This window comes from Mus musculus, chromosome 11, assembly GCF_000001635.26.
Source record: "Mus musculus strain C57BL/6J chromosome 11, GRCm38.p6 C57BL/6J".
In the NCBI taxonomy this organism is placed as follows: domain Eukaryota; kingdom Metazoa; phylum Chordata; class Mammalia; order Rodentia; family Muridae; genus Mus; species Mus musculus.
Window position 1 is genome coordinate 82,708,292 of NC_000077.6, and position 71,853 is coordinate 82,780,144.

The window sequence follows — 71,853 nt, forward strand, 5'->3', positions numbered from 1 at the left end:
GAAAATGTTGACAAGGTTCCAGACAAGAGGAAACTGTCATCGTTTCTCATTGTGACTGTCATCATTCTGTTCTGTACTGTCAGGGACTCTATGGAGCATGGAGAAAATGACAAGCCAAACCCACGGGGAAGGTACTCTTACCATCCAGGCTCTGGGGATGGCTCTGGCTTTTACTTTCTCTGTGTCCTTACATATAATATCCTTTTGCAAAGGCCTAGTTCAGGTCTCCATCTAATGACTAATGTTATGGCAAGAGGTAGAACCACGCAGGAGACAATCCTCTGGGCATGTCTGGGAAAGGGTCTTAGACTGCATTAACTGAGTAGCAAGATTTACCCTAATGTGGACAACATTAGCCCATGGGCTGGGGTCCTGGACTGAATAAAAAGGGGGAGGTGTCTCGTAGCCAGTGACTTCACGGTTCTGCCATTATTCCTTTGTGCTGTGATGAACTGCACCCTTGGGAACCAGAAGGTTCCTTCCTTCAGACATTCCTCTCATATACTATGTCACAGCTACAAGAACATTAATACAAAACGGAAAAATGTATAAATCACTAAGAAGCAGAGTGATCAGGAATCTACACTTTAACCCTATATGGGAATCACTCAACAGGGCCCAGGTTCTGCTCTTTCCCTAGACCAAAGCTTCTCAAAATACTATGATTATATTCTGATAAACCCATCATAAGTGGAAGATATCGTAAGTCAGAATGCATTTAGGGCTCTGGAAAGATTCCTCAGATTAAAAGCACTGGATGTTCTTCCAGAGGACCCAAGTTGGCACCCACAAGGCAGTTCACCACTACCACCTGTTACTCCAGTTCCAGGAGATATGGCTCCCTCTTCTGGTCTCTGAAGCTACCAGGCAGACAGTGGTGCACAGACGCGTGTGCAGATGAAACACCCACACATATAAAAATAACAGAAAATAAAAATTTTTAATTAAAAAAATTAAGTTGTTGAATTTTTTAAAGGAATTTACTATCCTTAACCTACTAACCAGTACACCACCCGGTTTTTACCCTCAGGTTGGGTGGCTGCCTGGGGGCCGGGCCTCTATAACTGCTCAGCATCATTAGAAAGTGTTGTAATGTATATCACCAGTCTTGAAAAAGATAAAGACTCTGAAATTGAAGTGCCATTTCTACTAAACACCTTGTATCACTTTCCACAACCTTAGAGTTGAAATCTCATAAATTGAGCCATAAATCAGGGGCCATCTGTACAATCTAAACATCTGGACAGGAAAAAAAAATATGATCAGAGATGAAATCTAATCCAGGGAGTACTCGGTTACCTCGTTGGTACCCCCAGTCTAGAACAGAGTAAGGAGAGAAAAGCTATTTACAGAGTCGCCACGGATGCCCTTAATGACTGTATCCTTGTTCCCCTAGATCTCTTTGACAATTATATAGGCAGCTGTAAAGGAGGAGTGAATGGATTGTTACAAGGCCTTAATACCTAGAGATATTAAGCTGAATTACGTTCATGAGCCAAGCCCCTGAGAAGGCAGTGGTACTGGGAGAGGCTGGGAGAATAGTTATGTATGACTCTGAGGCAGGATCAAAGCATAAAGCCATAGTGATAGCACCAGTAAAGTGATTGCAAAGAAGTAGTTATTGTTACAGAAAGGATTGTAAAAAGGAGAGAGAGAGAGAGGTGAGAAACAAACGGGAGATGGCAGGCAGGGGGATAACGATTCTCTGCTCGGTGATGCTTTAACAGAAACCAGGAGATTTATAAAACAATCTTAGGATAAAGGCTTTTTTTTATTTTTAAGAGAACTGCCATGAATTTTTTATGTACTTATAAGTTGGATACACTCCAAAAGACAGAAAAATGAGTTAGACAAATTGCATTAAAAATACAGAGGTCTGGCAGTTCCAGCGCACAGCGACTCTTACTAACAGAGACTACCCGCAACCTCACCCCAATTTACAGACATAAAAATGCTGCAGAAGACAGACAGCTCACAGTGAGGTGCCACTTCCCATCTATTAAGATGGTTATTACCAGGAAACTATTGATAAGGACAGAGAGGAACTCGGACTCTTCCTATATCGCTGCTGGGCCTGTGAAGCGTATGGCCACGCCTAAGAAAAAATAAAAGTGAAACTACCATATGATTCGCCACTCCACTTCTGGTTTAAAGACATTCTGAGGGAAGCCCTGGGCTCTCCCACCTCAGCTGTACTCCAGGGCTGAGGAAGCCCCATCACATTGACCCCAGAAGGAAGAAGGCAACAGGAGGTCAGCAGTAAGTCCAGTCGCAGTGAACACAGGAGTGGATAACTGCAACACTGATTAAGAACACATTGCGGGGGCTGGAGAGATGGCTCAGCAGTTAAGCGCACTTGTTCTTGCAGAGGACCCTAGTTCAATTCCCAGCACCCACATGGTGATTCTCAACCATCCATAACTCCAGCTTCCTCTTCTGACCTCCATGGGCACCAAGCATTCAAGTGGTGCACATGGATACATGCAAATGAAATAGTCACACCTAAAATTTAAAAAATGAATACATCTAGAAAAAAAAAAGTAAGCTGGGTGGTGGTGGCACACGCCTTTAACCCCAGCACTTGGAAGGCAGAGGCAGGCAGATTTCTGAGTTTGAGGCCAGCCTGGTCTACAAAGTGAGTTCCAGGATAGCCAGGGCTACACAGAGAAGCCCTGTCTTGAAAAACAAAACAAAACAAAACGAACAAACAAAAGTAAAGCACGTGTTTAAAACTGGGGTTGGGATTTTATCTCCTTGGGGAGTTTTGTCAGACAGAGAATACATGCCCAGCATGTACACATGCCCTGGGTCTGAGTTCCAGCACCCTACGAACACACACACACACACATACACACACACACACATGGCCTATAACAAGCATGCATCTATCATAAATGTTTTGTAAATGCCCAAAAAGCGTTTGGGAAGAACAGAGAATTATAAATCCAACTATCAAATATACAAGTTTTAAATTTTTGTTATTGTGTATATATTTATTATACACAGTACTATGTCATATGACACTTTCATATGTGTATGCATATATATATATATATATATATATATATATATCTAGTGCATTGAGCATATTCCCTGCCCCCTCTCCACCACAGACATACACAGACACACATACACACACACACACACACACACACACACACACACACGTTTTTTTTTTTCAACTGATTTGGAAATTGAATTATTCTTCGCTTTTCAGTGGCTGAGGTCCCCACTGCTTGGGATTTCCTTGAGCTTTCCATGTATTTGTAGCTAGGAACGTCCCTCCTTGGACTATTTCCTTTGTAATGGCTTTGGCGTGTTGTGTTTTCATCCAGCTCCAGTTGTTTTTTTGTTTCCTTCTTGATTTCTCCATTGACATGTTATTCGGGGGTGGGGGGTATGCTCAATACCTGTGAGCTTGTATGTGTTCTGTAACTTCTCTCCCAGTGGATTTTTAGTTTTATTTTCTTGTGGTCAAAATAGAATACAATTATTTCAATTTTCCAATATTTGTTAAGACTCACTTTGTACCATATCGTGTGACCTATTTTAGAGAAACTTCAGTGAGCTGCTGGGTTGTACTTTGAATGTTTAGGGTACGTGCCTGGTTTTGAGGTCCATTTCATTTGTCATTTACTCAGTGTCTCACTGTTCACTGTCAAGATGGCCTGCCTATTGGTGACAATGGGTGACATTGACCATATGGTTATGCCGGGGTTGATCCATGCCTTTATTTCTAGCCATGTTTCTTTTATAGAAGTGGATGCTGGGAGCTGAGTCAACGTCTTCTGCAGAAGCAGTAAGCTCTGTTGGTGTCCCTGGAGGTCAGAAGAAAGCATCAGACCCTCTGAAACTGGAGGGAGGGAGGCGCAGGTGATGATGAGCCACCATGTGGGTGCTGGGAATTGAACCGGGGTCGTCTGTAAGAACAAGTGCTTTCACCTGCTGAACCATCTCCCCAGCCCAGTTTTCTGCTTTTTTTTTTCCCACTATTCATTTGCTTAGCTACCTTCCTAGGGTGGATTTTTCTCTTCTATTGCCTCATCTTTATGACTCTTTCGAGTGTTTTCTGTAGAGCTGCCCTAGTCGATCATGAATTCTTGTGGCCTGGTTTTGTTTAAAGTTTTTCTTTCTTTTTTAATTATGATCGTTTTACTAGGCAATACAGTCTGGATGGCAGTTGTCTTGCAGATTTGTTTGGTTTTGCTTTTTATTGATTCTTTGTGACTCTCACATCATGCACCCCAATCCCACTCATCTCCCCAACCCTTCAAATCTGCCCTTGCAATCGCTCCCCAAAAAGAAAATAAAAAGTAAAAGAATTTTTAAAAAAATCGTGTTGTGGAAGCTGTAGTGTATCATAGTGTGTTGCACAGTATACCCTGTTGTCCACACATCTTTACTTGCAAATGGTCATTGCAAGGCCTCTAGCTTCTGCGCCGCCATCAATAGTGAAGATATGGTGCTGTTACCTCGAGCCATGAAGATCCTGCAGCTCTGACTCTGGAGGACCAGCCCTTTCACAAGCTTCAGCAGCTTGTAAATGGGGCAGATGTTGGGGTGGGCCAACTCAAAACCCTGGCTCTGGGCCTGAGTGGTAACTGAGTTGGCAGCTCTCCTGCTGCCCAAGCAAGGTCCCCCACCCCCACCCCTCCCACACCTCCTGAGTGCTGCAGCTGGTGAGAGACAGAGCCTGCTCCCCTGCTCCCATGTCCTTGGGGCTAGTTTTCTGCTTGCTACAGGCAGTGAGGGGCTAGGGAAATGAGTCTTTCAGATCTTCAAAGATGTCATTCCAAGCCCTCCCAATCTTTAGGGATTTTGTTGAGAATTCCAGGGTTATTCTGATGGACCAGTCTTTATGTATAACTGGTTTCTCTTTTGCTGTTTTCAATATGGTTTCTTTGATCTGTAAATTCGGTGTTTTTAACTATTTGTCATGGGGGTTCTTTTCTAGCCTTGTATGTTAGGTGTTCTACAGGCCCCCTATACCTGGGATGAGCACCTCTACCACTAAATTTGGTCAATTTTCTGCTATGACCTTACTGAAATTTTTCTATTCTTTTAGTGCAAAGTTATTCTTCTATGCCCATGATTCACAGATTTCCCCTCTCATGGTACCCCATAGGATCTCATGTGTTGCTTTGTGCTTTGTATGGATGGGAGTGGGGTAAGAGGAGAGGTGCGGCCTCTGGCTAAAAGAATAAGTATAAGAAGAAAGGCAAATCAATTCAATTAAGTCAACTAAGCAATCGGCCTCCTGAAAGGCTGAGGCACAGAGACCTCTCTCAAAAAAGTAGTCTCATTTATGTTCTTTGGGAAGATCTATCAAAAAGAAAATGAAAAAAAAAAGAATAGAGAATAAAAGAAAATAGGAATCAGAGCAGAGGGGGACAGAGCTGGTCTGCTTAACTGGCACTGGAGATTTAATATAGAAGAGATAAAAATGAGTGAGAGAGATCTGGACAGGGGCTTAGGGTCTGAATGTATCATTTTCAAACCTGCAGAGGAAGAAGAAGGGCACCAGACAAAATTGGATATAATGAAAGGAGTGGGGTAGTTCAGCTGGCTACAGGAACTTAGAAAGAAGGCGTGAGAGAACCAACTCCAGTTACCAACTCTGACCACACATGCTCACTGTGGCATGTGTGCCCCAACACAATTATGATTTTAAATGAGTTAAGATGATAACAGTGAAGTTTATAGATTTAAGAACACCAGAACTATGTGTTAGAAATAAATTCGTGTCAGTAATAAGGAAAAAATTAACCAAAACCTTAAGAAAGATATTATCTAGAGCTAGGGATGTAGCTCAGTGGCAGATGCAAGCACATGCAAGGCCCTAGATATGTTCAATCCACAACATATCAAAAATAAAAATAAAATGCCCTTTCTCACTCCCCACATCAAAAGAGGTAGCACAAATAAACCTTAAGGAAAAAAAATTTTGGGGGCTGGAGAGATGGCTCAGTGGTTAAGAGCACCGACTGCTCTTCTGAAGGTCCTGAGTTCAAATCTCAGCAACCATATGGTGGCTCACAACCATCTGTAATGAAATATGATGTCCTCTTCTGGTGCATCTGAAGACAGCTACAGTGTACTTAGATATAATAATAAAAAATAAATCTTTAAAAAAAAAATTTTATAGTGGATTTCTATAAAAATATAAATTACCAAAACAGTCTCAAAATGATAGAAAATCTGAGACCTCAAGCAATAAAGAAAATTGAGTCAAAAGTCTATTCTCCATTTAAACACTGCTAGGCCAGACCAAGCTTTCAGGAAACAGAAAACCCTTCATCATCATGGCTAAAACTGTGCCACGGGAAAGACAAAGATGCTCCCCAGATAACTCATGCTGTAAGCTCAACACTGGCGGTCACCTAACTTAGAAAGGAAAACAAGCCACGTATCAGCCAGAGCTATACATCTGAGAACTGAATGCATTTGCTGTGGCAAGAGGAAGTTGCTTGCTCACTCACTGCTTATTTGCTGCCATTTGAGTTTTCAATTCAATAAAAACGCACCCCCCCCAAAACCTTTCTAAATAGATATTAGCATTGAGCCAGAAATGGATAAAATGTAATATTTCATCAAATCTAAAACATCACTGCCTATGAGACGTGCCATCTTTTTATACACTAAGAGAAAAATATATTGTCACTTCAACCATGACAATGCTTTCTTGACACTCATACACTTTATTTATCCTTACCAGAGGAGCTTTTAGGACTTGTTTATACCGACTTTACCATAGATCACTGTCAGTGGATTCATACTAAATAAAGCTTAGGCAAGATGAATAAGGCACTCTGCAAACTTTATCCTTAGAGTCCAACTCTTCTAAGTCACTGTTCAGCACAGTTGATATCATTCCTGGGATCCAGAGGTGGTGAGGCAAGCTTTCCTAGGGCTGGGGCTTCTGTGTGCTCCCCGCTACGCTCCAGCAGGCATTCTGTACGTTGGGGTGCTCAAGGCTCAACTTGCCAGAAATGACAATAATGAGGCTTCAGTCAACCAAGAGTTCTTTTCCTTCCTCCTGTGGTCCAGGAAAGGTCTCTCAGGGATGACAAGGGACCAAGTGTAAGTATGAGAAATTAGAAGACGCCATTGTCAGTAAAGCATGCTCTACTTACAGAATGTCAAAGTATGAAATGTATGAAAAAAAAAAAAAAAAAGCCGGGCATGGTGGAGCATGCCTTTAACCCCAACACTTGGAAGGCAGAGGCAGGTGGATTTCTGAGTTCGAGGCCAGCCTGGTCTACAGAGTGAGTTCCAGGACAGCCAAGGCTACACAGAGAAATCCTATCTCAAAAATAAATAATAAATAAATAAATAAATAAATAAATGAAAGGAAAGAAAAGAAAAGAAAAGAAAAGAAAAGAAAAGAAAGGAAAAGAAAAGCATGCATGTCACATCATAACAAATAGGGTTTATCTCAGGAATGAAAAATAGTTTACAAATGTATTAAAATAGGCCAAATGTGGTGGCACATGCCTTTAATCTCAGCACTTGGGAGGCAGAAGCAGGCAGATCTCTGCGTTCCAGGCCAGCCTAGTCTACATAACCAGTTTCAGACCAGCCAGGGCTATATAGTAAGATCTGCCCTCCACCCCCAAATATCTTAAAACAAAACATTGACTAATTTAAAACATGGAACATGGAGAAGATATAAATGAAGTTATATAGATTACTGCTGTCTATATATTACAACTGTCCATTCTACCTGAAATAATTCATAAAATCATTGCAATCCTAATGATAAGTTCCTCAATGACCACATATTAAAACTCATATGTAAGAGAGAAAAGGCCAAGTCCAGAAATAGCCAAAACAATTTTGAAGAGAATAAAGAAAATGTCAACATAGGTATAGGAGTCACATCACTAAGTTTTAAGACATTGTTTGAAATTTTTTTGTTTGCTTGTTTTTGTTTTTGTTTTTTGAGACAGGGTTTCTCTGTATAGCCCTGGCTGTCCTGGAACTCACTCTGTAGACCAGGCTGGCCTCGAACTCAGAAATCCACCTGCCTCTGCCTCCCAAGTGCTAGGATTAAAGGCGTGCACCACCACACCCGGCCACTTTTTTGAAATTTTAAGAATTAAAAAAGAAAATGTGGTAATGGCACAATAGCAATCTGACAGAATTATGGAACAAGAGATTAAAACCAAAACAAAATCAAATAATGAAAACTTAGCTTCCCCAGTCATCTAGTGGCTGGGATTTGATGCTCTCTCAGATCATGAAAACTGAGTCCAGGTCAACGAAAAGTCTCATGGATAAGAACACTGATGGCCTGAGTTTGATCCTCAGAACCCAGAGTGAGAGAAGAGAACTGACTTACACACAACACACATGCTGCAGCATACATACACACACACACACACACACACACACACACCATACACACACACAAGAGCCATCCATGTCCTGTACAAAAACAAATGTGAAAAAATTATAAAATATAGGTAATATCTTTATTATTTAGATAGAGGAATTTCTTAAGGCAAAAGTTTTATATATATAATTTATGTATGTATTTTTATATATGATAATATCACATTATATATACACACACATATATGTGTGTATATATATATTCCCATAACATACCATTCATGATGATTTTTAAAAATGAAATGACCAAGAGTTTATGAAAAACATGTTCAGTTGAACTAGTGATCAAAGCAATTTTCAAATGTGAGACACAACCATTCACCCTTCACACTGGCAGAATTAAGATTAGGATGGCTATGAGATTGTAGAGACAGGGAAATTAAATATATTGCAGAGAGAATAAGAAACTTGTGAAATTACTTAGTAAATATAACAGCGACTAAACTCTGACACTTCATTTCCCAAAAGACATGTACAAAGATCTTCACCATGTAGTGAATAAAATTATATAGAATTAGAAGAAAAAAAACCCAAAAAGTCCATAAATAAGATGAATGTGTTGTAGTGCAGAAATGTACTAGGGCACTTCAAAATTGCTAAAATAAATAGATAAATCTCAAGACCATTTAGTGGGAAATAAAAACAGAAAAACTCTATCTGCAGAGTAGCCTATTTATAGCTTTAAAAACTTAAGAAGAATGTTTATCTCATCACAGGTATGTGAATCCATATTAAACATTTATCAGACGCTGTATGGGATTCAAAGACTACATCTATGGAGGCAGGGAAGGAGAGCACATGATAGGGAGAGAGACAGGTGCTTCTTCAGGTCCTCTTAAAGCATGGTATGCACATGTACATGCCCAAGGGCACACATGTTAGCACACACATGTGTAAACCATAGGACAACCTCAAATGCTGCCTTTAGGAATACTGCTCACCTCCCTTTGCTCTCTCATTGGCCTGGAAAGAGCCAACCCTAGGGACCACACCCTCCTCCTGTCTCTCACCGGTACTAGGGCTGAAGAGATGGCTCACCATAAAGGGGACTTGCTGCTCAGTCAAACCCAGAGTCTGGATCCCAGCACTCACATTATGCAGCTTACAAATACCCCTAGCTCCAACTCCAGGAGAGCTGACAGCCTCTTCTGGCTTCCACCAACATGTACACACACTTGAATATGCATATACACATGCACGTGTGTGCTTGCACACACAGGTACAAACATGTGCACACACGGATGAGTAAATAAGTAAATAAAATCTTTCCAAAATGAAATATTTCAGCTAGGCATGGTAGCAACTGGAAGACTAAAAGCAGGAAAGACTGAGTTCAAGGCTAGCCTAGGTTACATAATTAGTCTAGGCCTCAAATACTTTTCCCATAATTACAACATTTTACATAGAAAAAGTCTTGTATCGACAAGCATGGTGGCTCATGCCTGTAATCCCAACTCTTGGGAGGATGAACAGGAGGACTGTTGAGAGTTCAGGTTCAACCTGGGCTAGTGTGAGACTCTTCTCTGAAATCTTCAACAACAACAAAAGTCTTGATAGATGTGCTATTTCATATGAAAGGCTCATATTGTGGGATGAAGCAGAACAAGATGGTTGTTGATAAGAGAAACTTAAAAATGGAAATAAACTCAATAGAAGTGAGTTGCAACGAACTGTCATGAAAGAATGTTTAGAAACATCGTTTACTTACTTTAAAAGATGTCAGCAAATGTATTAAGTAGAAATAACCAGGCTATAAAATTGTAGATTTTTCAATCAAGGCATGAAATAGTCAAAGGAACCTTCTCCTAAAGCTATAAACAAACTCCAAGAATGCGCCTGAGATATCTTATATCTTAGCAGCTTGGGTCTGTGCAAAGAACATGACCAAAGAGCCTACCCGTGGTAACTATGATAGACTAACTAGACAGCTTTGGACAAAAGCATATCTGGACTGTATCTCTATAAAACAGTTACATTTGAACCAAAAGCAACGGTCTCATAGAGCTAATGCCAATGAGTCCTGCCTTTCCCAGAGCCTGCCTTGCTATCTAGTCAGGCCTATCAGAGCTAGGGCAGAGCACAGGTCACTGAAAAGGGCAGGGTTACAACACCAGCATTCAGAAGCTGAGGCAGAAGGATTCTAAATCCCAGCCCCAGGCACATAGCCAGACCCTGCCCACATTCTTAAAGGCTAAGCAAACTATAATAAACTATATAGTAAGTAGGTTGGGCCAGCACTGTGCATGAGAACAACCCAAACCTATATTGCAAGTGATGTCACATGTGTAAGGGAGCGGCTGCACGAAGTTCCTGAGGGACTCTTGGGGAAAGAGAACATTTGTCTTACCACATTTATGATCTCTGAGAAGCTGGAATTGACTGGGATACTCTCAAGCTTGTGCCCAGAAGGTACAGGCATCACGACACAATTTTCTTTATGAAAACTGAAGCAGCATATATTACAGGGTGGGGAGTTAAGACTCAGAAACTATTACCATTGCTATTTCTTTACTGGGGAAATCGGTGTGTTCTTTATGCTTTGATTAAGTGTTTTTCAAACAGTTGAGACCAAAAGACATGCACTACCTTTATTTTCTAACAGTTAAGGCCATGTGACGCTGCTGGGTATGACACGTATAAAATCTTGTCTTCCAGATGAATTGATTTGGAATTCAATCAGTCTCTAAGAGAAGACATCCCAGCTCGCATAATTTCATCAACCAGGAGGATGTTGGTGGCAATCACCGTGCTAAGGATGAAAGGATCAGAGTGAGCCCAGCCTCCCACAGCATGCCCATGTCTCCCCAGCAATCTTTAGTATGTGGCGGGGGCACTTCCCCTTCGGGGATGTTGGAGTGAGAAGTCATGAAACAGAGATATTATCAAGGAAGCACCCTCACCCTGTAATGGCGCCTGCTCTGCTGACTCGGCAGAAGTCTAATTTGTACCCAGCAAATCTGCGCCGATTTTCGCAGGTCGCTGCTGCTCCCTGCTACACAGAGGCTGCTGTTACTCCTGCTTCCCTTCCCTTCCCAACCCAAACAGTGAGGGTAAGGTTAGTTTTACTTGTGCCTTTCCCTGCTGCAAACACAATGTGAAGGGGCTATAAGAGGACAGCAGCTAGTCTCAGTAGCCGGGCGGGGACCATGGTGTCATGCACTTCACAATGTTTCCCAAACAAAAATAACGGGAGCTATTCAAAGTTATCAAGTACATCCCTAAAGGTCTTTCTCTTCATTGCCAATTTACCAAGAGTGAAGAAGATGTTTTTTCACACAGTAATTATCCCAGATTCCTGCTTCTGCTGCTGCCATCGGCTCCCCTGCAAAGCAAAGACAATCGACTTACTTGAGCAATCTTGACACACCCTGCCATTGTTGACTGAATTCTAACAATATTAATCTCTTCCAGAGCTCCTTTTGTCAAAGTCACCACCGACCTCTGTGATCGCCCGGTGGACGATGGCCAGCCTCATCCACCAGCACCCAACAGCTCATCACAGCCTCTGGCCAACTCCTTCTTGCCTTTGGACCCCACGCTCCCCTTTCTCTATTGGCTCCTTTCTCCTAAAAGAGCTTACTGCTGGAGCACCTTCGCAGTCCAAGGCTCTTCTATTCTCTCCCTGTATATGTCTTAGTAAGGGTCGCTACTGCTGTGATGAAACGCCATGACCAAAGCAACATGGGAAAGAAAGGGTTCATTCGGCTCACACTGCCACATTGCTCATCATCAAATGAAGTCAGGACAGAAACTCAAACAGGGCAGGAACCTGGAGGCAGGAGCTGATGCAGAGGCCATGGAGGGGTGCGGCTTACTGGATTACTCCCCATGGCTTACTCAGTCTGTTTTCTTTTTTTTTTTTTTTTTTTTTTTTTTTTTTTTTTGGTTTTTCGAGACAGGGTTTCTCTGTGTAGCCTTGGCTGTCCTGAAACTCACTTTGTAGACCAGGCTAGCCTCAAACTCAGAAATCTGCCTGCCTCTGCCTCCGGAGTGCTAGGATTAAAGGCGTGCGCCACCACGCCTGGCCCTCAGTCTGTTTTCTTATAGCACCCAGAATGACCAGCCCAGGGATGTCACCACCCACAATAGGTTAAGCCCTCCCTCATTAATTACTAATTAAGAAAATGTCCTACAGGCTTGCCTACAGCCTGACCTTATGGAGGCATCTTCCCAATTGAGGTTCCTCCTTTCAGATGATTTTAGCTTGTGTCAATTTCACATAAAACTATCCAGCACAAATAAACCTAGGCAGTCTTAGCCATTTTTCCTGGTTTAAACTTTCTGCAGCCTGATTACTTTCTTACCAACAACATATATCTGTTTCTTGAGCTGAATATATCGAACTACTTTCCCCCAAAAGGCCATAAGTACTTCAAACCAGACAGTTTGCTAAAACTGGACAGTCCCTCAACCCACAGCCAGCTCTGTCTAGTCTTCTCCAACAGCTAGTGCAATTCTAACCTGCTAGTTGTTCAGCTTATGGCTCTCTGCAGAGTGGAGAGTAGCCACAACCATCCTTTTAAATATGGACTATGTTGCAAAATTGCTCCTTATTTTATTACAAGGATTAAAAAAACAAAGCTGAAGTCCTCAGCCCAGCCCACGTGCCACCTTGTAATCTGAGGTGTCACCTCTGTCACCTCCTTCCTTCTCCCAGCTGACCACTTCCTGCTGTCCCCTCATGGCCAACCCTCAGTTCCACCAGCTCTTTAGTAGACCTCTTCCTAGTTTGCACTGTACCGATGTTTTAATTTCCCCCCTTCCCTACCCTCCCTACTTAGCATTCATGATCATCCTTCAGATGCTAAATTATTTATTTGTTAAGGTTATTGTTTACTGCCTGTTTTCACTATAAGAGAAGCTCACAATTTTAGTCTATTTTGCCCAGTATGAGTCCAAATAATTAGCCCTCAATAAGTCTCTCTTTTAAGCATTGGGGTGGGAGTGGGAAGACAAGAGATATAGATAAGTCAGTCATTGACTGTTGTATAAACACAGGGTCTGAGTTTGGCCCCCAGGACCCACATTAAAAAATCTTTGTTTCAGGGCTGGTGAGGTGCTTCCCTAGTTGAGAGCACTTGTTACTGTTGCAGAGGACCTGGGTCCAGGCCCAGTCCCAGGGAATCGGATGCTCTCCTCTGACCGCGACAGACACTGCATGCACATTACGCACAGACGACATATACATAGGCAAAACACCTATGCATATTAAACATTTTTTGGAGTAAACTGGATACACTGAAGACTGGTGTGATGGTTTGTATATTCTTGACCAAGGAGTGGCACCATCTGGAGGTGTGGCCTTGATGGAATAGGTGTGACCTGTTTGGAATAGGTGTGTCACTGTGGGTATGGGCTTAAGACTCTCACCCCAGTTGCCTGGAAGTCAGTCTTTCACTAGCAGCCTTTGGGTGAAGACGTAGAACTCTCAGTTCCTCCTGCACCTTGCCTGCCTGGATGCTGCTATGCTCCCACCTTGATGGTAATGGACTGAACCTGTGAATCTGTAAGCCAGCCTAAATTAAATGTTGTTTTTTATAAGACTTGCCTTGGTCATGGTGTTTGTTCACAGCAGTAAAACCCTAACTAAGACAACTGGTGTAATAAAACGTTCCAGTCCACTACTCCCTAAGATGTGGGTCCTTGAGGAGCAATCTTTTGAGTAAATAGCTATTTTTTTTTTCCAATTTCTTACCTGTGTTCAGGTCTATGCCCAGGAGTTCTTTTGATTCGGCATGTTTAGTTTGAATTTTTATCAGTGTTTCCTGCAGGTCATAACCAGAATTCTGAGCAAGAACCTTTATGAAAATAAAAAACATGTGTGGAATACCTTTATATGTGGATTTGAAAATCAAGTACAAAAAGGGGCACTATTCTTCAGGCTCGTGAAACACAACCACAATACAACGGCCATCTCCTTTAGAAGAATCCCATTCCCAACCTAAACCAAATCACTGCTTTATCTACCTAACACAGGTTATTCTTGAATAGTCCCATTGTGAACACCACAGTAAATTCTAAGGGCACCAGACTTTTCCCACCCTTAGATATTTTTTAGGCAAGGTCTCCTATAGCCCAGGTTGGCCTCGAACTCCTTCCCTTGTATGACCAAAACTGCCTCGAGCTCCTGACACCCCCCTCCCCCAGCTTCTGCCTCCCTAGTGCTGGTGCAGCAGGCACGTGCTACTACAGCCAGCTCATTTCTTTCCTTATAAAAGATGTAAGTCTATTCTATTTCCTCTGGCCTCTTGAGCCATGTGCCTTCTTGTTCTTTCCAGCACTTGCTAAAAAAGACCAGAGCATCCACAGCACTGTGCATTCCCTAGCTTCAGAAGGACAGCCGTGACCTGAAGCAATTTAGATGGAAATGCCTGTACTCCACACTAGACTAATTTCTAAACTAACAGCTGGTAAAGAAAAGGACCACTGTATAACCAGAGCCACTAATTCCTGTCAACAACCCAGTACTCAATGACTTTGCTGCTTGGAGGAGAGAAAAAAATAGACATCTGATTCACAAACAACCCACAAATTATGAATAATTGTGATATAAATTATTTAAGTCTTTGCTAGCTAACAATGCTAATAATGACTGAATTCATGGTGATAGCATACGTGAAACATCTTTCTATATGTCTGCATGACTGGTGACTAACAGAGGCAAAGAGAAAGCAAGGGCAGGCCCTGTCCTCTTGCTGCTTCGCTCCTTCAATTACAGCAAGTTCCAGCTAACAGTGTTTGGGGACACGAAACATCTTCAAGTCCTTCATTTCCCACAAGTAAAGTAATAGCATCTTGGAGGCCACCAACAAAACAAGAATCTCTGCTTAAAATAAAAAATTCAAACAAAACTTGAGTTCCAAGCCGCTCATTAGGATTGGTTAGTGCTGAACTTTCCAAAGGAGCTTTGAGACGCAGGGAAAGCTTTACTGCTGCTCCCTGGATCTCCCCAAAGTCTTGTAAGCTTCAATCCCCACCGTTTCTCTGCTGGGCTGGTAAAATATTTATGCACAACAGGAAATGCAAATGAGTGCATTTCTAACTCTGAGAACTGTTGGGCAAGGTGGCAATTTGTAATCAAGGATCTTTAGGTGCACCAGTTGTTATCTGGCCAGGACACAGCTGTACCTTCGGGATGATGAGCAAGGCATCAGCAAAGGCTTGGATCCCCAGGCGAACTCTTCCCTGCACACGGTGCTTGTAGTTAACAAGAGCTTCTGCTATCGCAACTTCCACTGCCCCAGCCCCTGGAACCACACAGCCTATCAAAGGCAAATAACAAAAAGATGTCAAGTGGGCTGGAGAGATGGCCCAGCGGTTAAGAGCCCTGACCGCTCTTCCAAAGGTCCTGAGTTCAAATCCCAGCAACCACATGGTGGCTCACAACCATCTGTAATGGGATGTAATGCCCTCTTCTGGTGTGTCTCAAGACAGCGACAGTGTACTTATAATAAATAAATAAATTTTTAAAAAGATGTCAAGCAAAGAGAAGGAGCAAGAAAGGCAACTGGCTACAAAGGCACGCATGTTTGATTACTTTGACCACTTCTGAAATGTTTTGAACATATTCCAAAATCAAAGAAATTCTACAACTCAGCAATTACTAGGCTTCCCTATAAAGCACTCTGAAAGTAAAAAAGCACGGTATACACTGTGTTTCATAGTTTATCCTCTGGAAACAGAAGGGGGATGTCTGGGGTCATAGAGATGGTTCCCAGCACCCACATCAGGCAGCTCACAACCCCTTGTGACTCAAGTCCAGGGGATCTGATGCCCTCTTCTGGCGTGTCTGAAGACAGCTACAGTGTACTTACCTATAATAAATAAATAAATAAATAAATCTTTTAAAATATTTCAACCTTTGAAAGATAATAACTGATAATCCAGACGATTATATCTGCAAAAACTATCTCTCATAATTTAAGGGCAAAGGAAAACTTTCCATGAGTCAATCAGGAATTCATGGTCACTAAGCCAGCTCTAAAATACTCAAAGGAATCTTAGGGCTGAAAAGAAAGATAGACCGTGGGATTACAGCAAAGAGTGAGTGTTCATGGAGATTGAACAGTTGGGTTACTGATGAAATCAGAAAGCAAGTAAATTTTAGAGTTAAATGAAAATGAAGACATAGCATACCAAAACTATGAGATACAATAAAAACAGCACCAATTTAAGGAAGGAGGAAGATACTACAACAAATGCCAATAGAATCCAGGAAGTCCTAAGGACAAACCTTGAAAAGGTATAAGTATATTCCACTAAATTGGAACACCTAAGAAAAACAGATGACTTTCTAGAAATATGTGATCTACCAAAAATAAACCGAGACAGGCAATTTGAATATTACTATAACAAGCAATGAAACTGAAAAGAAATAAAACAAACACCCAGTCAAGAAAGCCCGGGCTGTGCGAGGAGCTGTTACAGAGCAAAAGCTGCTGATTAAGCCTGATCAAGATGTCTCAAACTCTACACCAAGACTCCGTGGCAGAGCCCACTGGTGGTGGGGAGCGGGGAGGGGGAACGGGGGTGGGTAAAGTCAGTGGGGAACCTGGCCAGGAGAGGTGAAGCCCTGGACAAGAAGCTGGAGAAAGGGGGCTTTGACAAGACTTATGTGGTCCTTGGCCACTTCTGCTAAACAAAGATGAAAACGTTTCCCAAGAATGGCTGAAAGACACAAGGAGTGCCAATGCCAAGCAGGCTGGGTACTTCTTTGGGTGCCTTCGAGAAAGCTGTGATGCTGTCTCGTAATGTTCTCTGGGTACCCCTCAGTCACTGTCCTTATAAAGACCTTTAGATTAATAAAGTCAGTGGCCTTCATATAAAAAAGAACTAAGAGCAATCCTTCCCAGACTATTTCATACAGTGGAAAATGAGGGAATGTCCCTAAACTCACAGCACCATGAAGCCAAACTACCCTAAACCAAAACCAAATACACACACAAAGGAAAATTATAGGCCAGTCTATCTTACGAACATAGAAGCAAAAACTTGTAATAAAACACTTGCAAACTGAATTGAATACATCAAAAAGAACACTCTTCATTCCATAGATGCAGGGACAGTTTAATATATGTAAAACAATGAATGGAACACAGCATATAAATAGACAAGGCCAAAATCACACAATCATTTCAATAGATGCAGAAAAGGCATGTGACAAAATCTCATATCTTTTCAAATACTGAATCTGGCAAATTTCAAAATCTGACAAAACTCTGAAGAGAGTAGGACCAGAAGGAGCATATCTCAGCAAAATAAAGGCCACACACAATAAACCTATGGGCAACATAGGCAAAACAGAGCAAGACTCAGAACATTTCCTCTAAAATCAGGAATAAGACACAGAGCTTGGAGGTTTAGCTGGAATGTGTAATAAGAAAAGAGAAGGAAATAAAAGGGGCACAAATAGGAAAAGAAGTCAAAGTAGCCTCATTTGCAAGCCAGAGGTGGTGCCTTTAATCCCGGCACTCAGGAGGCAGAGGCAAGCAGATCTCTGTGAGTTTGAAGCCAGCCTGGTCTACAGAGTGAGTTCCAGGACATCTAGAGCTATACAAAGAAACTCTGTCTCAGACAAACAATCAAACAAATACAAAAGAATAGTCCAAAATATCCTTAATTGCAGGTGACACGATACTATACACCATAAAATTCTTACATCTAATAAACACTTTCAGCCAGATGAGATGATACAAAAAAAAATCAAGCGTGCTATCTAAACACTGATGGAAAACACACTGAGGACCAAATAAACAGTATCTATCATTCAAATTAGTTTCAAAAAATAAAATGAAATAGCTTGGAATAAGCATAACCAAGGAAATAAAAGAGCTCCGTAATGTAAGTTTTAAAATACCATTGAGGAGAACACCAGAAGATAGAAAAACTTCCCATGCTTATGGACTGAAAGAATTAATAGGGTGAAAATGGCTGACCTACAAAAAAGTTATCTACTGGGCTGGTGAGATGGCTCAGCGGGTAAGAGCACTGACTGCTCTTCAGAAGGTCCTGAGTTCAAATCCCAGAAACCACATGGTGGTGGCTCACAACCACCCATAATGAGATCTGACGCCCTCTTCTGGTGTGTCTGAAGTCAGCTACAGTGTACTTATGTATAATAATAAATAAATCTTTTTTAAAAAAACATTATCTACAGATTCAATGTGATTCTCATCAAAATCCCAGCACTGTTCTTCATAGAAATAAAAGCAAAATCTTAAAAGTCATGTGAAAACATAAATACCCCAGACAGGCACTGGAAAGATAGTTCAGGAGTTAAGAGCACTGCTGAGCTTCCAGATGACCTGGTTTTGATCCCCAGCACCCATAAGGCAGCCCATAGCCATCTGTAACTGCAGTCTCAAGGTATCTGGTGCCCTCTTCTGGTCTCTGCAGGCATTACACACATGTGATGCATAGCGGCATAAAGGCAAAAACACTCATACATATAAAATATTTTTTAAAAGACTCCAGACAGCCAAAGCAATCCTTTGCAATAAGAATAATGCTAAGGGTATCACAGAAATCACACGATAAATTCAGTAGATGCAGAAAAGGCTTTTGATAAAATCCAATATCACTTTCATGATAGAACTAGGCATACAAAGAACATATCCCAGCCTAACATAATAGAGGCTATATAGCAAACCTTTAACCAACATCCTAAATGCTGGAAACTCAAGGCATCTCCATTAGAATCAGGACATGTTCTCCACTTTTATTCTTAGTTAGAGCAGTAAAATAAGAGAGGAAAATGAAGGGGATATAAATAAGAAAGAAGTCCAAGTGTCCTTATTTACAGATGATTCTATACATGAGGCCCTACAGACTCCCCCAGAGAACCGTTTCATAAATAGGTAAACACATCAGCCAAGAGCCAGGATACAAAATGAACAGACAAAAATCATCAGCACCTTCCTCTTCCCCAATAACAAACACGCTGAGAAGGAAATTAGGAAACGATCCCATGCACAATTGGCTCAAAAATAAAGTACTGTGAAATAAACCTGATCAAAGAGCTGAAAGGCCTCCGCAATGAAAACTTTCAACACTCAAGAAACCAACGATGACACCAGATGCAAAGACTACTTATGCTGGTGGACTGAAGGAAATAATGTAAGAATTGTTACATTATCAAAGGCAGTCTACACATTCAGTGCACTCATCCCAATTCCAGCACCACTATGCACAGAAAGAGAAAAAATCTTAAGGCTACAAGTTGTAAATCCACATAGCAGGGGCTGTGGACCCTGGCAGTATGTTGGCCTCACAGAAGTCTGCTGGGCTGTGCCGACCACATGACTCATCTCTTTGTTTCATGGGTGAGGATTGCAAGGAGTTCTGTGAACACAGAGGTCTGGGGTGAGGGGTGCCCTGCAGACTCTGGGCAACTCCGCAGCAGTATAACCAGCTGAGGTCTGAGAGTTCACCAGAGGAGCTTTTAGCCACAGGAAGCTCAGCCCAGCCAAGGTAGAAAGGCTAGCAGATCTGATCCATAGGGCAACCCAGGCACTCAGAGGCAGCAGGCCCCAAGACAGCTGGATGAAAAGCAAAACCAACTGTACAGTGGATGGGCAAAGATCCTCAAATCAAGGCTCTGGCTCACACAGAGGCCTATAACAACTTTGGGAAGGGTGATGGCTTGGAAGAGGACATCCTGGAGTAGGCAGATGGCCAAGTGGGAGCTCTGAGGGTGGTACCTGGTGCAAATGCCAAGTGGGCAGAAGCTCTGTTTGGGGGCCTATGTTGTAATCAGTGAACGACACTGCATGCCCACAAAACAAAACTCAGTGAACTTTTCAGTTCAAAGCCTGTGCCCATTGTGTCCCAAGAGCCAGGGACCATCACCTGTGATATGCTATGGATCTAGCCACAGTTCCCAGCATCGCTGAGGACTATAGGCAGGTTGAGAGAAGGTACAGGGTTGCTGGAATAGGAGAGTGAGCGGTGTGCCCATCCACAACAGGTCGGAGCAGGCTGATACCATTCTGCTAATGTTAGATGCCTCCTTCCAGCCTGAACTCCCTAGATACCTTGGGAGTTCCCCTAGAAGCCAGTAGCTCAGATGACTGCAATTGGCACCTCCTGCAGACACTGAATGAATCCAACCTATAGCCCTTAATACTGCTCTGTGTCTCGCCCTCTCAACTGCCACTGTTATACCTGACTGGGAAGAGATGGACAGCCTTTTGAAGGCCCTAAAGAGGGAGCTGTCTGCAATGGATGGGCACCAATTGACAGGCCCACCAGGTGCTCCTGACTTGGGCAGAGTTTTGGCATCACATCCAGCACTGTCTGGATGCTCTTGACCACTCTAAGCTGGCCACAGACTTGGCAGTAGTGGTTGGAGAGTGTGAGTGACACAGGCAGCTGAGCCACCTCACTGGTAGAGGAGACCCTGAGAAGACCCTCAATATCACCCAGAACCCTCGGGGTATCTGAGCACAACTCAGGTCCCATGAGATCTTCACATAGAAAAACCCAATCCAAAATGGCAGAGCTAAGCCACTCCTACAAAGACCCTGAGCATCTGTGGGGACTTGTCAGGGACTCGGGATGTTTTGGACACCCTGAGGATATGAGTGGAGGGATGTGGGTCTTTTGTGTGTGTGTGTGTGTGTGTGTGAAGTATATGAAAAAAATATTTTTCTGTGATCATGAGTGCATTCCATGACCTCATACATGTTAGGTGGGTAAAATCACCGAGCTGTGCCCCTGACCACTCCCAAGCTGGCACTCTACTGCTGAGCTAATCCCAGCCCAGCCTCAGGGCTTGCTTCTTCTTCTTCTCCTCCTCCTCCTCCTCTTCCTCTTCCTCCTCCTCCTCTTCCTCCTCTTCCTCTCCCTCCTCCTCCTCTTCCTCCTCCTCCTCTCCCTCCTCCTCCTCCTTCTCTCCCTCCTCCTCCTCTCCCTCCTCCTCCTCTCCCTCCTCCTCCTCCTTCCCTTCCTCCTCCTCCTCCTCCTCCTCCTCCTTTCTTCCTCCTCTTTCTCTTCCTCCTCTTCCTCCCCTTCTCTCCCTCCTCTTCCTCCTTCTCCTCTTCCTCCTCTTCTTTTTCTTTCTTCTCCCTTCTCCCTCCTCCTCCTCCTTTTTTTTTTTCCAATATAAGGTCTTTCTTTGTAGCCCTGGACAACCAAGAACCCACTCTGTAAACCAAGTTTGCCTCAAACTCAGATATCTTGCCTACCTCTGCCTCCCAAGTGCTGGGGTTAATGGCATATACCACTACCACCTGGCAGCTTTTATTTTTCAAATGCCAAAAAAAAAAAAAAGCGAGAAGTTCAAGTCAACTAGGAATGTCTGCATACGAGAATCTGCTTTACTTCAATGATCTCTATAGAAGTAGTCATGGTTTCACATGAACATTTCCAGAATTTACCATCCCGCCCCAAAAAAATCTTAAAATTCTTATGGAAGCACAAAGCTAGCTGAAGCAATCCTGAGCAGAAAGAATAATGCTGTAGATATCAACACACCTGACTTAAAGTTATATTAAAGCACCAATAATAATAATAAAGTGCTGACACAAAACAGACACATAGATCAAGAAAGAGTAGACCAAGATATAAACCCATATAGCTACAGCCACTGGGTTTTTGGCAAAAAAAAAAAAAAAAAAAAAAAAGCCAAAAAATATCTTTTGGGGAAAAAGACAGCCTCTTCAGCAAATGACACAGGGAAAACTGAATATTGACATGTAGAAAAATAAAAGTAGATCCCCCTATTGTCTGTATAAAAATCAATTCCAAATGGATCAAATACTTTAATGTAAGACCTGGAACTCTGAACGTATTTGAGGGGAAACACTTTAAGATAAAGGTATAGGCAAGCTGGGTGATCCCAAAACTCAGGAGGCAGAGGCAGGCGGAGTTCTGAGTTGGAGGCCAGCCTGGTCTACAGAGTGAGTTCCAGGACAGCCAGGGCTACACAGAGAAACCCTGTCTCAGAAAGAAAGAAAGAAAGAAAGAAAGAAAGAAAGAGAGAGAGAGAGAGAGAGAGAGAGAGAGAAGGAGGAGGAGGAGGAGGAAGAGGAGGAGGAGGAGGAGAAGAAGAAGAAGAAGAAGAAGAAGAAGAAGAAGAAGAAGAAGAAGAAGAAGAAGAAGAAGAAGAAGAAGAAGAGAGAGAAAAAAGCAATATCAAATGCTAGAGAGGATGTGGGCAAAGGGAATTGTATGCGCTGCTATAACCTGGAAATGGAGGTCTTCACCAAACTAAAAGTTGGTCTACCAGGTGAGCAAATACATTTATATCCTCACTAGCATTTGATATTTGTTTTCTTAATGATTACCATTCGCCCTGGCGTGAGATGGAGTCCAATGTGGTTTGGTGGGTTGTGTTGTTGTTGTATTGTTGTTGTTGTCATTGTTTTGTTTGGACATGAGCCTAGGAGCACAGCAGTAAGAATCATGGCTCCTGTGTGGTTTCTCCATCAAGTCCCCGCCTTGAGTTCCTGCACCTGCCCTCCTCAGTGGGTGGTAACCTTTTTTTGTTTTGTTTTGTTTTTGTTTTTGTTTTTGTTTTTGTTTTTGTTTTTGTTTTTGTTTTTGAGACAGGGTTTCTCTGTGTAGCCCTGGCTGTCCTGGAGCTCACTTTGTAGACCAGGCTGGCCTCAAACTCAGAAATCCGCCTGCCTCTGCCTCCTGAGTGCTGGGATTATAGGCGTGCACCACCACGCCCGGCTGGGTGGTAACCTTTAAGATGAAATAAACCCTTTCCTCCCCGAGTTGCTTTTGGTCATGATGTTTAGCATAGAAACAAAAAAGTGCACTAGAATAGTGTGCTTGCTGCCATGCCTAAACAACCTGAGTTCGGTTCTCAGAGCCCCCATGGTGGGAGGAGAGAGCAAGACCTGAAGTCGCCCTCTGATCACCATGCACACATGTCATGACATGCATATGCCCATGCATGTTAACACTCACATATGAGTAAATGCATGTGAAAGGTTAGTGGGGAAAGTTTAACACGTGTTTATGCATGGGGTCAATAGAAGGAGAGGTGCTAAGGAAGAACAGACATGGGCTTCTCAGAAGAGAGCCCTGCTTACGTGTCTCAGCAGTACTATTTTGGTGGCTCTGAAATTACAGCTCTTAATGGTTGCTTTCAAACCCTTTCCTTCTTTTTCTTTATTACATTTATTTATTTATGCATGCATATCTGGTGCATGCATGGCACAGTGTCCACGGGAGGTCAGAAGATATTGCTAGGGAGCCAGAGCTCTACATCTACATGAGGATCCTGAGACTGAACTCATCACTTAGGAAGCCATTCTGCCAGTCCCATCACGCTCTTTACGATAAGCGAGATTGTAGGGTAGCTCCAGGGGTGCCTTTGAATAGGATTATAATCTCATAAAGATAAAATCATGAGCCACAAGGGCTGCACAAAGGGGTTAAGACATGTCTTGTGAAGATGCTTAGGAGAGTCCTAGAAAATTTCAGGTCTACAGATAGAATGGAAAAAGGTCACCTATACTTAGGCTTCAGGCATGGTTCACTGCTATTTAAACTTTCTTATTTGAATCTCCACTAAATAAAAGAAAGACTGTCTCTATGTAGGTAACCTTCACAGTGAATGTTGTTAACAGCACTGGTACTCTAGCTGGTGAGAAGCTTTAAGCAGACCCCAGGGAAAGGGGCTCCCTTTCCTTCCCAGATCCCCATAATTCTCCCTGACTTTCATCCTGCCTTGCGTAGGACATAAAAGTCTAAGTAACACTGGCTAGGGGGAACAGAGCGGATTAATAGGAAGGGGGAGGCAGGAAGGTGTGTACGGAGAGAGGCACGTTCAATATACATAACATAGTGTACGAAATGCACTTATGCAACATAGTACCATGTACAGTGAATATACATAATAAATTCTTTAATTAAAAAAAAAAACTCTGCATGCCGGGCGTGGTGGTGCACGCCTTTAATCCCAGCACTCGGGAGGCAGAGGCAGGTGGATTTCTGAGTTCCAGGACAGCCTGGTCTACAGAGTGAGTTCCAGGACAGCCAGGGCTACACAGAGAAACCCTGTCTTGAAAAACAAAACAAAACAAAACATAACTCTCCAATGTTTGCTGGAGCCAAGGAAAGAGGTGACAGTTCTGAACCACTGTTCCCGTTTCACCACAGCAGCTCAACAGTGACATCCACAATGTATCCACACTTCTGTTTAACTGAAGCAACGCATAGAGCCATGCCACCCTGAATGCCCCTCAGCAGGTGGATATCTTTGGTGGGGACAATGGCTTGTTAATTTTGTATTATGTTTTCATTATGCTTTAGGGAGTTTACACTGTTACGTACATATGGAAACTACTCTATATGGTTTCTTCAAAAGGAACTATAAAACCATGCAAAAATGCAGTTTTGTCTTTGGTTTTTGTTTTTTTTAATCAATTTGAAAGTATGACTCTTAGGACCTTTCCCAGGGTTGGCTGAGTGAAAATCTATTAAAGTGGAGGGGGGATTAGGGCAAGTAATGTGGCTGGAGGTTTGGTATGAAATTCTTGGACCCAGTCAAGTATTTGTTTTCTATATTGGAACAGAATCTAAACTGTTACCCAAGAAAAAAGTTAGGTGTCTTTTTAGTCTAAGCCAAGAGCTTTGTATTAACATACGTCAATTTCACAGCTAGATAAGAGCTTTGCATCTGTTTGAATAGTTTTGGGTAGTTTTATACTAGATATTAAACTTAGGGCCTTGTTCATGATAGACACCGACTCTACCACTCAACTATATATTCCTAGTCTAGCTTGTATAATGTTATAATGCTTTGGATTTGTTGAAAATCAATAAATTTGCTATGTTATTACCTATCATTATAGTAAAACAATATAAAATCAATTGCTTCTCAGCTCAGCACTTTTTATTCCCATCTCCCTTCTCTGAAACACTTCATGGCAAAACACTGCGGAATTAGTCATTTAGAAGCTGAGTGTACATCTCATCACACTTTTGAAAAGCTCCTTCCTAAGAGGCAATACACTCGAGATAATATTTGCATGTGAGAGGTGTAAAGACTAAATGTGCAAACAGTCAGGTATACCATGTACCTCCTACCCCGCCCATCTGAGCACAGACTTTAGCGTACCTCTGGAAACTCTGAGCCCACTCCTTGTGAAAAAACAACATGAAGCTGCAGAATGCTGGGGAAGAGAAACGATATAAACACCTACATTAGAAAAGAACCAAGTCCTTAAGCCAGCAAGCCACCTGGGCCGCCTTCTAAAGAAGCTAGAGAGGGGAGCAAATAGCACCCAGTATGAGTGAGGGGATGGAAATAAGAGAGATCAGAATGGAAATGGGGAATTTAAAATGACAAACAGGAGAGCTGGAAAGATGGCTCAGTGGTTAAGAGCACTGACTGCTCTTCCAGAGGACCTGAGTTCAATTCCCAGTAACCACATGGTGGTTTACAACCATCTGTAATGGGGTCTGATGCCCTCTTCTGGTGCGTCTGAAGACAGCTACACTGTGCTCATCTACATAAAATTAAAAAAAAAAAAAAAAAAACAATGCCAAGCAGAGCCCACACCTGTGATCCTTCCTAAGGAAGCTCAGGTAGGGAATCCTCATGACTTCAAGGCCAGCCTGGACCACAGATGAGTTCTAGACCCTGTCAAAAAGGAAAAGGGGGGAGGGGGGGAAGAAGAGGGACAACTGGATTCTTACAGATACAGAAGAAAAAGCAAGGAATGTATTAAACAACTTAGAGCAGTGCTGATAAACTTTATGCAGAAGGCCAGGGAAGGCCAGCAGGAGGAGCACTGACCATGCAAGACTGGATTTGATCCCCAGAACCCACAGTGGAAAGAGAGAGCCACCTCCTGAAGCTGTCCTTTGACCTCCATGCACAGCCTCCCTTACATGCACTGATACAAGTGTTAATTATCCAGGGGCAGAAAGCTTCCTTGATTCAACCCCTAGTACTGAAAAAACAAACAACTTAAGCCTGCTAACAATTTAGGTTCTGTGGATTCTACCATTCCCTTTGCAACTATCTCATCCCACTATGAGACAGCTGCACTAAACATGTACAGTCAATGCAAGCTAAGGGGGTATGACTGAGTTACACTAAAACCTAAATGTTTACTTTACTAAACACACACAGCAAATCTCATTTCACTCTCGGTCAATAGTTTGGTGTTCCCAACTTAGGAATTTTTTTTTTATTAGTACAAAACCAGACACAAAAGCTAAGGGAATGGAACAGAGGATCCTGTAATAAACCCACATTGCTGTGGTCACAGGCTTTTTAATAGAGATATGGAAAAAATATAGTTGGAGAAAGGATAGCCTGTTTAATAAATAGCACTGAGAAACCTAGATATACATATGTAGAGGGATAACATTAGACCTTATCTCTCACCATGTAGCAAAATTAATTCAAAATAGACCAAAGATTTTCACAGTAATATTCAGACCTGGAACTTGAAAGCTACTAGGGGGGAAAAAAACCTTCTTCAAGATACAGGCATTTATCAAACATGCTGGTACACACCTTTGATCCTAGCATTTGGGAGGCAGAAGCAAGTGGATCTCTGTGAGGCAGAAAGAGATTCAAAAAGTAAAAATAAAACATTATAAGCAAACAAACAAACCAAATAAAAAACAGGCACAAGCAAATCTTTAAATATGTTTCCCAAAGCCCAAATAGCAAAGCCTGTTGCCACTGTGTGAAATTCAAAAGCTTTGGTACAGCAGAGAAACCAGTAGAGAAGCTAAGAATGGGAGAGGGGCTTCCCAGTTATTCCTCTACTGGGAGTTAATACCCAGAATGCATAAAGGGATCTAAACCAAAAAACAAGTCCATCGCTAAAGAGATAAACAGACTGCCTCCAAACAAATACAAACGGCCAATAAATACATGAAAATGTTCATCGTCCTTATCCACACTGCGGTGCAAATTCAAACTACAGCAACACTTCCCCTCAACCCCCAACCCCAGTCAGACAGCCTCATCAAATGATAACCAAGGCAGCTGAGGAGGTGGGGAAATGAACCCTTAAACTCTGGCTGTGGTGTGAGCTACTGTATGGTCCAGCCAGGAACCACCTGTCCTCCAGAAGCTATCACCATGGTGGTTCCGGCTTCCTTTTGTCTGCCAAAGAAGGACACTTACGGTGAGCTCCTGCATCACGGCTTCAGTCCATAAGACGCCATCTCCCTGTGCTTCTCATTTCCATCTCCTAATGCTGACGGTGAATGTCCTCTCGCAGGCCTATTACCCTACATCAAGGGAACACGCCTATAGCATTACTTCCCTTAGCTCCGCTTAGATACGAGCAGGTTACAAATGATCAGTCAATTTAAAATATTGGCATTCCTTCCTAATCTTTCTTACAATTACACTACACCTGAGACAAAGAAGCAAGTTCCAAGCTGTAAGAGCTCTCATGGTTTTAAAAATAAATTCCTAAACATAAAAATTAACAGTATATTAAGTGGTTGTCATCTCTTAAGAGAGGGGCTAATTAGTGGGGCAGCCTACCTTATCTCTCCTCTTAACAGATTCAAAGGAAAATCGATCTCAAGTGAAATGAAAGAACAACCATTTGGACGTTAAAATACTATGCATACCATGAAGACTTATTACTCCTTAAGAAGCGCGGGGTTCACACGCACCACGGGAGGAGCTTGCTTACCGTCTTCAATAGCATTTTTGACCGCACGGAGTCCATCTCTTAAGGCGTCCTTGATCTGTATGAGAGTATGCTTATTTGGCCCTTTGACCAACAAGGTGACAGAGAGCGGATTTACACAGTCCTCAATAAAAGTGAACTTTTCTTCACCCTAACCGATGACAAGAAAAGATGTAAGGAAAGGTCTGGGAGAGCGTAGGACTAGAATGCATGAGTTCCTGACTTAGATCCCCAGCAACACACACACAGAGAGAGAGAGAGAGAGAGAGAGAGAAACATTTGACACATTATATTACTACATTCATATAAAGTAATAATGTCATCATGAAATTCAAATTTATTTTCTATTAGACTCTAATCTTCTTGTGAAGGTTTTTTTATCAAGTATAACTAAAGATATATTTTAAAGTGGTTAAATTATCCCGCCATTTGGGGAGGTTGAGTTACAAAGGCAGTTCAACACCGGCCTGGACCACACAGCAAAACTCTTTACATTTAGGTAATAAATTGTAAACTCTGTCCTGTCAGACCTCAAAATGTGAAATATGAATTAAAAGGTATAAAACTAAGCTGGGCGTGGTGGCACATGCCTTTAATCCCAGCACTTGGGAGGCAGAGGCAGATGGATTTCTCAGTTTGAGGCCAGCCTGGTCTACAAAGTAAGTTCCAGGACAGCCAGAGCTATACAGAGAAACCCTGTCTCAGAAAAAAAAAAAAAAAAAAAAAACCAAACAAACAAACAAACAAAAGTATAAAACTGTTCTTCATGGAAACACTCACCAATGCGTACTCGAAGACAAGGCCAGCGTGCCCCAGGCACTCTTCACTCAGGCCTTCAAAGGAGTTGACAGCCAATCCTCCACAAGCAAGGGTGAGCCTGGAATCACATTATGCCATGCTCACTTTGGTTATGGAAAACACAAAGGCTAATGTGGGGGGGGGGGGTGGCAGTGGCAGGGGATGAGGGGGACATGATCTGGCCTCAAACTCACGGTGATCCTCCTACTTCAGCCTCTGAAGTATGGGGGTGTGGGGGACCAAGTCTGAGCCACCGTTCCCAGCTAAAGCTAACTTCTTAAGGATGAGAAGCATCTAACACAGACTATGCGATGCAGCATTGTCTGTGTGGGAGCAGGCGCATGAGATGGTATGTGTTTGTTAGGTACACTATGATAAATAGTTACCATTTTTGTAGTTTAAAACTAGGGTTTTTTTTTTTTAGTATTTTTCAATAATACACATACTCTGGGCAAGGTGGTGCAGGCCTTTAAATATGAGCACTAAGGAAGCAGAGGCAGGGGGATTCCTGTGAGTTCAAAGCCAGCCTGGTCTATATAATGAATTCTAGGCAAGCCAGGACTGTATCTGAGATCCTGTTTCAAAAACAAACAAACAGCCAGACAAAGTTATTAACTACAATTACCATGCTGTATAAGAAATCCTTAAATGTATCTGTCCTCTTTAAGGAACATTTTGTATCCTTTGACCAATATTTCCCAAATTCTTCTTCATCTTCCCTAACATTCCAACCCACTATAATTATCATGCTCATATCTATTTCTGGAGGTTCAGTAGTTTTTAAACTCTACATGTGAGATCATACAGTGTGGTAGTGTTTCTAAAGTCTGCTTTGTGTGTGGAAGGGAGTGTGTGTGTGCCCATCCACGTATGTGAGGCACCCATGCATGGGGTGGGCAGAGGTTCACATCAGGGTGTCTCTTCTCAGTCACTTCTCCTTCCTATGTTTTTGAAGCAGGTCTCTCACTGAACACAAAACTCGAAGTTTCAGCTAGACTAGATGAGCAGCAAGTCCCTGCTGCTGGGGAACAGGCATCCAGCGCCGCTGGACCTGGCTTTCATGTGGGTTCTTGGAATCAGAGCTCAGGGTTTCATACTTGCATAGCAAGTACTTCACATGCTGAGCTACTTCCCCATCCCAAAATCTTGTTTGTTTTTTAAATTTATTTACTTATTATATGTAAGTACACTGTAGCTGTCTTCAGACACCACAGAAGAAGGTATCAGATCTTATTACGGATGGTTGTGAGCCACCATGTGGTTGCTAGGATTTGAACTCAGGACCTTTGGTAGAGCAATCAGTGCTCTTAACCACTGAGCCATCTCTCCAGCCCCCTGCCCCCAAAATCTTGATTTAAGCAAGATAAAAACTTTTTAAAAATGAAAATCTTCCTTTATACAACAAACATGAATTTAATATTTTTAAAAGAGTTTATTTTTATGTGTATGAATATTTTGCCTACATGTCCGGATGTGTACCGTGTGTGTGTGTGTGTGTGTGTGTGTGTGTGTGTGTGTGTGTGTGGTGATCTCTGAGACAAGAAGAGTGTGTCAGATCCCCTGGAGCTGGAGTAGTGGGCAGTTGTGAGCTGTTGTGTGGGTGCTGGGATCCAAACCCTAGCACTTGACAAGAGAAGCCAGTGCTCTTTAATGCTGAGTTTCTGACCTAGTCTTGGTGTTTTGTTTTGTTTTGTTTTGTTTTGTTTTGTTTTGTTTTGTTTTTGTTTTTTTTCGAGACAGGGTTTCTCTGTATAGCCCTGGCTGTCCTGGAACTCACTCTGTAGACCAGGCTGGCCTCGAACTCAGAAATCTGCCTGCCTCTGCCTCCCGAGTGCTGGGATTAAAGGTGTGTGCCACCACGCCCGGCCTAGTCTTGGTTTTTAATAGTTTACTAAGATTAACAACAAAATTTAGAATTTATTTGCTAATATTTTGCTCAGAAATGTTTACTTATGAGCTACCAGGTATATACATGAGATGACTTAAATTTAACCTGTTAAAACTCATAGGAGGGGAATTGAAGAGATGGCTCAGCAACTAAGAATACTCATTGCTCTCCCAGAGAATATGAAGTCAGGAGACCCAGTCAGGTGACTCACAACTACCAGAGGATGCAGCACCCTCTTCTGGCCTCTGGGAGCACACACATAGACATGGCAGGCATGCACACATAAATACACAGGAAAATAAATTGTTTGGGTGGGGGGGGCTGGTTTTGGTTTGTTTCAGTTTTGATTTTTTTTCAAGACAGGGTTTCTCTGTATAGCCCTGACTGTCCTAGAACTCACAATGTAGACCATACTGGCCTCGAGCTCTCAAAACTCAAAAGATTCCCCTGCCTCTGCAGCCCCCAGTGCTGGGATTAAACACATGGACCACCATGTCCAGCAACTGTTTTTTTTTTAAAGAGCAAAACAAAACAAACTTTTTGGGTTCAATTCCTGGAATTACAAACAAAAAGATATCAGCAGCAGGAGCAGCAGAAAGCACTCCAAATAGACAGTTCACACTCACCTTTCAAGATTCCTTCTTTTTGCCCTGCGAAGAGCTACGATGTTATGTTTTGCAAGCATTTCTAAGGAAACCGGATCGATGCCCTGTAGTTAACACAAAAGTTATGTGGGTTTTGTTTCACACCAGGCAAGTGCTCTACCACTGAGCACTATCCCTGACCTCAAAACATGCAGACCACTATTCCTCAAGCATTTCTGTCTCAACACCACCATTCTTAACAGTCAAGAAGAATCCGTGCTGGGCATGGTGGCACACACCTGTAATCCCAGCACTCAGGAGGCTGAAGCAAGGGAGGTCTAAAGTCCCAGAGCGATACAGACTACAAAGTGAGTTCCATGTCAGCCTAAGCTATATAGCAAGTTGTGTCTATATCAAATCCTAAAGACAGGAGCTAGAGAGATGGGTCAGTGGTTAAGAGCCCTTGCTGATCTTTCCAGAGGACCCAGGTTCAGTTCCCAGCACCCATGTGAGGTGGCTCAGTACTGCCTGCATCTCCAGCTTCAGACACACGCTCCTAAACACAAATAAAAAAGGAACACTTTTTTAAGGGGTTCTTATACTTTAAGTGGACTATTTATTCATGCATGACTTTGTAAAACTGTATGGTTTTCTTTCATTTAAAAAGTCCTGGTTTGGGGCTGGTGAGATGGCTCAGTGGGTAAGAGCACCTGACTGCTCTTCCGAAGGTCTGGAGTTCAAATCCCAGCAACCACATGGTGGCTCACAACCATCTGTAACAAGATCTGACGCCTTCTTCTGGAGTGTCTGAAGATAGCTACAGTGTACTTACATATAATAAATAAATAAATCTTTAAAAAAAAAAAGTCCTGGTTCATTGAGCTGGGCTCAAGTGTTACTGTTGGCACACTCTGCAAGGTATCTTTCTTAGAATGATAGGATTGCTAAGTTTGTTTTTCAAGAAAAGAAATCCAATGAACACCCCACTCTAAATAACTATAGTTTATCTGTTGACCCTTCTTTCAGCTAAAAATGGCTTTCCATGAAAAGGTAGCTAGTTTAGCTCAAAATCCAGTTACACAAAGTCTTTCTTTCTCCAAGATAACTATCATGTTTTGCTACACAGAAGTGATTCATGTATAGTTCATATTTTAATCACACTAAATTATAAAATACTTGAGTATTAATGTTTAATACAAATCATTACAGTTAATATTTCAAAACATTCTTTAAAAAATTATGTGTACAGTATGTCTGTAAATGGGTATGCGCACCTGAGTGCAGGTATGTGGAGGCCTGAAGGCATGCAGTCCCCTGGAGCTGCAGTCCCAGGTAGCTGTGAGCCGCACAACCATGTGAGCGCTGAGCGCTGAACCCAGCTGAGCCACCTCCCCAGACCCATCATCAAGACATTGTTCTTCCTTGAGATGCCTTTTCCCTCGGTGGTGTGGTGATAAAGAACAGAGTGTGAGCACAGTTTGGCGCTGCTCTCCTGATCTTGGGGAAGAATCCAGCAGCTTCGCCTCCCCTTACAAATGTCCACACAGTGCAAAAGACATTATTATAATGAAAAGAGCTTCCTCCCCAAATGCCCTGAGGGTCAGCATTGTTGTAGGGTCACTGAGGGTCAGCAGGTCACACTGAGAAACGCTGAGGAACAGTGACAAGCACTTGAGCTGTCCGCTTCTCTCTCACCTTTTGATTAATGACAACAAATCCTTTATTGGACTCAGCACAGACTTTCTGCTTTAGGTCTATTATTTTCTGCACTCTATCTTCAATAAATTTTCTTTCAGCTTTTACCAATTTCTCTTTCTCTTCTACAGTCTTATAAAAGAAACCAGAGCTCACTTCTCTAAAGAATTAATAAGAACAAGTTAGTAAAGCAGGTATGGAGGCTAAAGCAAGAGGTTCACAAATTTGAAGCCACCCAGGGCAATACACGTCCCTTTCTCAAGAAAATAAACACAAACAAACAAACAAACAAACAGGACCGTTTAGTAAAAGTGGGAGTAGGAGAAAAAAAGATTATTAAACACATTCAGAGAAAAGTGGACATGATGGCTCGTATTTGTAATCCCAATACGAGACTGAGGCAGGAGGATTGCTGCATGTTTGAGACCATCCTGGACTAGAGAGATGTGGGTGAAAGAAGGAGGAGGGGATGAAATAGTAATTTTTTTTAAAATTAGGGTTAAAGAGATGGCTCAGGCTAAGGGGACCTGAGTTCAGTTCCCAGCACCCATGTCAAATGACTCACAATGTCAGCTCCAGGGGATCAGTGCCCTCTTCTGGACCTCCTTGGGCACCTTCACTCATGCACATACACACTCACAAATAGAAATGCATAATTAAAATAAAAATAAACTTACAAAAAGAGAAATGTTAAAAAAAATTTCAAATATTACGAAGACAAAATTGGCACGCACGTTTTTTCATACTCTAGTGAGACATTGCAAGTGAGGATGTATGCATCTCGCACCTGCTTCCTCATCCTTGGATGACGGGCACCATGGTCCAAAACCAATCCTCGGATCAACCTATTAAAACATGGAATGTTTCATGGAATACAGATTCTCAAGTTAGAACGCCATTCAAAGCTGGGATCAGCCAGGTCACACATTGTTTCCTTATGTAACTTCAAACCTAACGTATAATTAGCAAAATTAGGAAAAGAATCTGTTTTAACAGTATGACAGTAAGTCAAAATGAAAAGCCAATCCAGAATTATTCTCTAAGTTACACGGCTCAAAAATAGCAGTAGCTGATCAAATAATAAAAGGTAGGCACACAATAAATTTTTCAAAATAATTACATAGAAAAACTAATAATTGCTAACCTGAATGTCCAGCACAGTAAGATACTGCTCAGCAAATAACAGCCCAGCTATTCAATGGTTATTAAAAAAAACTATGTAGTAACATGGAAAATATTTACAGGGATAGCCAATAAGTACAGAATAACCCATTGTACACTGTATGTAAAACATGATTACAACTATCCTTTTTTTTTTTTTTTAATGTTGGCAATTAAAGGGAAACCTCCTACTTGGAATGTAGCTTGGTTGATTCAGTTCATGCGTGGCATGATTGAGATTCTGTATTCTTTGATTCCTAGGACAATAAAAATAAATATACAAAGGCTGGAGAACACTTGCCACTCCTGCAGAGGACCTGAGTTTGATTCCCAGAACCAAGTAGTAACTTACAACCAAGGATCTGATGCCCTCATCTGGCCTCTGAGGGCACCAGACACGCATGTGATGATACACATGATACACATGCATGCCTGCAGGCAAAACATCCATATACATAAAACAAACTTTTTAGAAACCTGACTAAATAAGTTGGTAGGTAGGTACACAGGGAGGGACGGAGGGAGGGAGGGAGGGAGGGAGGGAGGAAGGAAGGTAGGTAGGTAGGTAGGTAGAGACTCTGAGAGTATGTTTAGATTTGGATGGTAGAAATACAGACCATGGGGCTTTTTTCAGTTTTCCAAATATATTTTTCTACAGTAAATGTTTTCATAACTTTATAAAAGTCACTTATACACATTTAAGTGGTAGCATTTCTACTTAATACTCTCTTGAAAGATTTTGTTTAAAGACTTATCTGCTGCATGTGCATGTGGGGGCAAGTATGTGCCACAGTGCACATGTGGAGGTCAGAGGACAGCTTTGGAGAGTCAGTTCTCACTTTCCACCTTTATGGTGTACGGTCTCTCCTGTTGCTTCTTCCACTGAGCGCACAGCGCACTCCAGGCTAGCCCATGCGTTCAGCCTTTTCATGAGTCCGGGGATCAAACACAGGTCACCAGGCTTGTACACAGATAACACTTTTACCTGCTAAGGCCTCTCCTTGTCCTGCAAGAATCTCTTATGAGTATGTATGGTGCTAGGGATTGAACCAAGGTCTGTACATTTTAGGTCAGTCTTCTACTATTGACCTTAAGAACTGTTTATGCCCAGTTGTAAAATTATCTTTTGTTTGACCGATGCAATTGTCCTGGAAGCTTCCAGCCTCCATACAATCTTATCTAGACCTAGAATGTTTTCCGCCTCTGAGACCTACTGCTGAATAAGCTCACCCTTTCTAGCTCTTTCTGAACTCTGGCTGTTTGGGCTCAAAACTACTTTTCATGCTGACTGATTCAAATTGGCTTCTTTCAGCTTCTGACTGAATTGTTCTGCTTGGCCTAATACTAACTTTGGCAATATAATCTTCTGGCTCCTTCTCATTCTTAGGCTCATTCTGTCTTTACCTCTGTCTAGCTTGTTCTCTCTGCAACTTGTCTCCATACAACTATCCAGATAAAACTTCCCTCTCTCTTCTCTCTCTGTGTTGCTCTCTCTTAAGTAGCCCCTTTCCTCTGTCTTCATAAGAGTTGGGCATATCTTATTCTGTCAAATCTTTCTCTGATTTGTCACTTTGTCTGCCTCTCAATTAGACATCACTTTCAAACATGGGTGCTTCCTTCCACAACCTGTTCCTTTATTGTTTGAGATTAAATCTCTGTGCTAAGGTAGTATCTGTATCCAGCCAGAGTAGCCCTGTTCCTGGATTGAAATTCCTCTACACCCAATATTTCCTAAGTACTAAAAAAAAAAAAAATGTTTTTAGCCAGTCATAGTAGCTCACTCCTATAATCTCAGTTCTTGGGAGGCATAAGCAAGAGGATTGCACAATTTGAAGTAAGCCTAGGGTATACAGTGAGTTCCAGGCCAGCCTGAGCTTCAGAGTAAAATACTGTCGGAAGGAAGGAAGGAAGGAAGGAAGGAAGGAAGGGAGGGAGGGAGGGAGGGAGGGAGGGAGGGAGGAAGGAAGGAAGGAAGGAAGGAAGGAAGGAAGGAAGGAAGGAAGGAAGGAAGGAAGGGCATTTTAAAAATGTCCAACCTAAGATATAAAGGAGCTTTCAAGTCTTTAGTCTGAAGATGAAGGTACCTTACTTACTTAGGAAAAAAGGTGTGTGCTCAATGTTCAGTGTTCTCTACTTCTCAAGCTTCTGTCATGTTTACTCTCCTCAGCCTCAGAAAATGAGTATGCTGCTTTGAGAAAATAGAAACTAAGCCGGGCTGTGGTGACACAAACCTTTAATCCCAGTACTCGGGAGGCAGAGGCAGGCAGATATCTGACTTTGAGGCCAGCCTCGTCTACAGAAGTGAGTTCCAGGACAGGCAGGGCTACACAGAGACGCCCAAAACCCTGTCTCAAAAAAAAAAAAAATGCAAGGAAGAACCTGCCGCATAACTACCACCTCCATCACCACCACCTCCACAAGTCCTCAGTAGTCCCTCACTCTTTAAAACAGAGCATCCCTCTCCCCACTCCATTCCCGAATCCCCCTGCAGCACAGAACGCTGGTCCTATATCACTGCTTTTCCTTACAGCCACTCTGAACTGTTTCCATTTGCAATTCCACCTTGAATTAGTAAGGGTTCTCTAGAGGAAAAGAACCAATGGGATGAATATATTATTTAAAGAATTTATGAAGGCAGCTTTAAAATAGGAACAAGAGCAGAATCACACCTGAGAGCTGAGAATCGGGGAGTTACTTAATACTGGGTGCCTCGGTAGTGGTCCCACAGGGGCTGTCTCTCACTGAGGGGAGGAGCGCCCTGGAGCTGCTCAGTCCACAATGCTGGGCACCTCAGCAGTCCGGATCTGGTAGGAGAAGCTCAGGAGAAGTCTGGAAAGTCACTGGCCCCACCCAGTCCAGGCTGAAAGCGTAGAAACAGCTTCTGGTATTGACAACGAATCAGAAGCTGAAGCAACAGGACAACAATTGATTCAAGGCCAGAGGGAGGCCAAGCAAAGGCTGTTTGCTCTTCCTCCTGACACATCCTTTCATCTGTGCTGCTCCCAGAAGGTGCCCACAAAGTGAGTCTTCCCAGGTCCATCAAGGTGATCAGGACAGTTTCTTAGGAGGGGCACCACAATACACCCCTCCCTTACCGTTCTCTCCTGTGCTTGCCTTCAGTGGGACTTTCGTCTCTGCCTCTCTACTGAAGCAGTATGCTGTTCACTTTTCAGTTCACAACAATACTTTAAACATTTTTCTCTTTCTGCTTGGGTGCTGAGACACCATGCCTCTTTGACCTCCCTTGATCACCCATCCTCACTCTCCATTGGTGAATTTTTAACCTCTTTTCAATTTCTAAACAAGTTTCCAATGTTCAGGATTCTTTTTTCTTAACTGATTAAGTCAATTTATTAAAATTGTCAACTTAGGCAACCACAATAGTAACTTCAGCCTCCACTCCCCGATCAATGCTGATGGAAGTAATCACTTAACGATCTCAGAAGGACTGTGTAAATCAATGAGTGGCTCGTGGACTGGGTGAGTCAATGAGTTGCTCACAGATTCTCATCTGGAAACGATCCCATGTCTTAGAACCTTCACTGCAATGTATTTTTCCAGTAGTGATTGCTAGTGTTGGGGTAGGTGTGTGAACTGGCCCTTTTCCTTTCACATTCTTTTCTTTTTGCACCTCTGATCAAGGAAGCACACACCAGAAACTTTGCATCATGGCTGGATCATGGCTGGATCATGGCTGGTGAGGGTGATTTGAATTTGGTAGATCAACAATTCTAATTCTCCTGGCATCTTTCTGGTATCTTTTGGGGGCGGGTGGGGGGGCGAGATTCGAGATAGGGTTTCTCTGTTTAGCCCTGGTTGTCCTGGCTTTCTGGTATCTTTTTATAGATGTGCACCATGTACATGCAATAACAGCAGAGGCCAGAAGATGGCGACAGATAACCTAGAACTGGAGATACCGATAGTGAGTGCTGGGAATTGAACCCAGATCTTGTGGAAGTCCAGCCAGCACACTTAACCCCTGAGCCATCTCTCCAGCCCCCTTTCTGGTATCTTTAAAAGTCATGGTTGCAGCCTCATAATAACGATTCCCAGATATGTATTTCTCATCCTGCCCTCTATTCTGAACTCATTCCAGGATCTCAGCTCATCATTCACATGTAGAATGGATCCTCTCTCCTCATTCAAATCTCTTGATATACTCTCGCAGGTACGCCCAGAAGCTTGTGTTCTGGGGCATCCTAAATACCACCAAACTGACCATCAAAATGAACCATCACGTGGTTACATTCCAGTTCACCATCATGAGCTGAAACTATCGTGTCAAATGCATTTACTCTCCCTAACCTTCCCACCATCATTTTTTAGCAATGCCGCATATAGTAGGGCAGTGGCTGTGTAGTTTCGTGATTGCAGGGTCAGCTGTGAGCAACTGCTCAGCATCACAAGACAGTATCATACAATATATATTGCTGGGGGGAAATTAAAATGTAAACTTCAAAGCACAGGCTCTCCTGAATGCATATCACCTTCACACCACTGTAAAGCTAGTGGACGGTAAGTCGGGAACCATCTACAACTGTAAGCCTAGTTTTTAACCACAATAAAAGCACCAAAAAGTGAAAATGAAAGCAAACCAACATTTGACAGAACGCCTCCAGCAAACTAGGCATGGAAAAAAATCTATAGGCTGAACAGTAAGCAGAGGAAAGAATATCAGTGGCCCTTGTCTGAAGGAGGTCCCTTGGTTTCACCGCTGGTCTCAGTAACACACTGTCACACGGAGACACGTTAACTAAGGAAGCGCATGAACTTGCAGAGTCATCGGCAGAGGGAAAGGAAGTGAAAAAGCAGCAGCTGAATGTGTTAGCTCCAGGCCTGCTGACAAGGGCCAGGAAGAAAGAAGGTTGAGCACTACTTAACATCCCCTGGGAGCCTGGGCAGTGTCTCCAGCTGTAAGTGGGAGAGAGCTGCAGTCCCGAGTGGGGCTGAGACGGTAAAAGCCATAAACATCAAACCAAGTTGAAATTATGAAGATAGAGCTTCACAAACTCAGTAGGAAATAGCAGTAGTATCAAGTGGGATTTTAAAGAACAGTAACAAGATCATGTTTTAAGAAGGAGTAAATGGGGGGATATTATCCAGAGCAAAGATATTAAGGTAGACTCCTACAAGTTACTATAAATTATGTAATTTCTACTAATCAAAAAATAGTAGAAGTGTGAAATTTGCAAATTAGTAGAGAAGAAAAATATAATGATGAAAACAATAAAATGAAACGTTGGTTAGAAAAAACATAGGACAATGGGAAATGAATAGAAAGTAAAAAAGATAGGACCTGTGAATCAAATATACTCTTAACAACGTAAAATGTAATAGACTAGCTATTTCAATTAAAATATAAAGACTATCTGATTAAGAATTTTTACTTGCCTCCAAAACATAAAACAAAATAAAAATGTCACTTACAAAAAGCAATCTTCTAAAATATAAGGACAAGAAGGTTGAAACAACACACACATGACAGGCACGTACCAATAGAGAGGAAGCTGGTGGGAGCTGGGGAGATGGCTCAGGGGTTAAGAGCACTTACTGCTCTCACAGAAGCTCCTGGTTCGGTTCCCAGCATCACATGGTGGATCGCAACCATTTGCTAACTCCAGTTCCAGAGGATCTGATGCCCTCCTGACCGCTACAGGTCCCAGCTATGCACAGATTGCACGTACATGCATCCAGACAAAACACTTATACACATAAAATGCCATTTTAAGAAATCTGCCTGCCTCTGCCTCCCAAGTACTGAGATTAAAAGCGTGCGCCACCACTGCCCGGCTCATTTTTAAAAATCTTAAATGAAAACATATTCATAGCTGGGCTGTATGGGCACACACTTCTTTTTTTTTTAATTACATATTTTCCTCAATTACATTTCCAATGCTCTCCCAAAAGTCCCCCATACCCTCCCCCCCTCACTTCCCTACCCACCCATTCCCATTTTTTTGGCCCTGGCGTTCCCCTGTACTGGGGCATATAAAGTTTGCAAGTCCAATGGGCCTCTCTTTCCAGTGATGGCCGACTAGGCCATCTTTTGATACATATGCAGCTAGAGTCAAGAGCTCCGGGGTACTGGTTAGTTGATAATGTTGTTCCACCTATAGGGTTGCAGATCCCTTTAGCTCCTTGGGTACTTTCTCTAGCTCCTCCATTGGGAGCCCTGTGATCCATCCAATAGCTGACTGTGAGCATCCACTTTTGTGTTTGCAGGCCCCGGCCTAGTCTCACAAGAGACAGCTATATCTGGGACCTTTCAGCAAAATCTTGCTAGTGTATGCAATGGTGGGGCAACACTTCTAATCCTAAACAGACACCAGCGGATCCCTGAGTTCAAGGCCAGCCTGGTCTACAGAGTGAGTTCCACAACAGCCAGGGCTACACAGAGAAACCCTGTTTCAAATGCCCCCTACACCCCCCCAAAAGAAAAAAACTTAAAAAGAGAAAACTGGAATAGCAATTGTATCTAAATGGAATAAATTATACTTTTAAGACATTTCTAAACAGATCTGTACAGGTCTGTAACCCCTGATATCGGAGGGGCTGAGACTTATGTTGGCTACAGAGTGATTCAAGGCCAGCCCTGGTAAATCAGTAAGACCCTATCGCATAATCAAAAGTAAGAGGGAAAGTACGGGTTACAGCTCAGTAGTTAAGCACATACCCAGCACGCGCACGGCATTTGGTTCGATCCTCAGCACTAGAAAAAAAAGTCATTATCAGAGAAAAGATGGTCACTTTATATTGGTACAAAAAGTTCAGAGTTTGAGAAAATATATTATACTAAAAGTTAGTCACGAACCGGGCATGGTGGCGCATGCCTTTAATCCCAGCTCTCGGGAGGCAGAGGCAGGCGAATTTCTGAGTTCGAGGCCATCTGGTCTACAGAGTAAGTTCCAGGATAGCCAGGGCTACACAGAGAAACCCTGTCTCAAAAAACAAAAACAAAAAAAAAAAAAAAAGTTGGTCACACCTAAAGCTGGGCAAGGTGACATAAACCTGTAATCTCAGCATTTAGGAGGCTCAGGCAGGAGGATCCTAAGTTAAAGGCTAGTCTAGGCTACAAAACCATATCAAAGAAGAAACATGAGAACAATCCTGTATGCATCTAGTAAGACAGTTTTGGTTTTTTATTTGTTGGAACTTGGGGCCTTGAAGATATTACTCAAAGGGTCTGTGCTCTGATACATCTCTAGGCCAAGATCAAAATCTATACAATATCCAGGCATCACCGGTGGCATAGCCCTTTAATCCTAGAATTAAGGAAGTAGGTTGATCTCTGTGAATTCAAGGCCTACAAAGGCAGTACCAGACCACCCAAGACTAGATAAAGAGACCTTGCCTCAAAATAAACAAACATATGTAATATATATGTGTATGTTTGTGTACTTGTATGTTTAATATACATTTAACATATATTAAAGCTGTCAAAACCAAAGGAGAATATAAACAAACCCATGATGATATTGCTATAATATTAAAAAATGTTAACACGTCTCAGTAATTACAGAATAAGCTGTCAGAATATTAATAAGGACACTGAAGGCCTGAAAAACAACATTAACAAAATTGCCCCCTTGACAGAAAACTGTACCTCACAACTACAGCACGCCTGCTTGTTGAGTACATAAAACATTACAAATAAATTCTCTCGAGCCAAGCTTGCATCCTAGGACTCACAAGATTGATGAAAAAGGATTACTGTAGGCTCAGGGCCAGGCAGGGCAGTAAACATACAACCCTGGCCTCCAAAACTAAAGTAAAATAATTAACTGACTCTATAAGCAAATCTCAACACATTTCAAAACAGTGAAATCTTATAGACTATGTCCCCTGCTATTATATAATTGAACTAGAAATCAATAACTACATTCTCCTCTATATTTTGAAATGAAGACGTTTAAAATAGAAATTAGAAAATATTTTAAATGGATTGTGTTTTCCAGCAAACCTCAGCCTGTCTGTCTGCCAGTGGGACGGACTCCATAACTACAGGAAAGCAGGCAAACAAACAAACAAACAAAAACAGCAGCAAATATCTTCATTGTTAAGTCAACTCTTGCTGACAATAAGGACTTCTGCAGATATCCAGAAAGAGATATAGAAGGGGGAGTGGAGGAGAGACTGCAAACGGCCTTAACGGCTGGCCAGAGGAGCAAAGAGAACAGGGCAGCTGAGTGGTCTCAAAACAGGTGAGAAGGAGAAGGTCCTGTTTCTTCTGTGTCTTCACAGAAGAAAAGCTGGCTGCATTGCTGGGTGTGACTCACGCCTGTAATTCCAGAATGTGGGAAGCTGAGGCAGGGGGGCTGCCACAAACTCCAGACCAGGCTGGGCGACAGAGACGTTGCCTCCAAAAAGTAAAACAAAATAAAAATGAATGAGCAAATAAAGAATGCAGAAAAAGGCCGAGTGGTGGTGGTGCATGCCTTTAATCCCAGCACTCGGGAGGCAGAGGCAGGCGGATTTCTGAGTTCGAGGTCAGCCTGGTCTACAAAGTGAGTGCCAGGACAGCCAGGGCTACACAGAGAAACCCTGTCTCAAAAACAAAAACAAAAACAAAACAAAAACAAAACAAAACAAAACAAAAAGAATGCAGAAAAAGAAGACAGCTGAATGTGGCCATCCCAGGATTGAGAGAGAGAGGGTCACCTGTACTTTAACACTAATTTTGCCCTTAAGATAGTTTTGTTATACCCAAACCACTCTTCAGTGAAATCTTTAGAAGGCAAAAAACAACAAACAAACAAACAAACACCAGAAAATATTTTAAGTCATAACTCACATGCTTGCCGGGTAACTGGTGCACGAATGCCTTTGATCCCAGCACTTAGGAGGCAGAGGCGGCTGGATCTTTGTGAGTTCAAGACCAGCCTGATATACAGAGCAAATTCCAGGATAGCCAGGACTACACAGTAAGACCCTGTCTCAAACAAACGAACGAACAAGCAAACAAACACATCCAAACAAAAAACAGCACATACTTGTAAATAGTCGCCGTGCTCAGGAGGCCGAGATAGGAGAGTCAGAGGTCCCAGGACAGCCTGAGCTATGCAGGGAAAGCCGGTCTCAAAGTGAAAGATAAGTAAAAGTGAAAGGGCGTGGTCAAGGAATGCTTGGAGGAAAACTGGAAGCCTCAAATACTGTTTTACAAAAGCAGAGGACGAAAGAGGAACGGCCTGAACATATTGTAATGAGACAGAAGCAAAAAGCTCCCCAGCCCCAACCCAAAAGTCCAAAACATTAAAGAGAAAGGCATTAGAAAGCAAAACGCAAACAAACAAACAAAGAGCCCGGGTAAAATGAGAGGGGAGGTGGGAAGAGAGAATGGGGGTGAGGAAAATCCTTCAAACAGGATCTTTAGGACCTGTTTGTTCCAAAATTTGAAGATTCAGATGAGATGGACAAATCCTTAGAAGTACTGATTTTCCAAAATGTATATAGAAAACCTAACGGAACCTAAGAAAATGGTGTAAGATGCAAATGGAATATGTAGTGTTTTGATCCTAATTAAAATTAATTCACTGAAAAACTCAAACAGGAAAATTGAAGTATAAACTAAATGCATAATATATTAATGACTTAGTATTATTTTTAAAGGTATACTAGTTAATATTGATAACATTTACATCTATCTCTACGTAAAGTATTTTTTTTAATTGTTTTAATTTGGGTTTCTATTGCTGTGAAGAGACACCATGACCATGGCAACTCATAAAGGCAAACATTTAACTGGGTCTGGCTTACAGTTTCAGAGGTTTAATCCATTACTGTCATGGCAAAAAAAAGCATTACAGCGCGCAGGCACATATGGTGCTGGAGAAGTTCTACATGTTGATCTCCAGGCAGCAGCAGGAGACTAAGGAATACTGGCCAGACTCGAGGGTTTTTGTTTTTCTTTTTCTTTTTGTTTTCCCCAGACAGGGTTTCTCTGTGTAGCACTGGCTGTCCTGGAACTCACTCTGTAGATCAGGCTGGCCTCTGACTCAGAAATCTGCCTGCCTCTGCCTCACAAGTGCTGGGATTAAAGGCATGCACCACCACTGCCCGGCCAGACTTGGGCTTCTTAAGACCTCAAAGTCTGCCCCCACACAATGACACTTCCTTTAGCAAGGCCACACCCACTCCAACAAGGACACTCCCTATGGGCCAAGCATTTAAACACAAGAGTCTCTGGCGGCTATTCCTATTCCAACTACCACAAAAGTGAAATATTATTTCAAGATTTGCTTCAGAATAATGTAGGTTAGTCCTAGCAGTTGGGAGACAGCAGAATCTCACATCTGAATCTAGGTGAGGTCTCATTTCAAAACATGAGAAAAACTATCTGTAGGGAGGAGGCTAAAGAGGAGGAGACGGAAAGGGTAACTCTTAAGGCTGAAGTTAGATTGAAAACTGAGAAGGATAAAACCAGAGGTGCATGAGAGATCTCTGCCCTGTATTACATAGACTTGGCGTTGAATGCTCTAAAGAACTAAATGCACTGTCATGACTCATTAGGCCCCGGCCTTGGCCTTTTGCTTTTTCTCCTCAGCTGTGCTGCAGGTGCAATGGAATGCTCCAAGATGCCCCTCCCCCTCCCCCCCCTCTCCCTCCCCCTCCCCCTCCCCTTCCTCCCTTCCCCCTTGACATAGCTAGAGGCTTCTTAGCTTCGTAGTTCAGCTTCACACTAGAACAGTTTTCTCTGAAGGCTATGAACCGCACAGGGGATTGTGCTTCACTCTGTAGTTTGATTTAAATGTAAGTTTTCTGAGGAGAGTGTGCTCTGCTTACTCCTCATTGCAGCACCTAAAAGTGACAGGCTCACCTTAGCTAACTAACGTGTTGAAATGAATACACTGCTATTGAGTAAAACTAATGAAATCAACGAAAGCCAAATATTTCAGAACTTACTGCCAAAGTGTGGCTGCTGAGATGGCTCAGCAGGTAACACACCTGACAACCTGAGTTTGATCCCTGGAATTCACAAAGCGCTGAGGGAGATCTTCAAGTCAGCATTTAACTCCCATAAGCACAAGCATGCTGTGGTGTACACACACACACACACACACACACACACACACACTTGCTCACATACATTCACACACATACTCACACATACACAAACTCACATACACATGCACACACACATACAGAGTCACGTGCACACACGTGGGGGGCGATTTTTAATTGTAAATGTTATGCTATTTACTGTGTGTCCGTTTCTGACTTGTGCCTCATCTCCACAATTTCCACCATGAAGAGATCAATAGGGACACCTGGTCTTCTGATAGCCAAGACAGAATCCACCACAGCCTGAAAGAGAAGCACATGAGAGGCATATTACCTGCACTAAAAGAAACTCCTGGTCCAAGTGACCTATCAGCAGACTAAACAGGGAAAGGGAGTCAGGCTTCAGAGTCAAGGGCATGGTCACCAAATACCACATGTGGCACCCTTGTATTTCCCAAAGTAAATTAACAATGCAGCATTCTGCTTCAGATGGCAATGCCTTGTGACTTTGGTTATTATGAATTCCTTATTTCCAGTTTCAGAAATGGCAGAGCTGAGGAACACCAATATAACCACATGATAACCACCTGAGACAAGTCTTCTGGAACATCTGTCTTTCTTCCACATATAGTTTACTTTCAGAAGTAAATGAGATGATAATCATATACATACGATATATATACATACACACACACACACACATATACCAGGTCAATCTTGCCTCATTAAAGCTGCAGCCCTAATGACAAGGCACACTGACAAAACAACTTGCTCATATGTCACTTTATAGCATCAAATATGAACCTCAACGTTTAACCACACACATTGTCCAAGAGGTTTCACAAGAGATAAGCCACAGGAAGCTAAGTTCCTTCCAAATTCCAAGGCAGGTAGTCACTAATGTGACACCTCAAGGAAGGTTAAAAACACTGTTGTGGGCTGGAGAGATGGCTCAGAGGTTAAGAGCACCGGCTGCTTTTCCAGAGGTCCTAAGTTCAATTCCCAGCACCCACATGGTGGCTCATAACCATCTATAATGAAATCTGGTGCCCTCTTTGGGTGTGCAGGCATATGTGTATACAGAACATTGTATACTAAATGAATAAATCTTTTAAAAAAAACAACACTGTTGCGATCAATTGAATTGTAAATGCTTGCCTTGTTGGTTTTCAGTTGTTGTTGATGGTGGTGGTGGTTTTTAAATTTATTTATTTTATGTGTATGGGTGTTTTGTCTTCATGTATGTCTGTGTACTACATTCATGCCTGGTGTCCACAGAGATAAGAAGGTGGCATTGGATCCCTTGGAACTGGAGTTAGAGATGATTGTGAGCCATCAAGTGGGTCCTGGGAATTGAGCTCAGGTCATTAGAGACAGCAGCCAGTGCTCTTTACCACCATTTGCCAGCCTGCCTTCTTGTTTTACATTTCTGAAAAGTCCTGTGCAATATTTGGTTGTCTTACAGAAAAAAGAAAAGTATCGCCATGTGCCTGGCTCTTCTGGGAAGCTGTCCGTTTAATCACATACCTCTGTTAGTATGTCGGCCAGTTCAGCATGAACTTTCGTCTGCAGGGATGTTCTAGCCACATCCAAGAGGATTTCTCTTTTCATCTCCTTTTGTACTTTAATTTCATCCAAAACTTCAAGTGCTTTCGTCTTTGCAACATCAAATCCTTCAGTTATGATTCTAGGGTGCAGGCCCTGATGTAGCAACATAAATACACAAATTACACAGCAAGCCATGCAGAGTAAAAGTTTGTTATGCTCTCCGAGTAGTAAGTATGCTAAAAATACTGTGACCCACAGCAACGGCACTAACATAAATGTGTCCTTCATAAGTATCTCTTTCTCAGGCTTCATATCTGAAATCCTTTAATATGTATATGAATGTTGCACCTGTGTGCACATATATGTACCCTGTGCATCCTGGTACCCACAGAGGTCAGAAGAGGGTGTTGGATCCTCAAGTTCTACTCACAGAGGGGTTTGAGTTACTATGTAGGTGCTGGGAACTAAACCAGTGTCCTCTGCAAGAGCAACAAGTGCTCTTAGCCACTGAGCCATTGCTCCAGTGGCTGGGCTGGAGCTCAATAATAATAAGCTTATAGAAAAGTTGCAAGTACAAAAAAAAAAAAACCTATAAATCCATTCATTCATTTATAGATAGGGTGTTGCTACATGCATAATTCAGTCTGTCTTCAAATTCCTGACTCAGCTCCCCCAGTGCTAAGATAAAAGATTCGTGTACAATGCAAGGCATAACAAAGTTTTTTCAAGAGCTACAACTACATCTAGGCACACAATACTCCTTTCAATGCTGAGGGACCAGGCAGCACAGACTGAGAAACGTGTATCACAGTGATGTGCCGGACAGTCATCCCAGGCTCCAGTGGAATACATTCCGATCACCACAGAACTCCTGTTGTAGCCTTGTCAAAAATTAATAATCTGAGTCTAATTGTGAGGAAATAGACAATGCCAAGTGAGGGGCTTTCTACAAAACAACTGGCCTGTGCAACTTAAAAGTAGCAATGTCAGTCAAGCATGATGGCACAAACTTTTACTCCCAGGACACAAGAGGCAGAGGCAGGCAGATCTCTGTGAGTTTAAGGCCAGCCTGGTCTACATAGTGAGTTCTGGGACATCCAGGGCTATCTAGAGAAACCCTGTCTCAAAAAAAAAAAAAAAAAAAGAGCTGGCTCAGCAGTTTCTTGCAGACAACCTGGGTTCAGGTCCCCGAAGTCACATGGTGGCTCACAATCATCCATGCTTCCAGTTCCAGGGGATCTAAAATCCTCTTCTGAATTTCAAGGGCACCAGGCACATACCTGGTTGACATACATATATGAAGACAAAACATGCACATTCATAAAATAAAAATAAACAAACTAAAATAGCTTTTAAGTAGACCAGTGAGATGGCTCAGAAGGTAAAGTTGCTTGCCATAAAGATGCACAAGCTGAGTTTGCTCCAAGTACCCCATAGTGAAGGAAAGAACCGACTCTCCCAGGTTGACCTCTGACCTCCTCATGTGCCCCCACATTCCACGTTTAATTTTTTTGGGGGGTGGGTTTTTTTTGTTTGTTTTTTTGTTTTTTGTTTTTTTTTTGTTTTTCGAGACAGGGTTTCTCTCTCTGTGTAGCCCTGGCTGTCCTGGAACTCACTCTGTAGACCAGGCTGGCCTCCATCTCAGAAATTGGCCTGCCTCTGCCTCCCGAGTGCTGGGATTAAAGGTGTCCGCCACCACCACCCAGACACGTTTAATTTTTAAAAGTAGCAATGCCACAGACTATGAAAGACACTTCAGGAACTGCCTCAGCTTAAAAGAGACTGAAAGTACATGCCATCTCAACACAACGCATTGTCCTCGAGTTTCCTTTTTCTGTAAAAGACACTCAGGGTCAGTGGGGAATCTGAAAGAAATCTGCAGACTGGATTCTAATACACTCATGAGCTGTTGATGTTAAGATTAACTTTATACATACAGTGACTCTATATGAGAATTCAGTGATTCTGAAAATTATACACTAAGAGCTGGGCACACATGACTGTAACACCAGCACTCAGGAAGCTGGGGCAAGAAGGCAGTAAGTTAGAAGTCAGCCCCTGGACCTAGGTCTCCCCACACATATGTAGCAGATATACAACTTGGTCTTCATGGGGGTCCCAAACAACTGGAACGGGGTCCATCCCAAAAGCTGTTGCCTGTACATGGGATATGGTCTTCTTTCTGGGCTGCCTTGTCTGGCCTCAGTAGGAGAGGAAGTGCTTAGCCATGAAGAGACTTGGAGTAAAAGGGTGGGGACCCAGGGCGTCCTTACCTGCTCAGAAGAGAAGGGGAGGGGAAGGATAGTGGGGGAGGTGCCCATGAGCTGGATGTAAAGTGAATTAGTAAATAAATAAATAAATAAATAAATAAATAAATTAGAATTTAAAAAAAAAAAAAGAAGTCCGCCCCACTTACATAGCAAGCTTGAGACCAGACTGAGCTACAGAGTAAAACCGTGTCTAAAAACAGAAATAAATGTGTGTGTGTGTGTGTGTGTGTGTGTGTGTGTGTGTGTGAGAGAGAGAGAGAGAGAGAGAGAGAGAGAGAGAGAGAAAGGCAGACAGACAGACAGACAGACAGAGACAGAGAGAGAGACGGAAATAATTAGGACACATTTATAACTTCCTATCACCCATTCAGAAAACATTAGACACCTTATATTAATTACATGTCTCACAGACAACATAGCAAAGGAGGGACAATGCACTTATAACCCTGGTGATTCTTTGTAATATTCTTGCAACTTTTCTGTGGATCTAAATTTCTGACTAAAAATAAATTTTTGAGACATTGCTTCATTATGAGCCCAAGCTGACCTCAAACGTGCAATCTCTCTGCCTCGGACTCCTGAGTGCCAGAATTACAGACATGGACCACCATGCCTGGCTCACAAAATTAAAGGTTTTCAAATGCTGTTGAGACAGAGGGTGTGGTGCAGGGGTAGATCAGTTCCTTAGGACGAGCAACAGTCAGCAAAAGAAGTCATGGCACTATTTCGTCTCTTTTTTGGTGCATTTATCTGTGTTCTCTATCTTTTATGTGTGCTATGAGAATGTTGGTGAATGTACATGCCAGAGCATGGGTGTGAAGGTCAGAGGGCAACTTTAGAACCTTAGGTATTGGTCCTCACCCTCCACATTGCTTGAGGCAGGATCTCTTTTATTGCTGTATGCTCCAAGGGCATTCTCCCATCTCTGCCTCATCTCCCTGTAGGAGCACTGGGGTTACAGATGTATGCTGACATGCCTAGCTTGGCAAGGGTCTGACGATTCAAACTCAGGTCCTCACACTTGAACAGCAAGCACTTTACCCACCAAGCCATCTCCCACACAGGATTGTTCATTTTGTAAAATAACACACAACCTTGTGAACGCTGACATGAACCATGATTCATTCACGTCGTTTCTTTACATCACTCCTAGAATACCTAAAGGGTGAGCGTCTGTGCTGGGCATAGGTCTGAGGGCGCTATGTGAATTATTTAATTTGATCCTCTCAACGACAGTATAAAGTGGGCACTATTACTGCTCTACACGGATAACGTAATTTGTCTTACATCAGCAAGCTGCTTTAGAAATGGAGCCAAGACTTATATCCATAAGAGCCAAAACACTCTAATCCAACCTGTGCTATTACCATTTGCAAATATTTCCTCTATGTCAGTCAGTCTTCATAATCACTCATTTGGACTACTAGGAGAGCCTCTGATTGTGGACTCATTAAAATTGTCCCCAGATATTTAAAATGCCAGTCTGGTCCTATCAGTCATTATTGATGTGCTGCTCTTCGGCCTGTTCACTACAGCAATAAAGTGTGTGCTTCCTGACCTGCTAGTGCTCCTCACCCTCGGAGAACGCCTTCCACTGTCTTCCACGACCTCTTCACTATCACACACATGCCCTTAAACTCCAGTTACAACAAGTGCTTGTGGGTCTATACCAGTGCTAAGTGGGGCTTCAGCCTGGAACACCATGCACCTCACATTCCATCTGAAGACTTTGTATCCACGCCCCTGACTACTGCAGGCTAATTTAGCATCTCCATGCTTTCCTGTCGTTTCTATTGTACCCTGTGCTTCACTTTATCATGGTTCAGATATACACTATACACACACACACACACATCTCACCATTGCTAGTCTCCTTCCTTCCTCCCCCAACCCTAGTCCTTGCGAGGTGTCCATCGTTCACCTGTGTTTCAGAGGAACACTAACCCTAACTCAACCAGTGGGATCTAAATTAGCCTAATCAATTCCCCTGACAATGGTATTCAGTTTAAAATGTGTGTAAGACTAAGGTTGGCCCAGGGGAGGATTAAAATGCTATAGCTGGAGGAATGTCTTTATCTTACCCACACCTGCTGAGTCACACTGGCTTCCTCTGATGGTCTTACCTTCAAGATCCATTTTAGGATGAAGCCTTATTATGGGCAAAAGAGTTAAGAGATCAAAAGGACCTATGTACTTGATGGCTGGTTGAACTTTTAAATTCCCCAGTCACAGACTATACACTATTTTCTTATGTAAGATGATGACTGATTTCTGTATAGGTAAGAGAATTTTAGTTGTTTCCATGATTTAAGTCCAAATCTAAATGAGGTAAGTTACAGACACTGAATAGATAATTCTCAAACACGAAGAAGCCAGAATCTCCACTTCAACAAGGTTATGTTTCTTAGATAGTCTCTGAGGAAGACAGAAAACTCAAATAATTATAGAAAAGACGGATAATGTCGAGAGAAGAATACAATTAAACAACAGTACAAAGAAATGTGAATGATGGCTTCACAGGCTGATGAAGAGAGGATTCGGCTAAGTGCTTTAGGAAACAGGGACTAGAAAAACCCACAAAGTGGGGCTGGAGAGATGGCTCAGTGTTTAAGAACACTGACTGCTCTTTCAGAGGTCCTGAATTCAATTCCCAGCAACCACATGGTTGCTCACAACCATCTGTAATGGGATCAGATGCCATCTTCTAGTATGTCTGAAGACAGGACAGCAACAGCTACTCACATACATAAAATAAATAAATCTTAAGAAAAGAAAAGAAAAAAGACACAAAGTGAAAACCCTCCAATCATCTTTCCCATTATTTTTAAAGGAACAACATTTTGTTTCAACTTTTATTAGTTACATTTTCTTTTCTAAGCAGGATTCATGGGTACACGGGAGCTTTCTCTTTAACCTTTCTATATATCATTAAATATTTTATATTTTTAAAAGTATATAATTGCAATAAAAGCCATTACTTTGGCAAAAAATAAAAAGCACTTTCCATTTACAACTGCCTAAGGTTATCTTAATTAAAATTAGTTCTCATCCTCTAAAATTAAATTTAAAAAACTTGCTTTGTGTGAATGTTTAATACCTCAGAAATGTAAAGATCAGCTTGCTTTAGCAACTCTCCAATGATCAGGACATTTGAGGTAGTGCCATCCCCTGTGACATGGTCTTGGGCTGCTGCCACTTTTGCAATGATGGAAGCCGTTGGGTGTTGAATTTGCTGGAAAAGGTAAACAGCAAATTTAAAGACAGAAACTATGATGCGGAAAGCCACTGAATCCAAGGCAGCCCAAGGGACAATAGTAAAATTAACAAGCAAACGTCATGCTGCGCACTTACAAGGTCTGCATTATCAACATTTAGTAAATGTCAAATCCAAAGTTTTAAAGTTGAGAATTAATGAGGTTTGAACATTGTATGAAAGTCTTTGCTTCAAAATGCAATGACATTTCCAAGAAGAGATTAAGCCCTTCAATCTCTAAGAGGAATATATTTATGAACACCGTAGAGGACTTTTTCTTTTTGCATGATTACAGAGACTATAATGAAGTGCTCTGGAAAAGATGTTATTAATTTGTAAGTCTCCCTAAGCTATCAGAATCTATAAACATTTGAAAACTGCAAAAATCATTCTGTTGAGGTTTAATCCAACAGCCATATCTCAAGACTGCAGTATTTAGCTGGCAGCCTTAAAAATACAAATTGTGGTCAGGTGGTCTTGGGGAAGGCCTTTAATTAAAAAAAAAAAAAGTTGGGTTAGAGAGACAGCTTAGCCATTAAGAGTATGTTCTGTTCTTCCAGGAAGTGGAGTTTGGTTCCCAGCACCCAGAAGTGGCTCAAAGTCCAGCTCCAGGGAACCTGAAACCCTTTTCTGGCCTCTGCAGGTACCAGCATACATGTAGCATACATTCATAAAGATAGACCCTCATACATATGAAATTTAAAAATCAATAAAATCCTTAAAAATATAAATTGTGGGCTGGAGAGATGGCTCAGCGGCTAAGAGCACTGACTGCTCTTCCAGAGGTCCTGAGTTTATTTCCCAGCAATCACATGGTGGCTCACAACCATGAGATCTGAAGCCCTCTTCTGGTGTGTCTGAAGACAGCAACAGTATACCCACATACATGAAATAAATATATATATATATACATGGATAGATAGATAGATAGATAGATAAATAGATAGATGGGGGAGGGGGGTAAGGTTGAAGGTGTAGCTTAGTGGTAAAGAGCACTTGCCCAGTATATGAGGGTGCATCACTCAATCTCTAGCATTGCAAAAAAAAAATATATATATATATATTTTTCAAGACAAGGTTTCTCTGTGTAGCCCTGGCTGTTCTGGAAGTTGATCTGTAGAACAGGATAGTCCTAAACTCAGAGATCTGCCTGTCTCTGCCTCTGGAGTGCTGGGTTTAAAGGCATATACCATCAAGCCCAGCTAAAAATTTTTTTTCTTTAATTTATGTGCATCGGTGTTTTGCCTGAATGTATGCTTATGTGAGGAACTGGAGTACAGAGTTGTGGCCTCCCATATGGGTTCTGGAAATTGATCCCAAGTTCTCTGGGAAAACAGCTCTTAATCACTAAGTCATCTCTCCGGCCTGCAATAAACAAACAAACAAACGAACTTTCAGAGTGTACCTTCCCCACCCCAATGTTGAACCTAGAGTCCTGCACATGCTGGGGAAGTGCTCTATCCCTGAGCTGCATTCCCAGCCCATGTGCCATGTTCTTAATTAAAGCTTATACAATTTATCATAGCCAGCAGCAGCTCGGCACTGCATCTAATACCTGAATCCAACACTCAGGAAGCTGAGGCAGGCAAGAAGGGGAGAGGAAATTGTGAATTTGCGGCCAGCCAGGGCTACATAGGCAGCTCCTGTCTGAGAAAAGAAAATGACAAAGAGCATTGGCTCACCATCTCATGAAGCAGTACATTGCCGTCTTTGGTGAGTTTGATGTCACCTGCCCCAGAAACAAGCCTGTAAAAAGGACAATGGTGCTTAACTACACAAGCCAAGAATCAACAAACCCTCCCGAGTTCTTGCCATTTATGGTCCTAAAAACAGTTGACTGGGCTTGGAAACGCTACACTGAGCCACGTGGTGACATGTGGTAGTGACTGCCACTTGCGTCTCATGGGATTAGTTCTCCCGGATGACCTTACAGTAATTTCATTCCAAACAGAGCATTTATGGTTTAAACACGAGCTGATGAGTTATACATGTTGGCTAATGAAAAGTATAAAACAGGGCTGGAGAGATGGCTCAGAGGTTAAGAGCACTGGCTGCTCTTCCATAGGACCTGAGTTCAATTGCTAGCAACCACATGGTGGCTCACAACCATCTATAATGAGATCTGGTGCCCTCTTCTGGCATGCAGGCATACATGCAAGTAGAACATTGTATACATGATAAAAATAAATATTTTTTTAAAAGTATGAAACAGAGTACAAATCTACAAATTTCTGTAGGTTTTTATCTTGGTGAATGTCATGATTCAGCCACTGAATTTAGTTGTCTAGTGCCTTGCATTTATTAAATCACCAAGCTTAGTCAATTCTACAATTAAAATGCCTTTGGACATCTCTCTCCAATTTAATTGTTATCCTTCCTAGACTGCTTAGACAGCATCTTGTCTCCTAATTTGAATCAACCCTCCATGCTACATCTTTCTAAAAGGCAATGGGATTCAGTTTCCTGATCACCAATCCTTCAAAGATGTTACATTCTCTACCATCTTCAAGATAAAAATCCAGGTAATTTATCAGTAACATACTTGGCCTTTTCCAAACTCTCCTGTTCCATCCACCATTATTCCCACAGTAGGTCTTTCTGTTCCCTTAATGCATTATAATGTTTATTTCTGGTGGATTTACACCACTAGGAGGTCTTGATTCCTGTCACTCATTCTTCTACAACTCTGATCAAACATCCCCTGATATCTGAGAGGATTTTCCTTCAATCATCGGTAATTGGGCCCTTTCCTCTGTAAAATCATTTGCATCTCTATATAATTGACATACCTGTCACTGCCATGTCACTTTAAGGATACCATCTCAAAGGCTAGAGAGATGGCTCAGCAGTTAAAAAGCACTTATTGTTTTTGAAGAGGATCTGAGCTTGGTCTCCAGCACCCATATCAAATGGCTTACAACTGCCTATAACTCGAGTTCTAGGGATCTGTCACCCTCTGACCTCTGGGGGCATCTGCTCACACCTGATGCACATAAACTCAGACAGATGTGCACACGTAAATATAAATCAGGTTTTTAAAGGAAAGGACAGAAACTATCCCATCTGTTTTTCCAGCATCTAGTGTTAAGTGGACTCGTTTACTATAAACGCTACTTTGCTCATTCCTCTCAGGGTGTCTCTTTCCCAAGAGACCTTTTGATCTCCCCTACTCTTCTTTCTTCGTAAAACAATGGTGCTAAATAAACATATGTCCAAATGGATGACTAAACATGAAGAACTGTAGGTGCGGAGAGTCCCAACTGCTGGAAGATAATGGAACTTGAATTTGAACCTATGCCTGCCTAGCTCCAAAGCCAGTACCACTCCACCACGTCAAAACAATACTGCCTGCGGCGGAGCTGCAGCCCAACGTCTGCTGAGCGCGCGCACAAGGCTAACAGTTTCTATTGACGGAGTCTTTTCTTCGGGGAGGCGCTCTCTTCCTCGGCTAGAGAATCCTAAGAGCAGGAGTGAGAGAGAGGAAACCGGGTGTCTAAATGTCGCAGCATTGCTCACAGGTTTTCACTGATCAGCATCAGAATCAGAGTGAGCCGCGACACCCCGCACACTCTAGCGGCATCTCACATTTTTAGCGCGCCCTTAGGACCCAAGGTGGGACGCAGCACATCCTGCAGCCCACGGGCGGCGCAGATGTTCACAGCCAAGGCCGCTTGGCTCCGGGTCACTTCAGCGCCAGGGTTAGCGATTTTGATCGCAGCCATGGTTCAACAGTCCAGCCCCAAACTTGCCGACTCCGAACCCTGGCGCCACGCCCACACTCCTGAGTGTGGGCCAATCGGCGCCATAACAGGAAGTGACGCTATCACGCCTCGGAAGCTAGACTCGCCTGAGTCCTGGGCGCAAACATGGCGTCCTCCACCTCTACTCGGACTCCGGCTGGGAAGCGAGTGGTGAATCAGGAAGAACTGAGGCGCTTGATGAGGGAGAAGCAGCGCCTGAGCACCAACCGGAAGAGGATCGAATCTCCATTCGCCAAGTACAACCGTCTGGGGCAGCTGAGCTGCGCACTGTGTAACACCCCGGTCAAGAGCGAGCTCCTGTGGCAGACCCATGTTCTGGGAAAGCAGCACCGGGAGAGAGTAGCGGAGCTGAAAGGCGCCAAAGGAGCAACCCAGGGCCCGTCGACCGGCACTGTACCTCAGGCCACCAAGAGGAGAGCGACGGATGTGGAGAGCCAAGACGCCAAGAAAGCCAAGGCCTCCGCGGGACCTCAGGTACAGCCCTCCACCTCAGCCTCGTCCGCCAACTTGGATGCCGCTAGGGCGGCCCCCAGTAAACCTGGACTCGGTTTACTGCCTGATTATGACGATGAGGAAGAGGAGGAAGAAGAGGGAGGTGGAGAAGAAAGAAGGGACAGCAGCAAGCATCTTCCGGATGCACAGGGCAAAGAACACTCGCTTGCCTCTCCGAGGGAGACAACAAGCAATGTGCTGCCAAACGATCCGTTTAATACAAATCCTCCCAAGGCCCCCTTAGTTCCTCATTCAGGGTCCATTGAGAAAGCAGAAATACATGAAAAAGTGGTGGAAAGAAGAGAGAACACCGCCGAAGCATTACCAGAAGGGTTCTTCGACGACCCTGAGGTAGATGCAAAGGTCCGGAAGGTGGATGCCCCAAAGGATCAGATGGACAAAGAGTGGGACGAGTTTCAAAAGGCTATGAGGCAAGTCAACACTATCTCTGAAGCGATCGTTGCTGAAGAGGATGAGGAGGGACGGTTGGACCGGCAGATTGGAGAGATTGATGAGCAGATAGAATGTTACCGCCGAGTGGAAAAGCTGCGGAATCGCCAGGATGAAATAAAAAACAAACTTAAAGAGGTTTTGACCATAAAAGAACTTCAGAAAAAGGAAGAGGAGAATGTGGACAGTGACGACGAAGGAGAATTACAGGATTTGCTGTCTCAGGACTGGAGGGTAAAGGGGGCTTTGCTGTAAGGTTTTGAAGACCCAAGCTTTCCATCAGTCCCCGCTGTCCCTTAAAAAGTGCTGTGTCCAAGTTCTTGGGTTCCTCTGACCTTGGATACCCCTAATTGTTGGGATAAAGTAAGCCAGTGAGGAGTAATACTTTGGGGATGGTACTGTGTGCGGTGCTATTTATTATAAAATGTTTGAGGTAAAACCGTTTTTGACATTTTTGAAATTATAACCACAAATTGCCAACTTTTTCATCTTTACAGGTTCAATGTGGTTTTTCAGTTGTAAAATCTAAGTTGTAAATATTGCACATAGCTAAGTATATATTTATATAAGTCACTCTGTTTTGATCCTTATATTAGTCAGATAAAAAAGACACATGTTTATATGACCTCGATGTATATATATTTTCAAGCCTTAAACTCCAAGGGTTGGCGCTTTGGGAAGGTTGTTTTTAGAAGGCCACTCATAAACACATATTCTTCATAAAGCAGTGGATGGGTATTCTTTTTTCAAAAGCATACAGATGTCCAGACTCCAGCACAGTGTTTCTTTTGACAAGATCAATGATTGCTAAGTTGTACATCAGTATCACCTGTGAAACTTTTGATTGTTCATGGAATGTCAAATCGCCTATGAAGCTTTAGTGCCTGAGCCCCATCTTAAAGAGGTTTTGACCATAAAAGATTCCATAAATTAAATGGGATCCAGATGACAATATTCTTGACTATTCCCAGGTTATTCTAGTATTTGCCCAGGTTGGAGATTCAGCTGCCTTAAGTGTAAAACCTATCTATATATTTTTCAGGCTTTGTTTTCCTTGAACATGCTCTGTAGTTTACTGTACTCCCTGCCCCCGAGTGCTGCTAAACAGATCAGAGCTATGGGAATGCTAGGCAAGTATTCTCCCACCACCAAGCCAGTTTTCAAATGAAGGAAATATTACCCCATTGAGTTGGAAATTTTATTTTTGTGGTAAATCAGGCTTGTGTTTACAGGTTCTTTCAATGGCAGGAAGATAGGTAAGTTGCTAGTAAGGCAATGCCAGTTACCTTATTCTAGTTATTGATATTTTAAAGTTTTCCTTGCTTTGGAGGATGAGTGTTTTATATACAGCATCTTCCAATTTACTATAATAGCTAAGACATACTGTTCTAAGCCTAGGCCAGTCAGGATTCTAAGCACTTTACATATATTAACCCATTCTAGCTCAGGTTTTATAAGGAAAACCACCAAGAAGAAAAGGCCTGAAAGCCTTGAAAACTGGATGTGGTGCCTCACCCCTGACATTGCAGCTTTTGGAAGGCTGAGGGAGATGCAGCCTGGACTATGTAGTGAGACCTTGTCTAAAATAAAAAAAAAAAAAAATCCTTTAATTCTAAAGAACTGTTTTTACAGGCAATGTGGAAATAAATGGAGGATTTGGGTTTTTTTAAACTGAAGAAGTCTGTGACAATTCGGTGTTATTCTAGTTGTAGTGTGTGGTATGGAAGAAGTCTAGGACAAGGAACTGGGAAATTATGTACACAACACTTCAAAAGTTAAGCGACTGATTAGTTATGGACTAAGAGGGTGGGAATAACAATTTCTCAGGAAGAGCTAACATTTAGTAACTAGAAGTAGAAGAAAAAAATGTAGAAGGGACAGGAATAGGAATGTCAAAGGACTTTTTTTTTTTTTAATGATTTATTTAAATATGCATTGGTGTTTTACTTACATGTATGTCTGTGGAAGGGTGTCAGATCCTCTGGAACTTACACGCCATTGTGAGCTGCCATATGGATGCTGGAATTGAACCCGGATCCTCTGGAAGAGCAATCAGTGCTCTTTAACCACTGAAGCATATCTCCAGCCCAGGATTTTCTTTTAGGTATGAATACCAAGAAGACATTGTCTGACTTGGTATGTGCCACACATGATTAATAATCTTGCTCCTTATGACACAAAGTCTGAATTCTTTTTTTTTTTTTGGTTTTTTGAGAGGGTTTCTCTGTGTAGCCCTGGCTGTCCTGGAACTCACTCTGTAGACCAGGCTGGCCTGGAACTCAGAAATTCACCTGCCTCTGCCTCCCAAGTGCTGGGATCAAAGGTGTGCGCCACCATGCCCGGCTACAAAGTCTGAATTCTTAACTGTCAACTATTAGCTATTTCAGTTTGAAAATTACAAAAAGTGCGCCACCACGCCCGGCTACAAAGTCTGAATTCTTAACTGTCAACTATTAGCTATTTCAGTTTGAAAATTACAAAAAGTGCGCCACCACGCCCGGCTACAAAGTCTGAATTCTTAACTGTCAACTATTAGCTATTTCAGTTTGAAAATTACAAAAAGTGCGCCTGCCTCAGATGTCTGACCCCCACACTGAGGATTTTCAGTCATCTCAGCATGCAAGGAAGAACGAGGCTGTGTTGAGAGGTGGGTGATGACCTCAGGAGCACTTTCGGTACAAACACAAAGCTGGGTATTGTGGGTCATATCTGTAATCCTTTTTTTTTTTTTAAAGATTTATTTATTTATTTATTTATTTATTTATTATATGTAAGTACACTGTAGCTGTCTTCAGACACACCAGAAGAGGGAGTCAGATCTCATTATGGATGGTTGTGAGCCACCATGTGGTTGCTGGGATTTGAACTCCTGACCTTTGGAAGAGCAGTCGGGTGCTCTTACCCACTGAGCCATCTCACCAGCCCCATATCTGTAATCCTAACACTAGGAAAAGGAGAGGCAGGAGGATTGTTATTTTAGGGCCGTACATTTGACAATAAGACTCTATTTCAAAAAACTAAAGCACAAAAATAAAATACAAATCGTATTTTAAATCTAGTAGCCATTTTTAAAAGAAACAGGTGAAGTTTTAATGTTTTTAGGTACTCTGCTAAATCTAAAATATTATTTCAGGGAAAAAGACTACTCAATACTTTTGCGTACATTTTTGAAATCTAAGTTTATCTAGCAGCATATATATATATATATATAGAGAGAGAGAGAGAGTGAGAGAGTGTTCAATAGACATCAGCACAGATCTAATATACATGCAGAGGAAGTAGTGAGCAGAAGGTTCATTAACTACTGGCAGCAGAGGAGGTTAGGAATGGTTAGGTGTGGCTTATCATTGAACATGTCATGATGTAGATAAGATTTGCTTTGTGTGTGTGTGTGTGTGTGTGTGTGTGTGAGCACACACACATCCATAGAGACCAGAGAAACAGCAGTGGGCCACCCAGCATGCATGCTAGAAAATAAACTCAGGTCCTTTAGAAGAAGCAACAAGTGCTCTTAACTACTCAGCAATCCATGCCCTTCAGTTAACATTTCATTGAATGATTCTTCCAAAGCCATAAGAAATGTTAGGTGTGTTCATGCACATGAACTACCATGGCCTTTTTAAGAGTACCAAGAATCTCAAAATCTGATTCAATGGTCCTTAGTAGTAGAGAAGGACCCATGATTATATCCGGTGCTCAGTGAGTCCTTGAGATCGAGGGAACAGCTATGGGAGTTGAGCAGCTCCACAAACTTTAAAGATTATTACATGATCTGAGCAGAGTCAGATTTGATGTTCAACTGTGCTGTTCTCTATTTAAAACGGTCCAGTCTACCCTAACTTGGAAGAAAAAGAATGCTAACCCAATTGGCCTTCAAATGTACATTTGTCCAGTGCCTTACAGTTATGAAATGCTTCCACATGTGTTTCACTTATGATGGAATTAGCTGCCTTTCTGGTACTTGCAAGGAAAAAAAATATAAAATTTAGACCTAGAACCTTTAATAGTAGCAAACACCAGATTAATGTGGACTGATAAAGCAGAGCAGTTGACAACACGAAGCCCAGGTTAAGCTCCTGCTCCACTTTGTTTTGCAGTACAGGAACTCTGAACCCAGGTCCTTAGACATGCTAAGCAAGGGGGGTCCATCTCTGAGCAGGATCCTGAGCTTGTTTCACCTTTCAGTAAGTTAATGATCTTAACTGAGACACCTCTCTGAACTTTGGTTTGCTCAAATATCAAATGAACATACATAATCCTCACGAGGATGCAATGAGAATCTATGAATCATTCTAAATATAGAATAGAAAAACCGTAATGAAAAATAAATTTTCTGTCAGAGAAGCACCGGTTGGCTAGCAACTTGGCAATATGCAGAAGATTAAGTTTATCAGTGGGAATGATGGCTGGATGGACATCAGTTGCCTTTTTAAACGTCTGATGCAGGGAATAGGTTTAGGTTTCAACAGGAACAAAAATCAGGAACTTTTTTCTTGTACATTTTGCTGTGTCTGCCTTATGTTTCTACTTTATTTCTCCCATCAGCTGACCTCACCTAGTCACATGGCTTTAAATATCACCCCTGTACCGAAGGCTCCAAGTTTATACCAACCTTAACAACCTTTCTTTTCTAGGACTTCAACCTACAGCCAGGGCAGAGCTAAGAGCATTGCAGAGATGTTGAGACAAAGCCCTGATCACACTTACCACACTAGCAAGCCACGTCTGGGTTAGATGAGCTGATAAATACCACTGTTGTCCTTGAGAAGTAGATTTCCATTTGTAGGTTGACATCCCAACTATGAAATGGTGGTTTTCTGCCTCTTCTAGCTTCTGTACCTACCTGCCTAACACTGCATTAGAAGGTTCAATAAGTGCTCTAAACTTAATGAATTTCCAATAGCTTTCATTCTTTGTTAAAGCTGTTCTCATGTGGAGCTAACATCCTATCCAGGAGTTAGGGCAGACCCTGGGAGTGACCCATACCCTTTCCTCACCTCTAAGTCTAGGGCATTAGTTAGGTCCTGTTTCACCTTTAAAATATGCCCAGAATTTCTACTTCTGTCTTGGTTCTAGCCACTAATGTCTCTTAGTCCATGTTGCCTCTCCCCCTCTGCCCAGCCACTATCTTTTAACAAAGTAGAGTAATCCTTTTTTTTTTTTAAAGATTTATTTATTATTATATGTAAGTACACTGTAGCTGTCTTCAGACATACCAGAAGAGGGCGTCAGATCTCATTATAGATGGTTGTGAGCTACCATGTGGTTGCTGGGATTTGAACTCAGGACCTTCGGAAGAGCCTCTCCAGCCCTAGAGTAGTCCTTTTTAAATGTTCAATTGTTACTCAAAATCCCTCATTATGTTTTCATGACACTGAGAAAGAAAAGGCCAAACCCTTAATGAGACTCCATGCCCTTAAGGGGTAAGTAAATCCTCCTTATACGCTGCCTCCAATGGGCCACACTGAGGGCAGAAGGGGACAGGAATGCATCCTACAAACCAGGGATGTGATGAAACTGAATACGTGTGTGTTAGAGGTGTGAGTGTGACAAGGAGTAGGCAAAGGGGAGATTTAAAATGGGAGCTAGCTTTGGGGAAGGAGAGAAAAGCAGACCAAGACAGGCAAGATGTACAGACTTCTCAGGAAATAGAACCTTTAGGTACGTGGAAAGAAGTGTGTGGGATAGGGCTGCTTATCAGTTGGAGTTAGATTAGAGCAACCTTATACACCACCCGAGTTTAAACTCCTGTCAAACCCAGAATTCTAGTGTGGTAAAGAAGAGGGCAATTTTTGTCCTTACTTAGAAGAAGACAGTAAGACTGAGAAAATGGAATGCTCTCTTCATCTGGATTTTTCTTTCAGTTAAGGATGCTTCTCTGGTCACAGCTTCTAGAGCCACCCAAAAGACATAGTAGGTTCCTCTTTAAAAACCCTAATACGTGATTAGGGAAATACCTTGGAATTCGTCTTCTAGTTCTAGAAACTATTGAAGAAGTGTTCTTAATGAACATAGCCTTGTGCCTTGGGGGAGGGTAATTTCTTGGGTTTTTGTTGTTGTTGTTTTGTTTTGTTTTTTGTTTTTCCAGACAGGGTTTCTCTGAATAGCCCTGGCTGTCCTGGAACTCACTTTGTAGACCAGGCTGGCCTCGAACTCAGAAATCTGCCTGCCTCTGCCTCCCGAGTGCTGGGATTAAAGGCATGTGCCACCACGCCCTGCTCTTGAAATTTTAAATTATGAAATTTAAGCATATGGAGAAGTGTACACACAGAAACGTACAAAGCTAGGCATATGATCCCAGATGTGGGAGGTAGAGATAAAATGATTAGGTGTCAAAGGTCAACCCTGGCTATATGACTTCCAGGCAAAGCCTAGGATAAATGAAACCCTGTCTCCAAAACAAACAAACAAACAAAAAGTTTAAAAGCACAAGCACTAACTAACACTGAAGTTTTAAAATGTGAAACAGGCAGTTTCTGTTTTGCTTTGTTTATGGTGCAGAGCCTCAAACCCAGGGCATCATGCCTGGCTAAACAGACAATACTACTAACCTACAGACCCAGTCTCAGGGTCTGCTGGACTAGAGCCTCCTGACATCTAGTGGGAGCTCTGGAAGAGAGTTCCAGAGCGCTGGAGAGGTGGCTCAGATTAGGAGCCTGGCTGCACTGCCAGAGGACTGGGTTCAATTCCCAGCAACCACATGGCAGCTCACACTAATCTTTAATTCCAGTTCCAGGATTTCTGACACCCTCAGACATAAATGCAGGCAAAACACTAATGAACATAAAATAAAAATAAATTAAGAGAGAGTCCCAGAGGATCCTTTGCTAGGGGATACTTAGGTGGCATTTGTAGCGTCAGATATCAATGCTACAGACAATGGGCTGCTTAGCAGCCCAGCCAGGCCCAGGAGATGGCTAAGTCATTGGCTCTTCACAGGATGTGGGAACAGCACTGTAAAGACCTTCAGATGGGGCTGGCAAGATGGCTCAGTGGTTAAGAGCACTGACTGTACTTCCAAAGGTCCTGAGTTCAAATCCCAGCAACCACATGGTGGCTTACAACCATCTATAATGAGATCTGACGCCCTCTTCTGGAGTGTCTGAAGACAGCTACAGTGTACTTACATATAGTAAATAAATAAATCTAAAAAAAAAAACAAACCTTCAGAAAGTTCTGCAGTGGCAGAAACCAGTGATTAACCTGACAGAGACCTGTCAAACTAGGCAGCCTCCTCATCACTATAAAGATGAAAGCAGCACATACTTGCATACACATATGAGAAGCACTTGATGATACTAACAAGAAGCATTCACTGAGTATCCCTTTTCTGTCAACTACCAAAGAGTGCTACTGGTCCTGGCAGGGTCTTCTGAAACCTCAAAGTCTAAGCCCAATGACATATTTCCTCCCACAAGGCCCACACCTCTCATTTTTTCAAATAGTGCCAGTCTCTGGCGACCAAGCATTCAAATCTATGATTCTATGGTGGCCATTCTTACTCATCTACCACAGGGTGTTCCTTATCCTTTAATTTTCATTATTATTTTACCTGTTTATGCTGCATATGTGAGTACAGATACATGCATGGTAGCTACAGCATGTGTGGAGGTCAGAGAACGATTTGTGGGAGTCTGTTGTCGCCTGTTATGGTTCTAGGGATTCAGTTCAGGCTGTCAGGCATATGTAGCAAGTGATTTTTTGACTCACTGAGCCATCTTACTGTTCGTCTGCATATGTCTTTGAGGGCATTTTTGGAGAGGTTTAGCTGAGGATGGGAAAGCCCATTCTGAATATGGAAAGAAGGGGAAGGAGGAGGAAAAAGAAAAGGAAAAAGAAGAGGAAGAAGAAAAGGAAGAGGAGGAGGAGAATTCGAAGAAGCCACCTCTACAGCCTGCTGACAGTGAAAAACAGAGCTGAGCTGAATTACTATTATACCCCGGCATGCAGCTCTTTTAAATACTTATCCTGGCAAACACCTCTACCATATTTCTTTAAAACTTCTTTTAACTGTGTGACTATTAAGCAAACCAAAAGTGTAAGCTCGGATCTTGCTGCTGAGATTTATGTGATTCATAGGGCAGAACTTATTAAAAACGGAATCCACTGAGACCAAACCAACTTCCCAAGTGTCTGCCTTCTCCAGGAAGACATGAAGTGTTTGTTCTAGCACTGTCTGTGGCTTCCAAGTGAGCAGCGCAGAAACCTCTACACAGCTCTCTGGGGTCTTTGCTGTTGTTTCTCTTTTTAAGATCCTATGTTTAAAGCTGGGCGTGGTGGCACACGCCTTTAATCCCAGCACTCGGGAGGCAGAGGCAGGCAGATTGCTGAGTTCAAGGCCAGCCTGGTCTACAGAGTGAGTTCCAGGACAGCTGATTCTACACAGAGAAACCCTGTCTCAAAAAACAAAAACAACAACACCCCCCCCCCCCAAAAAAAGATCCTATGTTTAGCCAGGCAAAGTGGCAGATCCCAGTACTTGGGAGGCAGAAGCAGGCAGATCTTTGTGAGTTAGAGGCCAGCCTGGTCTACAAAGTGGGTCCAGGACAGCCAGGGCTATACAGAGAAAGAAACCCTGTCTTGGAAAACAGAAACAAACAAAACAAAAAATCCTATTTTTATCTGTGTGAATGTGCATGAGTGCAAGTGCCTGCAGAGGCTAAAAGAAGGTATCAGACCCCAGCAGCTGGAGTTACAGGCACTTGTGAGGCGGCTTTGTGGTTGCTGGGAATTAAACTCAGGTCCCATGCAAGAGCTCTTAACTGCTGAGCTTGCTTTCTTTCTTTCTTTCTTTCTTTCTTTCTTTCTTTCTTTCTTTTTTTTTTTTTTTTGGGGGGGGGGTTCGAGACAGGGTTTCTCTGTGTAGCCCCGGCTGTCCTGAAACTCACTCTGTAGACCAGGCTGGCCTCAAACTCAGAAATCTACCTGCCTCTGCCTCCCAAGTGCTGGGATCAAGGGTGTGCGCCACCACACCCGGCCTCTGAGCTATCTTTCTAACCCTGTTTCTCTTTAACAATCTTGATGAGCTCAGCTGGAGGCCAGGGACAATCATATTAAGGGGATGGTGGTGGTGTTAGCTCTTAGACTGGAACAAGTAAGATCAATACCCTGGAGAATGTGTGACTAGGGTCTGAGGGATGGAGTTAACTGTGGGCTTTTAGGTAGCTAGAACAAGGGTGGGCTATCCTGATTATTCACCACTAAGGGACTTAGTATCTCCTGATTTGGCTCAGAGAATTACTTTAAGACTTCGACCATCGTCCTCTTCTCCAAAAATGCTTTCATGAAAAAAAAAAAAAACTTGTATATTAAAATGTTAGGAGATTCAAGCTGCCCAAGGCCACCTATAGATCCTCTAGGGCAGCAGTTCTCAACCTTCCTAATGCTGGGATTCCTTACCACAGTGCCTTATATTGTGGTGACCACCCCCAACCACTAAATCATTTTGTTGCTAATTCAAAATTGTAATGTTGCTGTTATGAATCGTAATGGAAATATCTGATGTGCATATCTGATATTTGATCCCCACAACCCACTGGTTAGAAACCCGCTGCTCTAGGGCCCATAAGCCTGTTACTTCTTCCTCTCACTTTGGCTAGTGAAGCTGCCCACCTTCCTCACATAGGTAATTACTGTTGGTTGCCTGTCATCTTCCGCCTTCTCTACAGAGCAGCCAAAGCTGACAGAGCTCTTGTTAAAACCCAAGTCAGATCATGCCTCGTCCCTGTACATATAATCCATTAGCTTCCCATCTAGGCTGGAATAAAAGTTGGTCCTTTTATAATGGTGTGCGAGGCCCTAAGGCTATGTCTCCTGCTGACATCATCTGCTCCTCTTCTCAATCTTGAGCTACTCCAGCCACAAGGCTCACCTTGCTGCTCTCCTAGCACATCACTGATGCTCTGTCTTAGATATCTTCAAGTGGCACTTCCATCCCTTTGAGTTTTATTTCATCTGTCACTTGGTTGGTGAGACCTTGCCGTCTATTGAAACCTGAAACCCTGCCCCCACGCCTCTGATCCTGCCTCTTTTTCTCATATCTTACAGCCTACATGTTTCAGTTGTTTTCTGTTACCCATATTAACCTGTTAACTCCACGAGGGCAAGGGGATTTGTTGGAATCCAGGGAGTCCTGGAATTTTGTCTGACACACAGTAGGCCTTCAGTACTGAGTGCCTGACTGAGGGGATGATTCGAAACACTGCAGTGATAGGAATGTGGGAACGAAAGGAACTGCACATTTACATGTACCGCAAACACTGTACAAATCAACAGCAGTCCTTTTATTTGCCATACACAATTCTGGAAGGTATTTTTCTTATTTTATTTCATCAGCCCTTTTAAATGAAAATTTAAGGTACAAATCTAACAAAATATGAAAGCTATTATAGAACTAGAAAACAGATGGAAAAAAAATCCAAGAACAAATTAAAGAAGAGGGTTTGGGAAATAGTCAGGCGCCTGCCTTGTAAGTGTGAAGACCTGAGGTCAAGTCCCCAGAGGCCTCCCCACCTTCCACACACACCACACACACTCAAGCCAAGTGTGAAGGCATGTAGCCCTAGAGCTAGTCTTGTGGGTAGCCCCTGAGATTGCTCCCTGGTCTTTACATGCTTACGTTGCATATGCATGGATGCACCTGTGTATGAACACACACACACACACACACCAGACAGCTGAACCTTTTCTCTGGTATATTCCTGTAATCACAGCACTTAGAGGCCAAGGCAGGAAGATCGCAAGTTCTAGGCCATACATAGTGGGACCCTGTCTCAAAATTCTAAAATAAAGTGACAGAGGGGCAGAGATATGAAGACACTCAAGGCTCATTGACCAGCCAGTCTAAAAGAAGCAATGAGCTGGGAAACTGTCATAAAAATTAGGGTAAACCTTTCACTCCCAATATTTCTGCCCTCTACCTACACCATACAAAGTGGTGGCAGAGGAGAGGAGAGGAACAGATTAACCAAAAAAATTAAGGATACATGAAAAATCCCTGAAGACCCATCAACTCTGTAAGCCAATTTAAAAACATAATTAAAAAAAAATAGATGCTGGGTTTGGTGGTACATATCTTTACTTCCAGGACTTTTGAGGTGAAGGCAGGAAGATCTCTGAGAGTTCAAGGCCAGCCTAGTCTATATAGCAAGTTCTGGGACTATATGCTAAGATCTTGTCTCAAAAACAAACAAACAAAAAAAATTTAACCCAGATAGCCTACATGGTGAATATTATTCTAGGAGACATGTTAATCTATTAAGATCTCAGAACCTAGTGAGGGGCACCTTCCTGAGTTATTATTGGTTGGGAAGGTTCCAGAAGTTCCTGAAACAACACAGGCTATTACTGTTCTTGGTCTCCCAGCAGAACTAGATGGTAGGCCCTAATGCTAACGATAAAACGGTCTTGGGTTGTAAGACAGAGGATCCAAGCTGGAAATGGCCTCCAAGATTACTTTCTCCTTGATGACTGCCTTTCATGTACTGAAGGGTGCTGTGTAGGATGCCGAGTCAGAAAAGACATCAATGGTATCCCTGCAGCCAACCAGATGATTACAGTACTGACCTTCCAGGCAATGCGTGCCCACTGGCACAATCGTGGCATGAAGGTTATGGGGGCAACCAACTACTTTTGGATTGGATTTGAGATGGGCTTACAGGAAGGAATTCAGTAGCATTAAACTGGCCAAAGTACAAGGCTCAGAAGGTCAGTTTGTCCAGAAGAACCTACCAACTGTTGCTAAATAACATGTTGTCCAGCTACCTTCTAAATATTAATGCTTATCCCCATAGATAGTGCTGTCCTTAAATTTGGGCAGAGTAGTTCTCTCTGTGGTGGTCAGAGTGCTGAGAATAAGTGTCTATTGAGTGTTCAGCCCTAAATAGGGTGTTTGTATCAATCACCCGCACGCCTCCCACAGAGGCAATGGAAGGGAACAGCCGGAGGAGGATGAGGAGTGCTGTGAAATGCTGTTCTTTGCCACGGCCTGACCACTGCCCAGGAAGTCACTGGTGCTACGGTGAACCGAGCAAGGTTAGGTCAACGAGATCAGTCAGCACTCCGATAGGCAGCACTAATGTGTTATTAACAAAATCAGCGAGGCCATAAAGGCAGGCAGGGATGTGTTGGGGGTTCCTAGGAGGATGGAAGGGAGAGATGGGGGTGTATATGATCAAGATGCATGGCTTACATGTATGAAATTGTCAAAGAAAATTTTAAATCCTTTTATTTTTTTTTTAAAGTAGAAAATTAGCCAGGCGTGGTGGCGCACGCCTTTAGTCCCAGCACTTGGGAGGCAGAGGCAGGTGGATTTCTGAGTTCGAGGCCAGCCTGGTCTACAGAGTGAGTTCCAGGACAGCCAGGGCTACACAGAGAAACCCTGTCTCGAAAAAAAAAAAAAAAAAAAGTAGAAAATCACTGGGCATGATGGTGCATGTCTTCAACCCCAGTACTTGGGAGGCGGTACTTCAGAGAGGAGTTCTCTGAGTTTGAGGCCAGCCAGGGCTACACAGAGAAACTGTCTCAAAACAATAACTAAAAAACCCACCAACAAAAAGGTAGAAAAATCACTTACGAGGACTCTGGCCTCTATGTATATATTCACGGGGGAGCATACACACACACATAAATATACACATACATCTACTCACAAAATAATAAAGGAAGAAAACCTATGAAAATGTCAGTTCTTCCCAACTTCATCTCAAATTAGTGCACTCTCAAGCAAAAATCCCAGCAGGTCATTTTGTGGCTATCAGATTTAGATGACTCCAGTGTTTACATAAAAAAGCAAGAGACCCGCTAGAGCCAACATAACCACTAATGGAAAATAACATAGCTACACTAGCTGATGCCAAGGCTCACTCTAAAGCCATATTAACCAACACGGTGGTATTAATAAAAGAACAAGTATATCACTGACAGAAATATGGAGCCCAGAAGTAGATCTTCACACAGTCAAATATCTCTAAAAGAAGCAAAAACCAAAAGACAGACACTGTATGTATTTTGTCCTGTATGTGAAACCTAGATTTAAAATTCTGTATGTACTCTCGTAGATGTGTTTGTAGGTCAAGAACCTAGAAACAGGATTAGGAGGGGAGGAAGAGAGCTCAATGGTACTGGGCATTAATGGTGATGGAACACCCACACCAGGAAGGCAGAGCCTGCACCAGGAAGGCAGAGACAGACACTAACAGGCAGGAGCAATCCAGCTGGAGATGGAGTAGGCACACAAAGAGCAGTGTCGCTGGCAACAGAGGAGAACAGGGTAATCTACACCATGATAAACCCATTATTATATATATCAACTTGAAATTAAATATTGAAACAAGATCTTTCAATGAAGCCCTCCTTGGCCTGGAACTGGACATAAAAACCAGACTGTCCTCTAACTCAGAGATCTGCTTGCTTCTACTTCTCAGTGGAAGACATGAACCTCCATGCTTAAAAAGGTTAATTTTTAACAGGAGCAAATACAAAAAAAGGGACACAAGCAATCCTTTAAAAATTGGTCTTGAAGTAGGGTGTGGTGGTGCACGCCTTTAATCCCAGCACTTGGGAGGCAGAGGCAGGCAGATTTCTGAGTTCGAGGCCAGCCTGGTCTACAAAGTGAGTTCCAGGACAGCCAAGGCTACACAGAGAAACCCTGTCTCAAAAAAACAAAACAAAAACAAAACAAAAGAATTGGTCTTGAATAACCCAGAATCCACGTGCAAAGAGAGAAAGGGGCAGGTAGGACATGGATAACCGACCTTACATTCTTTACAAAAAGCAATTCAGTGGATCACAGAGCTAAATATAAAGTGCAAAACTTCCCCATTTTACTAGGGAAACTGAAGCCCAGACATGAAACTAGATGAAGGTTTACACAGCTCAGGCTAGAACAAAATTCAGTCTGACTGTGCTGTTCCAAAGCCCTATTTTCTTCACCAAACTTGACCTCTCCTTGATGGATCAGTTCTCACTTTTATTAAGAAATACAAGCTTGGCATGGGGGTATACAGCTCAATTCCCACTGTTATAGACTGGGGGGGGGGGGGGCTGCTGCATTGGAGATAAGCCTACAGCTACACAGTGAGATTGTCCTTCCCTAAAATAAAAAGAAAAAAAGAAAAGAAATATCACTGCATCTAGATTCACGCTAAATGAAAGTTCAGTGCTCTTACCGTCAAAAAAAGAAAAAGAAAGAAAAGGAAAGGAAAGGAAAGGAAAGGAAAGGAAAGGAAAGATATGCAATTGGCAGCTTTGGTACCTAGCGCTGTTTCACAGCAGGGGCACCTAAGTCAGAGATGATTATGAATACCATGTAGTTCTCATCAAGCAAAGCAAATACTTAGGGCCTGAGTCTTTTTGTACACTTCCGTCATTAACAAAGACATAATGAACTTCCTTTTAAGGGGTTCAACACTCTTTTATTAACCATTCATTTCATTAGCTCTCGAATTTCATTCATTTAGAAGTAGATGCAGGCAACATGGCAGCGTCAGATGCCTTTCATCCCAGCACATGGGAGGCACAGGTAGGTGGATTTCTGAGTTTGAGGCCAGCCTGGTCTACAAAGTTTGAGTTCCGGGACAGCCAGGGCTACACAGAGAAACCCGGTCTAAGAAGAGAAAGCCTTTGCAGATACCCACTGCTCCTCACCACAGGCTTTCTGTCTGTGGAGTGCTGAGCTGGAGCCATAACAATGGGAGTTAAGCACGCAGCCCCATCGTTTCTGATGCCCTAGTTCAAAGACAGTAAAACCAAACAGGTGAGTGACAGTAAATATTCTTTAACCGAACACATAAAAAATTGGCCAGCAAATAACTGGAATATATGCACTATTACTATTAATGAGGTATTTTACTCTCTTTGGGGAAGTGTTGGGTACTTGTCAGTGTACAGTGTTCATTTACAGCATCTCTCACTTCAGACTGCTTACATTTCCAGGG

The 71,853-nt window shown here is 42.6% G+C and overlaps 2 protein-coding genes, 1 long non-coding RNA gene and 2 pseudogenes across 11 annotated transcripts in view; 2 read left to right on the forward strand and 3 right to left on the reverse strand.

Moving 5' to 3' along the window:
- Positions 1-4,820: 4,820 nt before the first annotated feature.
- Positions 4,821-56,097, reverse strand: Cct6b (chaperonin containing Tcp1, subunit 6b (zeta)). Of its 8 annotated transcripts, none has more exons than XR_001779867.2 (15): positions 55,800-56,081; positions 53,897-53,960; positions 52,059-52,193; positions 46,671-46,844; positions 45,343-45,446; positions 33,719-33,829; positions 32,985-33,144; positions 31,332-31,414; positions 28,800-28,896; positions 28,023-28,170; positions 15,523-15,656; positions 14,090-14,192; positions 11,644-11,716; positions 10,981-11,143; positions 4,821-7,056 (listed from the first exon to the last, which is right to left on the reverse strand). XR_001779867.2 is itself a non-coding variant. In NM_009839.3 (14 exons), the coding sequence occupies exons 1-14, from the start codon at positions 55,934-55,936 to the stop codon at positions 11,071-11,073; spliced, it is 1,596 nt and encodes a 531-aa protein (NP_033969.2). In that variant the 5' UTR covers positions 55,937-56,030; the 3' UTR covers positions 10,957-11,070. The 8 variants fall into 8 exon arrangements, 5 of the variants coding, with proteins under 5 accessions (NP_033969.2, NP_001278171.1, XP_006532170.1 ...); XR_003949272.1 differs by lacking the exon at positions 4,821-7,056 and adding an exon at positions 27,500-27,606 and having other exon boundaries at positions 10,969-11,143; positions 55,800-56,086; NM_009839.3 differs by lacking the exon at positions 4,821-7,056 and having other exon boundaries at positions 10,957-11,143; positions 55,800-56,030.
- Positions 19,709-20,805, forward strand: Gm11422 (predicted gene 11422; annotated as a pseudogene).
- Positions 36,446-38,380, reverse strand: Gm11420 (annotated as a pseudogene).
- Positions 56,054-59,331, forward strand: Zfp830 (zinc finger protein 830). The gene has a single exon (NM_025884.4). The coding sequence runs from the start codon at positions 56,081-56,083 to the stop codon at positions 57,170-57,172; it is 1,092 nt and encodes a 363-aa protein (NP_080160.2). The 5' UTR covers positions 56,054-56,080; the 3' UTR covers positions 57,173-59,331.
- An 11,978-nt stretch (positions 59,332-71,309) lies between these two features.
- Gm11423 (predicted gene 11423) overlaps positions 71,310-71,853 on the reverse strand; it is a 1,442-nt gene continuing 898 nt past the window's right edge. The window contains exons 2-3 of one of the 2 annotated variants that reach the window (NR_126067.1): positions 71,844-71,853; positions 71,310-71,644 (exon numbers count right to left, since the gene is read on the reverse strand). The exon at positions 71,844-71,853 is cut by the window's right edge and continues 154 nt beyond it. This is a non-coding gene — a long non-coding RNA (predicted gene 11423). Of the gene's footprint in view, positions 71,645-71,745 lie in introns of those variants that run through there. The other variant, NR_126068.1, reaches the window with a different exon arrangement.

Coding starts and splice junctions, on each gene's coding strand:
- Cct6b (NM_009839.3), bottom strand. CDS start 55,936: ATGGCTGCGATCAAAATCGCTAACCCTGGCGCTGAAGTGACCCGGAGC. Junction 31,415..32,984: donor TTGTTGTCATTAATCAAAAG/GTGAGAGAGAAG, acceptor TGTTAACTACAG/GGCATCGATCCGGTTTCCTT. Junction 14,193..15,522: donor CCTTGCTCATCATCCCGAAG/GTACAGCTGTGT, acceptor ATTTTCATAAAG/GTTCTTGCTCAGAATTCTGG.
- Zfp830 (NM_025884.4), top strand. CDS start 56,081: ATGGCGTCCTCCACCTCTACTCGGACTCCGGCTGGGAAGCGAGTGGTG.